The sequence below is a fragment of the Lactuca serriola genome, chromosome 8, assembly GCF_051521515.1.
Source record: "Lactuca serriola cultivar US96UC23 chromosome 8, Lser_US96UC23_V15, whole genome shotgun sequence".
In the NCBI taxonomy this organism is placed as follows: domain Eukaryota; kingdom Viridiplantae; phylum Streptophyta; class Magnoliopsida; order Asterales; family Asteraceae; genus Lactuca; species Lactuca serriola.
In genome coordinates, this window is record NC_136415.1 from 40589231 (window position 1) to 40661319 (window position 72089).

The following is a 72089-nucleotide window of genomic DNA, read 5'->3' on the forward strand; positions in this document are numbered from 1 at the left end:
CTGAGTTTATCAAGAGCGAACCAGAAAACCACAAAAATCTTATTTCTGAAAATTCTGTGGAGTTTGCTCGTTTGTCCCAAAATAAGTCCCCGATTCTAGAAGAAAAGGTTGTTGTGTACCAAAAGGTGAGAACAACACCAAATCAGATATATAAGGTCACAGGAGTAACCGAACATCAGACAGCTGAACTCACAGCCATTGTAAACGAAGATAATGCAGATGGTTGTGATGAGTTGTTTTGGTCTGCTCCTATAGATAATGCAGACGAAACTGTTGGTCTGTCAGAACGGACTTCCTGGAAAACCAAAGGCAGATACGTGCCGGAGCCGCTAAACAAGCCTGATAACTTCGACGTGCCAAGTACTGGTGGTACAAAAGAAGTTCCTGTAGAAGAAGTCACTCCTTCGAGCGAAACATCATCAGTTCAAAGTGAACCGGCTGACAAAAAGCAAAAGCAAAAAGCCAACATCCACCGACAGCCGAAGCAAGTAAAGGATCAGATGCAGCAAAGGAATCTGAGATACAAGAAGAATCTCTCAGAACGAAAACAGTTTTGGCGATCTCAAAATGCCCATTTCTCTTATCATGACAAAAATTCCAAGTCAGAGAAAAGTACTATGAGAATGCCAGAAAGTAGTTACAACCGAAAGGACAGGTTCGGTTCTGAAAGGAATAACAACCGAAGGGAAAGGTTCGGTTCAGAGAACACCAGCTACCGAAAGCATAGGTTCGGTTCCGAGAGCAAAAGTAATCAAGGTTCAAGGTTCGGTCCCACTAATGACCAAAAACAAAAGGGGCACCTAGAACCTCAAGTCAAGAAAACTTCTCAGTCTAACTTCTCTCATTCTAATTCTTCTCAACCCCATTCTAAACCCAATTCTGTTCAAACTCAAAATCCAAAACATTCAGCAGATTTCAAAGGAAAATCGAAGGTTTCCTCAGTCAAGAATGTTCAAAAGCATTCCAAGGCCCAAACGTCAAATCCTGAACCCAAACCGTCTGTAACAAATCCCAACAAAATTAAAGTTTTCACCATTAAAAGGAAAGATGATACAACTTTAATAAAAAGAAAATATCTTATTGACATCTCTCTTACTATTCATGTTCCTGTGAAAGGCTCACGTGGACCCAAGAAACTTTGGGTTCCTAAATCTGCTTGATTCTTGCAGGTTATCAGTGACGAGCAGTTCGACGAAGAATGGTATATTGACAGTGACTGCTCACGTCACATGACAGGGAGGAAGGAAGAACTGAGGGAATTTCGATCTCTTCCAAACGGCGGGAATGTCAAATTCGGGAACAACTCATACAGCACAATAAAAGGTTATGGGATGATTACAAATGAAGACTTCACGATTAGAAAAGTTGCATATGTTGAAGGACTACAACATAACCTCATCAGTGTATCTCAGCTTTTTGGAGGTACCGGTCTTAAAGTTTCGTTTGATGATGAGGGTTCGAAAATAATAGAGAAGAAAACAAAAAGAGTGATTCTCAAATCGGAGCGCAAAGGTGAAATGTTTCCTCTTAATCTCAAACCTATCAAAGGAAATCCAGCTATCTGTCTGTTATCCAAAGCACACTCTGACGAAAGCTGGATGTGGCACCGAAGGCTCTCCCATCTCAACTTTAAGGATATCAACAAACTTGTCACCGGAGGTCATGTTCGGGGTCTTCCATTGCTCAAGTTTAATCGAGAACATTTGTGTGCTGCGTGTGAAATGGGGAAGCAGAGTCGTCAAAGTCACCCATCCATCATAAACACTAAAGTCGTTGAACATCTTGAGTTGATTCACATTGACTTGTGTGGTCCATCGTCTATCGAAAGCATTGGTGGTAGCAAGTATATTCTTGTTATTGTTGATGACTTTTCACGTTTTACATGGGTGTTCTTTCTGAAGCACAAATCTGAAGCAACACTCAAGCTAAAGATGTTCATCAAGCAGATTGAAGTGCAGTTGAGGAAAGTCGTTCGCAACTTCAGAAGCGACAATGGGCTGGAGTTCAAGAATAAAGAATTTGAAGACTTTTTAGCAGAAAAAGGGACCAGCCACAACTTCTCAGCTCCTTACACCCCTCAACAAAATGGGATTGTCGAAAGACGAAACCATTCTTTGTGTGAGGCAGCATGAACCATGCTAAGTTTCGCTTCTCTACCTCTATATTTCTGGGTTGATGCTATTGTTGCAGCATGTTTTACGCAGAACTGGTCCTATCTCAATAAGCGTTTCACTCTTACTCCTTATGAGATCATCAACAACAGAAAGCCAAACGTCAAATTCTTCTACGTATTTGGCTCACGATGCTTTATCTTCAATTCTAAAGAACATCGTAACAAGTTCGACGTAAAAGCCGATGAAGGGATTTTTCTGGGATATTCTCTCACTTCGAAAGCATACAGGGTTTTAAACAAGCGTTCGAGGAAGATTGAAGAAACGTATTATGTGACTTTCGATCAAAGCTATGTCAAGAAGCTGAAGGCCACGGAAGAAATAGTTGGAGAAATCTTCTCTCAAACAGGCCAAGTCACAGCCTCGATTGCAAATTTGTTTGAGCAGTTTATGGAGTTGTTCGATGAACCGGAGAAGACTACTCTCTCAGAAGCTAATGTAGCGGAAAACAAAGTTGATCATCTGAAGCAAATCATCGATGACGCTGCCAAACGACTGGGTGAAGGAGAATCAATTCCAACTGAACCTTCTCAGCACGGTGCTTCAGTTGAGGGGGAGAATCCATCTTCTTCAAAACAGCCAAGTTCACAAGTTGAGGGGGAGAACTCTTCTCCAGCTGCACCCGAAATCTCTACTGCACCCGAAGGTACTGTAGCTCCCGAAAGCTCTACTGCACCCGAAGGTACTGCAACACCCGAAAGCTCGACACCACCCGAAACTCCTGTAGCTCCGGAAAGTCAAGATTTACCTAAAAGCTCATCCGTCGAGGGGGAGAGTGCCGACATGTTTTATGACGATGACAGTCAATCCGAACTAGAAGAGATGGTAAATGCTGAATTACATCCATCATATGATCCAAATTACCCTCCTCTTGTCAAATGGACTAGAGATCATCCTGTTTTATAGGTTGTGGGTAATGTCTCTGAAAAGGTCCTGACCCGATCTCAACTGAAGGCAAAGAAAACTTCTCTATTCTCAAAAGTAGAGTTTTGCATGTTTAATTCTTTCGTCTCAAAAGTTGAACCAAAGACAGTTAACACTGCTCTTGATCACTCCGATTGGGTTCAAGCTATGCAAGACGAACTTAATGAGTTCGAAAGAAATAAATTTTGGCATCTCATTCCAACTCCTCAAGATGCATCGGTTGTTGGTCTCAAATGGGTCTTTAGGAACAAAATGGACAAGGAAGGCAATGTGATAAGGAACAAAGCTCGACTAGTGGTGAAAGGATACTGCCAGGAGGAAGGAATCGACTATGAGGAAACTTTTGCTCCTGTAGCTAGGCTGGAATCTGTTCGAATATTTCTTGCCTATGCTGCACACAAGAACTTTGAGGTCTACCAATTGGACGTAAAGTGCGCATTCCTAAATGGAGAACTCGAAGAAACGGTGTACGTGGAGCAACCTCCGGGATTTGTCAATGGAAAATATCCCAATCACTGCTATATTCTGGACAAAGCAGTTTATGGACTGAAACAAGCACCTAGGGCCTGGTATGAAATGTTAACCAAGTTTTTAAAGATGTCCAAATTCAAACAAGGTTCGGTTGACCCAACCTTCTTTCGTAAGAAGGAAGGTAACCACCATATGGTTATTCAAATCTATGTCGATGATATCATCTTTGGCTCAACGAATCCTAGCTTAACAGCTGAATTCAGAAACCTGATGGAGACTAAATTCGAAATGAGCTCAATGGGTCCGATTAACTTTTTCCTTGGTTTAAATATTAGACAGGGACCCGAAGGCATCTTTATTAATCAGGAAGCTTACACCAAAACTCTTCTTGCCAAATTCGGCATGATGGGAGACTCAAAGGTTAAAGTTCCAATGGCGTTCGGCACCAAGCTCACTCCATCCTTGGATAAGCCAGCAGTCGATATTACGCTATATCACCAGATGATCGTTTCTCTAATGTACCTTACTGCTAGCAGGCCTGATATAATGTTTTCTGTTTGCTACTATGCTAGATTTCAGGCGAATCCTCGTGAACCTCATATGCTTGTAGTGAAGAACATACTCCGGTATCTCAAACGAACTACCTCTCTCGGTTTATGGTATCCATCAAACTCAGGTTTTTTCGTTCAAGCCTACTCAGATGCAGACCTTGGAGGTTGTGGACTAGACAGGAAAAGAACCACTGGAGGCTGCCAATTCCTTGACGGGAAGTTGGTTAGCTGGCAATCAAAGAAACAGACCTGTGTATCTTTGTCTACCGCTGAAGCAGAATACATCGCAGCTTCCTCCTGTACATCTCAAGTGATTTGGATCCAAAGTCAACTCCGGGACTATGGACTCAATATGAAAAAGATCCCACTATATTGCGACTCTGAAAGTGCAATTAGGATTTGTCATAACCCAGTGCAACATTCCAAGACTAAGCACATCGCACTGAGGTATCACTTCATTAAGGATCATGTGGAAGATGGGAACGTCGAAATTCATTTTGTTCGAACTACTGATCAACTGGCTGACATCTTCACCAAAGCTCTTCCTGAAGCATCTTTTAACAAAATTCTACAAGGGCTTGGAATGATGGAATCGGAGTCAGTACCAAAAATTACCTCTCAAGATCAAAAGTAAGAAGCGAAATAAACCGAACGTTCGGGTTCGGGTCTTGATCTGGTGTGCCGAAATAGACCGAACGCTCGGGTTCGGTTGTATCATCTGATTTTCGCCTTTCACTCAAAGGTAGTTTCTATGGTTGTAAATCTTTTGTATCATTTTTCTTAATTCATTTATCTTATTGTCAAAATTCTTCTCCTTTTCAATCTATTTTTTTTTTGGCAACCGAAATAGACCGAACGCTTGGGTTCGGTTACAAAATTTTTCTCACCCGAAATAGACCAAACGCTCGGGTTCGGTTCCAAAGTTTTCTCAACCGAAATAAATCGAACGCTCGGGTTCGGTTCCAACATTTTTTTTGTATAATTTTTTTTATGTCTTATTTTTTTATTTTATCAAAAATTCCAAAAACCAATTTTTTTTAACTCATCAATTTTTTTTATATAAATTCAAAAACTCCAAAACAATTTTTTATTGGCTCTTATTTTTTTATTTTATTTTTATGTCTCGTTTTGGGTAAATTATTTCACTAGCTAAGTGTCCCTAGAAGCATGCTGCTGTATGTGTCCAAAGCCTCATCTGATTCTGAATAATAGTCTTACTGACTTGGTACAAACAAACCTTGTCTTCCCAATTAGGCTCTCATAATTATTCTAATCATGAGCTACCTAACTCTCTTCGTGTCACTACTTGCTAAGTGAAACCCAAAATTCAATACCCATTATGTATTGACGGTGAACAATTAATTTGCTCTAGCTTTCACTAATGAATTGACGAACTTCTCCATGGGGGTACAACATGAAATCTCTATTTTTTTTTCTTTTGAGTGATTCCTATGAAATTGTTAAGTCCAATAACATTTCTTCCCTTGGGATCCAGTTTTAATTTTTTTTTTTTTGAGATTTCACGTACAATAGTTTACCTTGCCAATTAAATTATCTCCAATCTACTTGTTGAACAGACTACATTGGTCTCACAAGTACTTCGTTCGATCTCTATCTTATATCAAGCTTAGGAATTCTGAATCGAAGCGAAAGTCACCCTCATAAGCCTAATTAAAAGAAGCCTTTCAACACTTCTTCATAAGTGTTTGATCGTTATTCAACGGGAAACCACACAAACACTTTAAAGTCTCTCTTGACTTTGAAGGAAGAGATTCGTGCCCGGGATCCACTGCTTCGTGTCTTTATTGACATCACATAATCCCTCAAAAGTGTTGCTTTATTTCTTTTTCTTTTACACACTCAGCACGAAAATCTTTTTGATTTTCCAAAATTCTGGTTTCATTAATTCTAAGGAATTTTAATTGGGTTGGCTGTTATCAAAAGTTGTGGTTAATATTGATCCACGTGGCAATTTAATTTTAAAGATGCCGTTTCATTCTAAAGGGATAAGATAACGAAATGATTTCAAACGGCGGGAGTCCAATCGATTTGATTTCAAACGGCACAACAGGGAACCGTGTGCGAATAGGAACCGTTTCATATCCAAACGGCGTCTGATGGGAAGGCGTGTAATTAGGGCCTGACATTCTCTCTCATGCGTGATCATCGGCTACGCCAACTATCACGCGTCAGTCACCTCCGAAAAACCCTTCCTTTTTTGAATCGAAGATTTGGGAAGATTTTTCTCTCTCCTTTACCCACAGTATAAAAGGCAACGTGATCCTCCATTTACCTCTTTACTGCACCTATATTTCCAGAGAGCAAGAAATCCTTCAACCTTCACTGTTCATCATCTCTCCCACTTTCTTCACAGCAATGGCAGATTCTTCCTCAGTTCACGCAACGTCTCACATCCTGCCCATTCGCCCACAGCAGAGTCTGATCATCTATCTCACTCCTCAGGTGTACGATGCGTTCATTTTTTCTATCATCGAATGCTTGAAGTACTCTTCCATCGCTCCTGCTCTTACCAGGGCTGAAGCTGTTCCAATGGAGTTCCTGTCTCAAATCTTTGCCACAGCACACTACGACAAGGTCATTGACAGGATTTTCTTCGATGTCTTTGAGCACAAGGCGTCGATTTCAAAGCAGAGGTTTTTCTTGTTGTTAGGGTTTGATGCTGATTCTTCGAGGGTTAATCCGGAAACCATTCCCATGGGTCATCTGTTCAACATGTTCTACAACATGGGGTACACTGAGGTGCTTACTACGGTGACGAAATTCAAGAAGTCGTGCCTACCTCCACAGTGGAATGGAATGTTCACTGTTCTTTTCAAGGGCTTATCTAAACGAAGTGTTGGATCCGATGGGGCAAGTCGTTTATTTCTCTCCATCATGTACGGGATCTACAATGGCATCAACATGGACTACGGGTCAGTCATGTGGCAACAACTTATCCAGAGTCTCTCTTCGACCTCCCGGCACTCAGAGATCTCATATGCCCGGTTCTGGACTATTGTCACGAAATGGGTCATGGACAAGTACCACGTCCCCATTGTCGCTGGTGCTCCAATATCTTCGATTGGTACTTTCCATACCACGAAGATCATTGTGTCGAATGCTTCTAAGTTTCCATTCAATGGGTCTATCCCGGAAACGATGTATGGTGATGTTCCGGCTGACAGCAGGATCATTCAAACGTATAAGGAGTTCAGACGTTCTGGTCCGAGGGATCTTACTCCAGAGATGCTGAAATTAATCCATGATGCTGACAAGCCTGTTGCTAGAGGCAAGAAGGCTGACAAGGGAAAACAGGTGGCAAAGGGGGCGAAAGGCCCATCTCCCAAGAAGAGAAAAACTACCAGAGTTGCTCAATCTCCACCGCAGAAGAGGAGAAAAACCTAACCGCGACGAAAGTTGATTATCGCTTCATCCTCAAGCGAATCTGAGGACGAGGGTTCTGATTTGGATGGATCTCAACGTGGCAACACTCCACCACGATCTCCAACCCCTGAAGTTCATGTTTCTCCTTCTTCTGTCTCCTCTCCACCGGTCACAATACCTTTTTCTATTCCCCCCATAACTTCCACCACTCAAATACCACCTACTTCTATCCCAATACCACCACCAATCTTTACCGAAGCAACAACCACCACCACTGCAGATGTTAGAACCAATGTATCTGATACGGGGGTTCATACTGACGCACCAAAATCTACCCCAGCACCCGAACCCGCACCAACTACCGAACACACCACCCAACCCGAACCTACCTTTACCACCGAACCACCAGCTTCACCACCACCATCTTCTCCTGCTCACGCATCAGAGGATGAAGAACCACTCCTTGGCGGGGGAAAATATGACTTTTGACTCGGTCTATTATAGTCCGTTTCAAGTACAGAGTGATGACGATGACGACGCTCCTGTCACCCGAAGGCATCTCAAGGAGCTACATGACAAAATCGACTCGCTCATTGCCTCCTCTTCTACTTCTCAGTCATCCATATCTGAAGCTGAAATTCAAAAAATTGTTGAGGCTTTTTCCAAAGCTCATCAAGTTTCCCTTGATTCCGCCACTGCCACCATCGATGCCTCAACCAAATCCTGTCAAGCTGCGACCGAAAAAGTCGATAAACTATTTACTGATGCCTCTTCCCTATTGAAATCTTTACAGGAAAGTGCTGAAGCCACCAAGACTACGCTGGAACCCATCATCAACCAGTTGGCTACATCAGTCGCTTCTGAGCTGAAGTCGTTCGCCTCTCTCAGACAGTCTATTTCGGACGATAACTCAACTTTCAGAACCACCATTGAGGAGCGTCTCTCCAAGCTTCAAGAAGACTTAGCTGCCGAGAACTCTCTCATGGATGCTCTCGCAAGGAAGACTACTGCTCTGAAGGTCAAGAGTACTCAACTCTCCAACTGTCAACAGGAGGTTGACTCTCTTCGATCTGAAAGAGAGGTGGTTAAATCGTGTGTTTCGGATGTCCACTCTGCTATCTCCAACATCCTTGAAGCACATGACCCCATCATCAATTATTCAGTACGTCGTACCCTTGCAGAGAAGCTTGCTCCCGACCTTTCTCTACTCAGCAAAATTAAGGGGCTACTTGATTTCGTGTCCATTCCGAAACAAGGGGGAGAAAAAGAACAAGTGTCTCAACCACCTCCTACTTCAGCAACTCACACAACCGAACCTCCTCCAGTAGGCCAAGCCTCCGATTCTGGTGTGAAAGATAAAGGTAAAAACATTGCTGAGGAGAGTGAAGATGATGATAAAGAGACAATTGTCGACATTCTGAAGCGGCAAAGTCGAAACAACGAGGCTGACATCAGTGCTTGTGTGGCTAGAGAGGCTGAAGAAGCCAAAAGGAAACAGAAAGAAGCCCACGACCTTCTTGAGAGCAGGAAAACTCTTTTTCCTTCCTGGACTCTTGAGAGGCTGATTAAGGAAGCCATTGACACACCAAGTATCTTGTGGCTGGAACCTGTGATCTCTTTAGATCGTTCCAATACTGTCGACTCACAGTTCGGCATGTCACTGACCTGAAAGGCATTTGTTTTTCATGCCTTTGACAACATTGCAGAGTTCCCTCATCCTCATCCACAGGTTGATCGGGACTTAATCGATTTTTATCTGAAGGCTGCTCAACCCTAATCAGACTTGGAGCGCTCAGAAAATCATCAATGTTCGGGTCCTGAAGCCGTACAGGGAAGGTAACTTCACCAATGTTCGCTTCAAGGTACTTCGAGGATCTGCCAAGACCGAACATGCCATCTCACTTGCAGATCTTCCCAACCTTAATCCCCATGATTGGATTATCTTGCACAACATCCTTCTGACAAACGAAGCTAAATATGGTCTGATCATCGACCATTTTAAGAGGATGCTTGTATGCTACATCATGGAAGTTGCTTTGATGGATCAGGAGATTGCGAGCGTGTTTAAGAAGAAGCCTACCATATCTCCTGTTGGCTCTGCCAGTGATCTCAACATGATGCAGATGGGGAAGATTGACCCGAAGAGAAACTCTATCATGTTTACCAGGAACGAAGGACAGAAATGTCTTTTTGCCTTGGCAGACAAACATATCTATACCACTGCATGTTTGGAACACGTTTTAGGGATCATCCATCGATGCAAGCAGAACACAACGGATGATATCAAGTACTTTGATGATATGATTCAATGGTACATTCGGTTCAGACAGACTATCCTGGCTCTTATCACACGTCTGTTTGATACCGTAAAGAAGGCTCCCGCTGCTGGCCCAAGCAAGAAGAAGAAGTAGTCTCGCTCCAATTTGACGCAAAGGGGGAGATTGTTGGGTCGCATTTTGTGTCACGTCTATTGGGCTCGTTAGTTAGTCTAATATGTATCTCCGGTATGGGCCTTTCCATCCGTGAGTTTTGTTTAGGGTTTATTATATATAGATGCTTGCATGCATTCTTAATGTAAGATTGATAGAGATTTGATAGCGTACAAGTTCTTATCTTTTGTAACCCTAGAATCCTCTACAGCGGAAGTTCTTAGTCGAGCTCTGCTGAGGATTGAGTAATCTAATCATTCGACACATCTTCATTCATACTTGGGTTATTTACTGTTTATATATTCATCGCTTACCTATTACATAGGTCTAATCGATCATCAAGTTAATTAATAACTTATCAGGAGTATTAATGATGAAATATTTGAGTATTATGTGAATTATGTGAATTATGTGTTTATTTTCTTAATTATTATAATTAAATGAATTAAGACTAAAATAAGCGTCAAATTTTAAGTGTGGGATAAGCCCGATATCTTTGCATAAATATGCAGTGGTCGAAACAAGGATTCCGAAGATATAAAGAATGCCAAAATCCGAGTTATAACGAAGAAGTTATGACCTGTCGAAGTTTCACGACAGAACCGGCAACGCTGAATGGCGTAAAAAGTGAAATTTATGTAAGAGCGATATTTAGCCTTAGTAATCTGAACGAAAGTCGTAGAGTTCGTTAAACCAAGAGTGTGCATAAAAAGAACGCCCAAATCTGACTTCGTATGAGGAAGTTATGATTTTTCGAAGTTTCGACTTAGCAGTATGCAGCCCGAATACTCGATTTGAGATCGAGCGGTTTTTATCCGAAACAATCTAAACGAGAATTGAAGATCTCGTTAATTGTAGTGAAACGATGAAAAGATATACAAAAACGGAGTTCAGATGAAGGAGTTATGAATTTCGAACAGAGTTTTCCTGTCCCGGCCTACTAAAAATACTATATAAGTAATATACTTATAATATATTAAAAATCAATTCAAAATTATCCAATGGAGTCTAAACGAGAGTTGTAGAGCATAATCTCACCTTCGCGTCGATATAAAGAACGTCGAAAACGGAGTTCGTATGCGAAAGTTATGAATTTCTGAAGTTCGGGGCGTGAACCCCAAAGCTGTGTCAGAGACCACGACGTGGCAAGCAGTTCCACGACGTGGAAAGTCTTCTGACACCTCCGGGACTCCCCCAGATGCAACTTGGGATGACGTATGCAGTGACGACCAAGCCCACGACGTGGAAAAAGGGTGTCACGACGTGGCAAGGGCCAAATTTTCCCTATAAATAGATTTGAAGGGCCAGCCGTTTAGGGTTGCTATTTTCTCTCCTCTCTCTCTCCCGTTTTACCTCGATTTACGTGCAAGAAATATCCCGAAGCCCCGAAGATCCCGAGAAGTGCGATTCCCGAGCCGAAGCTCTGCCCGCGAGGAGTTCGATTTTTGTGAAGATCTTCCAGATCTACCGAAGAATACTACTTCTACAAGCCGTAGTGCTGTCTGATCATCTTCTGATCAAGTGAGTGTGTGGTTACTTTCTTCTAACGCATAATTATGAAGTATTTTATATAAAATACGTGTTATGTGTATATTTTGTTGTTATATGTGTGAATGTATATTCACTCTCTTCTATCTCATATATCTGATATATTCTCTATGAAATACGTGTTATGTGTGTGTGCCTCATCTGTTATGTGGAATATGTATTGATTAAAGCATGCTATACATGTTTTAAACTATGTATAAAAATGTATATTTTTATCTACTAATATGTTGGCTAGAACATGGGTAGATAGTTGGTGTGTAATAAACAGATGAGAGGCCTCGATGTTGTTTTGATTCAGTCATCTAGCGGAGTTTAGATGATGACCACAGACTTTTCTAGAAAGTCTTGTGGAACGCTAGCAGGTTCGCCACCTGCAGGTGTTAATGAACTTGGGTGTTCATTCGTTGTACTCCATCCCCCTCATGGTTGCCTTATTTGACTTATATTGCTGAGGAACCCCCGAAGCATGTGTTGTCGCCCCGATGAAATATTCTTAGACTAGTTCTTTATGTTAGTTGTCTTAGGGACGTAAAGTGAGAATAACGGGAATGGGTAATTGGGTTATTGTTGGTTGGTGGAATTAAATATAATTATTTATTGTGGGTTGAAAACCCTATATGCTCACCAGGCTCCCAAGCCTGACCCACTCAGTTTATTTGTATTACAAGAAGTGGCGCAAGGGAATAGGATGGATGAACCATCAAGTTATTTTGTTTACAAGTCTGTATATATATATATATATATATATATATATATATATATATATATATATATATATATATTTGTTGAATGACTTGTAATGTTATTGTTTATGCTTTATGGTCTGTATCGGAACATGACATCCCGAGTTTTGATTATATAATGAAAATACATTTCTTTTATGAAATGCTTTGGTAAATATTATTTTATCATACTTTGTTTTTGGGAACAAATTCCGCAACTCTTTCAAATCAAAAGGATTTTGCTCTGAAATTATTTTAAAAGCATAAATTAAACCGGTCTTTTCTGGCCGAAATTTTGGGGATGTCACAGTTGGTATCAGAGCATTAGTTTAAGCGAACTAGGAATTTGTAGGATTTCTAGGCTTAAACTTAGAATACTAAGTGAAATTTTGAGATGTGTGTCTGTGATATTTTAGACACGAGCACTAGTTTATTTTAGGAAAGTTGCCTAAAATGCTTTTATGTGCTAAATGTTATATGTTGCCATATATGATATTATTTGTTCGGATCTATGGTCTGTTGCCAACCGGATCTGGAAACCATATGTGTGTAGGATTCTAAGCATACGTCTACGATATTAGAACTAGCATGTGAACGTTTCGGAGTGATAAGGATGATTTGAATATCTATCGTGAATGAGGATCTAATTTCACCTTATTCGGTGTGTAGATAAAAAATGGTGAGAACAAGAAGTGGAGTTGGAAATGCTGATGAAAACAGGAATCAACCACCAGTGATTGAGCAAATACCTGTCGTAGCAGCAGCACCTGAGCCAATAACAATGGTTGGTGTGCAAATGATGATTCAAACAATGTTGGATCGTCAAATGGAGGAGACTAGGCGGTTGCTTCAACATAATCATGAAGAACTGTCAATTCGTGTGGAAGAGCCCGAATTAAATGAAGGGCACTCTGAAGGTGGAAACTTCAGTAGGTCTGTTGGTCAAGCCAACCCACCGATAGTTAGGCAAAACAACCATGATGGAAGGAATTATGGAATGGGATGCAAGTACAAGGACTTTCTAACTTGCAAACCATCGACCTTCAATGGAAAGGAGGATCCGATTGGAGTTATGGATTGGATCTCCGAAATGGAGTTAGCCTTCATGACTTGTGGCTGCAGAGGCAAGTTGCAGACTATCTATGCAGTGCGTCAGTTCCGAGGTGGAGCCGTTCGTTGGTGGAACACTCTAGGGAAGACTTTAAGCCCTAATGAGCCACTGCAACTGACGTGGGCAGAATTCTTGGTGCAGTTCAAGCGTAAGTTCTGCTCGGCCCAAAATCTGTTGGAATTAGAAAACAAGTTTTTGGCATTGACGAAAGGCAGCATGTCAGTTGATGGATACACCAATAACTTTACTTATAAGATGGAGTTTGCCTTGCGTATCGTCCCAGACGAGCTGACAAAGGTGGACCGGTATGCGAAGGGACTCCCATGGGAGTACGAGGTGCCAGTACGTCAGACACATACTCGAGAGGCAGCTATCTGGGTTGCCAAGTCTGTTGAGAACATGATTAAGGGGAGAACCACTAACAAGGTTGAGGTTGGTGAGAAGAGAAAGTTTGAGGGAACATCTGGTTCCGGTAAGAAAAGCAAATTTTCAAAATCTGATTCGAAAAAGTTTGGTGGAGGAAAAGGAGGTGAAGCGAAGTGGTGTGATAAGTGTAAGAAAAAGCACTTTGGAAAATGTAGTGAGGAGGTAACCTGCTACAAGTGCGGAAAAATTGGGCATTTTGCCAACGAGTTTCCGAACAACAAGAGGATGTGTTTTGGTTATAATGAAGAGGGGCATATTTTGAAAGACTGTCCGAAGAAGAAGGAGGAAACAAAGCCCAACATTCCACCAAAGCCGAAGGCAAGAGCCTTCCAGATGACACTTGAGGCTGCGAAAGATGAAGCTGATGTCGCTTCAGGTACCTTTCTCGTAAACGAATTACCTGCTCAAATTTTGTTTGATTCTGGAGCCAACTACTCCTTTATTTCGCATGAGTTTGGTAGAAAACTAGCTTTGCCTGTTGATAGACTAGATAATGCTTTATTAGTCGAAGTTGCTAGTGGCAAGTTTGTACTTTTTAGCCATCGTATGAAAAACATCTTAATCGACCTTAATGGGAATAAGTTTCACAAGGAATTATTGCCTATCGAACTTAATGGTTTCGACATCGTTTTGGGAATGGATTGGCTTAGCGCCAATGATGCCGAAATTTTATGCAAGAAGAAGATAGTTAAAGTAAACCCGCCTGGGAAAGATTCGTTTATGGTGTATGGGGACAAACGCAGTAAATTCTGGAATCATTTCTCTAATGAAAGCCAGAAAGTGTTTGACCAAGGGGTGTACATCATATTTAGCATTCGTGATCGATGCTAAGACGGAAAAGAAGGTGATGCAGAGTATACCAGTGGTGTGTGATTATCCGGAAGTATTTCCCAAAGATCTTCCTGGATTACCGCCTGATCGACAAGTGGAATTCCGTATTGACTTGTTACCAGGAACAACGCCAATAGCAAAAGCACCTTATCAATTAGCACCGACGGAGATGAAGGAGCTGATGATGCAACTTTAGGAGTTATTGGACAAAGGTTTCATTAGACCTAGTTCATCACCCTGGGGAGCTCCGGTGTTATTCGTGAAGAAGAAAGATGGAAGTATGAGAATGTGCATCGATTACAGAGAGCTGAACAAGGCAACAATAAAGAATAGATACCCGTTGCCAAGGATTGATGACCTGTTTGATCAATTGCAAGGTTCAAGCTATTTCTTGAAGATCGATCTAAGGTCAGGATATCATCAGCTAAAAGTAAGAGAGCAAGATATCAAGAAGACTGTATTCAGAACTAGATATAGACACTACGAGTTCTTGGTTATGTCGTTTGGACTAACCAATGCTCCAACAGCATTCATGGATTTAATGAATAGGTTTTGTAATCCGTTCCTTGATAAATCCGTGATAATATTCATAGACGACATTCTGATTTACTCAAAAAGCCAAAAGGAGCATGGCAGGCACTTACGAGAAGTGTTAGAAGTCTTGAAAAAGGAGAAGCTGTATGCAAAGATCTCTAAGTGTGATTTTTGGATTCGTGAAGTCCAATTCTTGGGTCACGTGGTCAACCAAGAAGGGATAATGGTTGATCCAGCAAAGATTGAAGCTGTAATGAAGTGGGAACAACCGAAAAGTCCCATGGAGATCCGAAGCTTTTTAGGATTAGCCGGATATTACCGAAGGTTTATCCAAGGCTTTTCTTCTATTGCTACTCCATTAACAGCTTTGACCCACAAAGGAGCTACTTATGCTTGGAGTGATAAGCATAAAGAAGCATTCAAGAAGCTAAAGAAGAAGCTATGCGATGCACCGATACTTTCTTTACCCGATGGAGTTGAAGACTTCACTGTTTATAGCGATGCGTCTGGAGTTGGATTGGGTTGTGTTTTGACCCAAAGAGATAAGGTGATCGCATATGCATCTCGACAGTTGAAGGAGCATGAAAAGAATTACCCGACTCATGATTTGGAGTTGGCAGCGGTAGTTTTTGCTCTGAAAATATGGAGGCATTACCTCTATAGCACGAAGTGTAAACTTTTCACTGATCATAATAGTCTCCAATATCTCTTTAATCAGAAAGAGTTAAATATGAGGCAACGACGCTGGCTAGAGTTACTCAAGGACTACGACTGTGAGATACTTTACCATCCCGGTAAAGCTAATGTTGTTGCTGATGCTCTCAGTCGGAAAGTCAATCTTGAAGGAAAAAGGCCAAGAGTGTTGAGAATAGAAGTTGTCTCGACAATTGTGGAAAGTATAAAGAAAGCTCAAGAGGAAGCTTCTGAGAAGAATGACCGAAGGGAGGAACGTTTGGGAAAAACGTTGGTGTTTGATACAAACGGTCATGGACTGAAGGTGTTCCAAGGTCGAATTTGGGTACCTAAGTCTGGAGGAATAAGAGATATCCTGATGGAAGAAGCTCACAATACCATGTACTCAATTCATCCTGGCAGCACTAAAATGTATAGGGACCTAAAACCCTACTACTGGTGGCCAACGATGAAGCTTGATGTTGCAAAGTATGTGGCCGAGTGTGTGACTTGTGCGAGAGTCAAGACACAACATCAGAAACCATATGGGAGTTTAGAACCTTTACCTGTACCTATGGGTAAATGGGAAGACATTGCGATGGATTTTGTCACTAAACTACCCCGAACAAAGAATGGTCACGACATGATTTGGGTGGTCGTTTATCGATTCACTAAGAGTGCGCATTTCATAACAGCCAAGGAGAAATGGTCTATGGATAAGCTTGCGAATTCTTATGTGAAGGAAATTGTGAGGCTTCACGGTGTTTCGTTAACGATTGTATCGGATCGTGATAGCCGTTTCACCTCAAGGTTTTGGAAAAGTCTACAAGAGGAAATGGGTACCAAGTTGTGTTTAAGTACAGCTTACCATCCGCAGACTGATGGTCAGAGTGAAAGAACAATACAAACACTTGAAGATATGTTGAGAGCATGTACCCTGGAATTCCTAGGTAATTGGGATGAACATTTACCTTTGGTAGAATTTTCCTACAATAATAGTTTCCACTCGAGCTTAAAGATGGCACCTTATCAAGCTTTGTAAGGACAGAAGTGTCGTACGCCGTCTTGTTGGCTTGAGGCTGGGGAAAAGCAGTTTATGGGTCCCGAGATGGTCCATCAAACCGCTAAAAAGTTGAAAATAATTAGAGAAAGAATGTTAGCAGCTCAAGATCGTCAAAAGAGCTATGCTGACAAGAAGCGAAGGCCAATGACCTTCGAAGTTGGAGATTCGGTTTTGCTTAAAGTCTCGCCGTGGAAGGGACTTATAAGATTTGGTAAAAGGGGAAAGTTGAGTCCAAGGTTTAATGGACCGTTTAAAGTTCTTCAGAGGGTTGGGAACCAAGCTTACATGCTCGAATTAGCCGAAGAACTGAATGGAATTCACAACACTTTTCATGTGTGTTATTTAAGGAAGTTCACGGGAGAAGTTCCTGATATAATTCCAATTTCTGAATTGAGAATTGATGACAACAAGAGGTTAATTGAAGAACCAGAGGCAATTGTTGACCGAAAGACTAAGAAGCTTCGACGCAAGATGGTCGAATTAGTGCTTGTCCGTTGGAAACATACGAATGGGCCAAATCTCACCTGGGAAACGGAGAGTGACATGTTGAGTCGCTATCCTCATTTTTTTGTTTATGTGTGATTCCGGGGACGGAATCATCCTAAGGGGGAGAGAATTGTAACGCCCGCGTTTCCAGGCTAGGCATTATCCTTGATGTAATAGTCTAGTTTAACCCTTGTAACTCTTTTTGGAGTATTAATGATGAAATATTTGAGTATTATGTGAATTATGTTAATTATGTGTTTATTTTCTTAATTATTATAATTAAATGAATTAAGACTAAAATAAGCATCAAATTTGAAGTGTGGGATAAGCCCAATATCTTTGCATAAAGATGTAGTGGTCGAAATAAGGATTCCGAAGATATAAAGAATGCCAAAATCCGAGTTATAACGAAGAAGTTATGACCCGTCGAAGTTTCACGACAGAACCGACAACGTTGAATGACGTAAAAAGTGAAATTTACGTTAGAGCGATATTTAGCCTTAGTAATCTAAATGAAAGTCGTAGAGTTCGTTAAACCGAGAGCGTGCACAAAAAGAACGCCCAAATCTGACTTCGTATAAGGAAGTTATGATTTTTTGAAGTTTCGACTTAGCAGTATGCAGCCCGAATACTCGATTTGAGATCGAGCGGTTTTTAGCCGAAACAATCTAAACGAGAATTGAATATCTCATTAATTGTAGTGAAACTATGAAAAGATATGCGAAAACGGAGTTCAGATGAAGGAGTTATGAATTTCGAACAGAGTTTTCCTGTCCCGGCCTACTAAAAATACTATATAAGTAATATACTTATAATATATTAAAAATAAATTCAAAATTATCCAATGGAGTCTAAACGAGAGTTGTAGAGCATAATCTCACCTTCGCGTCGATATAAAGAACGTCAAAAACGGAGTTCGTATGCGAAAGTTATGAATTTCTGAAGTTCGGGGCGCGAACCCTAAAGCTGTGTCAGAGACCACGACGTGGCAAGTAGTGCCACGACGTGGCAAGTCTTCTGACACCTCCGAGACTCCCCCAGACGCAACTCGGGATGACGTATGTAGTGACGACCAAGCCCACGACATGGAAAAAGGGTGCCACGACGTGGCAAGGGCCAAATTTACCCTATAAATAGATTTGAAGGGCCAGCCGTTTAGGGTTGCTATTTTCTCTCCTCTCTCTCCCGTTTTACCTCGATTTATGTGCAAGAAATATCCCGAAGCCCCGAAGATCCCGAGAAGTGCGATTCCCGAGCCGAAGCTCTGCCCGCGAGGAGTTCGATTTTTGTGAAGATCTTCCAGATCTACCGAAGAATACTACTTCTACAAGCCGTAGTGCTGTCTGATCATCTTCTGATCAAGTGAGTGTGTGGTTACTTTCTTCTAACGCATAATTATGAAGTATTTTATATAAAATACGTGTTATGTGTATATTTTGTTGTTATATGTGTGAATGTATATTCACTCTCTTCTATCTCATAGATCTGATTTATTCTCTATGAAATACGCGTTATGTATGTGTGTGCCTCATCTGTTATGTGGAATATGTATTGATTAAAGCATGCTATACAGGTTTTAAACTATGTATAAAAATGTATATTTTTATCTACTAATATGTTGGGTAGAACATGGGTAGATAGTTGGTGTGTAATAAACAGATGAGAGGCCTCGGTGTTGTTTTGATTCAGTCATCTAGCGGAGTTTAGACGACGACCACAGACTTTTCTAGACAGTCATGTGGAACGCTAGCAGGTTCGCCACCTTTAGGTATTAATGAACTTGGGTGTTCATTCGCTGTACTCCATCCCCCTCATGGTTGTCTTATTTGACTTATATTGCTGAGGAACCCCCGAAGCATGTGTTGTCGCCCCGATTAAATATTCTTAGACTATGTCCCTTATGTTAGTTGTCTTAGGGACGTAAAGTGAGAATAACGGGAATGGGTAATTGGGTTATTGTTGGTTGGTGGAATTAAATATAATTATTTATTGTGGGTTGAAAACCCTATATGCTCACCAGGCTCCCAAGCCTGACCCACTCAGTTTATTTGTATTACAGGAAGTGGCGCAATGACATAGGATGGATGAACCATCAAGTTATTTTGTTTACAAGTCTGTATATGTATATATTTATTGAATGACTTGTAATGTTATCGTTTATGCTTTATGGTCTGTATCGGAACATGACATCCCGAGTTTTGATTATATAATAAAAATACATTTCTTTTATGAAATGCTTTGGTAAATATTATTTTATCATACTTTGTTTTTGGGAACAAATTCCGCAACTCTTTCAAATCAAAAGGATTTACTCTGAAATTATTTTAAAAGCATAAATTAAACCGGTCTTTTTTGGCCGAGATTTTGGGGATGTCACAGGCCCAATCTTGTTTCTTACGTCTCTCTCTCTCTCTCTCTCTCTCTCTCTCTCTCTCTTTATATATATATATATATATATATATATATATATATATATATGTGGGGGGTTCATAAGAAAACGCATGAACACTAGAAACCCTAAAAAACATTTAGAACATTTGAAATACACACAAAAATAGTTTGATATATATAATTTTTTTTATTTATAAGGGATAATGACTTAAAATGGTAGTATATTTTTTGATTTGTACATATTTAGTCACTAAGTTTTTTTCGTACACATTTACCCCTTAAACTTGTTAAACTGTACACATTCAGTCCTTATAACCGGTACTCTAGGTTAGCCGAAAAAAGTGACTTAATATGGTAATATATTTATTATTCTGTACACATTTAGTCCTTATTATTTTTTTGCACATTTAGTCATTAATATTTTTTGTTTCAAAATAAGTCATTTTTTGTTTTTGTACTCATTCAGTACTTATGAATTATTACTTTAGGTTTTTCTCACGACATCTTACATGGGACAATCATTGATAAGGTGTTTCGGGTTGTAAATGTTTATGTCCATCGCGATCTCGACTGCTTGGTTGCATAGGTCTTGTGGTTTGGCTTTGGTCTTGTGTTTTGAACGTCGTAACTTCAAACGATATCAGATTTTAACGATCTTTATATCCACATGTTCGTTTTTTTAGTCTACTACAACTTTCGTTAAAATTACTCTTGATAAAATGTAATATATTTTTACTTATGATTTTATTAAAAAACTTTCATACATTCATTTATAAAAAACGTATAGATATAAAGATTGTAAGTAAAAATATATTACTTTTTAATGGGAGTAATCTAAAAGAAAGTTGTAGTAGACTAAAATACGAAGACATGTATATAAAGATCGTTAAAATCTGAGATCGTATGAAAAAGTTATGATGTTCATAACACATGACCTAAACAACCAAGTAATCGAGATCACGATGGACATAAGTATCAAAAGCCCCAAACACCTCATTAATGATTGTCCCACATAAGTTGTCATGAGAAAAACCTTAAGAAATCATTCATAAGTACTAATTGAGTACAAAAATAAATAATTACTTATTTTGCAATATATATATATATATATATATATATATATATTAAGGGCTATTTTGTACAAAAAATAAGGACTAAACGTATACAAAGTGAGAAATATATTACCTTATTAGGTCATTTTTACCGGCTAACTTGGACTAGCCGGTTATAAGGACTGAATATGTACAGTTTAACAAGTTGAATAGGTAAATATGGACGGAAAGAAACTCAATGACCAAATGTGTACAAATCGAAAAATATATTGCGCTTTTAAGTCATTATCCCACTTTATAAACAATAAAATTGCATATATATATATATATATATATATATATATATATATATATATATAGGGAGAGGATCAAATGAGAACACCTAAAAGGTTGAGAATGCGAGAACCATTCTGGACCAATCAATATATAAGGGTATACTAGTAATTGTATATTTTAATTAAATTAAAATAAAATAAAATTCAATCAAATTCCCTTAAATTTAGGATTAGTTACCAAAAAAGAAATAAATATTCAATTTTTTATTTTTTTTATTAATGGAATATAAAAAACATTTTTATCAAAATTTATTTTAAAACTGAAAAAAAATTCTTAAAAAAATCAATTTTTTTCCTCCTATTTTACCTTTTTTATGCTCAAAAAAATGAAGAGAAATCGAATACCAAATTAGTACATTTGTATTCATAAATGATTTTTTTTTTCAAAAAACCTAATACTACTCCAATCACAAATAAATACACATCAATTTACAAGTAATCCAATTTCTTTTTTTAATCAATTGAAAATAAAAAGAGTGTAAAAATTATCATTTCTCCATAAAACGAATACCTCTAATCATAAATAATTATACTCATTAACACATGCTTACACTGTTATTCACAAATAAATACACTGCTATTAACAAATAAGTAACTTGTTATTCAGAATTGAATAAATGAATACCTCTAATCATAAATAAATACATTCATTCACTATTATTCACAAATGAATACCCTGCTATTCACACATGAATGCACTGCTATTTATTCACTATTATTCATACATGAATGCACTGCTATTCACAGATAAATACAATTTTTCATTCTTCCATTTCCTCTCACACTCCCTTCTTTTTCTCCTGTCTTCGAGGTGCAACAAAAACACCCCCACTAGAGGTGTTTGTGGTTTTATCGATAAGGAAGTAGAGGATCACACCATGCTTGCGTAGATCCTTCACATGGATCAGACGGGACAGAATGTCTTGACAGAACTTGTCATAAATCAGTATCTTGTAAACTTCCTCGTTTGCTATTCCACTTGCGTTTATAGGTTGATTCAGATTTAGCATCCGAGTTATGCACTCCGAAAGTATATACAAAATTAGATCATGGTTTGCTTTGTTTGCAAGGAAAAAACAACTACAATGGTATGATATGAAAACTCTGAAACTCCATATCAAATAACTACATTTATTTTTAAATATTCAGGTTATGTAATCCGAAAACATTTCTATTTCTATTCAAGTGTAAGCATCCAAGTTACTCATACACATACATATACTAGAACGAGAGCAAGAGATCGATCAAGGGAGAGAAATCAATCACCTGTCTGTCTTTGACGAAGATTGAGTGTCATTGATGGATCTAGAACGAGAGCGAGAGATCGATCAAGGGAGATGTTAGTCGGTTTTGTGGTTCGTCTGTATAAATCGAGAGAAATCAATCACCTGTCGGTTTTGTGGCACGGATATCATTGATTATAATCGGTGTTGAAGCGAGAGGTGATAGAAGTAGTTGGGGTAAGACGGTAGTGGAGCGATCGACGGGAAGAGGGGAAAGAAAAGGGACCCGAATTCATTGAGAGAGGTGTTTATTTTGAAACCCTAGAGAGAGATCGAAGGAGATAAAGATACGGGATTATGAAAGGAAAGAGGAGAGAGTGTGAGAAATTGTAGGAAATAGGTAAATTTGCAATTCCTATTATGCCCTTCTGACAATTTAAAAGTTACACTTTAATGCTTGTAGTTTTAGAATTTATCATAAATCGCCCGTTTAATAATAGCCTTAGATCTAAATATTTAAATGGTTCAGATCTGTTCTCGCGTTCTCAACCTTTTAGGTGTTCTCATTTGATCCTACTCCTATATATATATATATATATATATATATATATATATATATATATATATATATATATATATATATATATATATATATATATATATATATATATATATATATATAAAGAGTTTTTAGGGTACTAAATGTATTTCTATTGGTACTAAATGTTTTCTAGAATTTTTAAGGTTCATGCAAAATGAGAAATATATTACCATATTAAGTCATTTTTATCAGCTAATTTGGAGTAGTCGGTCATAAGGACTGAATGTGTACAGTTTAATAAGTTGAATAGGTAAATATGGACGAAAAAAAACTCAATGACCAAATGTGTACAAATCGAAAAATATATTATGCTTTTAAGTCATTATCCCACTTTATAAACAATAAAATCATATATATATATATATATATATATATATATATATATATATATATAGGGTTATGATTAAATATGAATCGCATGTATTGTGTGAACGTGTGACTAAGTTCTAGCCTTTAGATTAAAAAAAAATAAAAGGATATGATATTAGGATACATGTTACTAACATGGACTAGCAATTACTCTATAATTACACTTAATTAATTATAAAGGCAAATATTAAATTTTATGAAGAGAGAGAAATGAAATTTCCTTATATATTAGGCAACTAATTACATCAAATTAATTAATAAAAATCAAATCAAATGTTATATTTTATTTAATACATTCAAATATATGTTTTTAGCATTCGACGTAATGAAACATATATGAACTTATATTTTCAATCTTTCATTCTTATAGAATACGATTTCTTTCAAATATTTTTTTTACAGTTAAAATTCTTTAAGAATATTACGACATAAAAGAAGAAATATACACCAACTTATTTACTGTATTCTTTATGAATATGTAACTATTCTTAACGAATATGCACAATTTATAATTTTAACTAATATTCTTTAAAAATCTATAATCATTTTTAAAGACTACGTATAAAATTTATACTATATACTACTATTCTCTAAGAATCTGTAATGGTTCTTGAAGAATTTTTATTTGTTTTTTTTTATGGTTTTTGGATGTCTTTATCTTTACCTTTTCACGTTAACCAATAAATCATTCAATTAAAAATTTTATTTTCCTCGTATAAACAAGAAAGAGAAAAGTTACAACATTTGGTACGAAGATTATATATTTTTTATTAGAAAAAAAGTTTATATTAGAAAAAAACAACAAAAAAAAACTACATTTCTGATGATACACTTCACAAAAGATTGAGCATACTTGAACTCAACCTGTTCTATTATTTTTGTAGGTATGAAAATATTTGGGATTGAACATTCTAAAAAATTAGTATAAATAAGGACATAAAGTTAATTCGGTAAGTTGAAAGCTACATATTATTGCTTTGTTTTTTTACTCAGTAAACAATAATACATCTATATATATATATATATATATATATATATATATATATATATATATATATATATATATATATATATATATATATGATTTTAAATATATATTATTGCTTTGTTACAAATTTATAAGTTTGTCCTGTGTAACCAATTTATGGTTCAAAATGGTTATATGTTTTCATAAGAATTTGTATATTTTTGACTATTTCCCTTATACACTATATATTTGTTTATTATTTATTTTTTGTAACGTTTCATTTTAATGGCTTATTAATTGATTCATTTATTCACCATAATTATTTATTGTTAAAGTTATTATTATTTCCTTATATAATGATTGGTCTATAATTGGTCACACATTCATACAATATTTGATGATTATATATGATCCTAACTCTCTCTCTCTCTCTCTCTCTCTCTCTCTCTATATATATATATATATATATATATATATATATATATATATATATATATATATATATATATATATATATATATATATATATATATAAAAAGAGCTTTTAGGGTCCTAAATGTATTTCTATTGGTAATAAATGTTTTCTAGAATTTTTAAGGTTCATGCGCAATCGTTGTATCAAAATTCAAATATAATAAATATATGACAAGAAAGTGTATGAGAGAGTGCACTTAATGCGCCACAATTGTATTAACATTCAAATATAATAAATAAATTTCTCGTAGTTTGCCATGGATCGTAGCTTGATTATTAATACTTTTCTTGGTTGTTATTATTTGCATTAACGGTGTGCATGGGTATGATTGTGTTGGTATTGGGTTAAAATTGAACCCAACCCGTTAATTCCGGTTCAATAATTTAAGGGATAATGTCATAAAAACTATTAAGTTTTTCAGGAAATTATGGTTTTACCCTTTGTCAACATTTTGGTTCGTTTATACCGCAAACTTGTAAAAAAAATTCCGGTTTTATCCTTTTAACGGGTTCAGCAGGTTACCAGCATAGGTGGCAAACCACATGTGCGCTGAATGGGCTGATCTCGCTGACATGTCAGCCACATATGCGCTGACTGTGCTTTATTCATTTAATAAAAACTATGAAATCTTTTAGGGAAAATGGAGTGGGCGATTCAAACCCACCACCTAAACCAAAGAGCATACCACCAAGCTCGGAAGCTTTTATGTTTGTCAGGTGGAAAGCATTATATCTAATGTATATTACCGAAAAAATGTATATACAATAATAATAATAATAATAATAATAATAATAATAATAATAATTATTATTATTATTATTATTATTATTATTATTATTTTCTTGTTTTATAAGTGTATACATATTTTTAATTATAGTTTAAAGGTATAATTATATTTATAAAGGTACAAAATATGTTTTTAAAGATTAAAAAACATATTTAATGGTATATATATTTTTTTAAAGCATATTTGGTTTATTTATACACGTAAAAACGCATTTTTCAATATATAAATGTATCTTTTACGATTTTAAAAGTATAAATACATTTTAAATTACATTTTTAAAGGTATAAATATATTTATAAATATAAAAAATATTTTTTTTAAAGATTAAAATACATTTTTCTAAATGTATTTATACACTAGGGACCTTTGTATATATAGAACTTCAATCTAATAAGAAGATATTTATATATAAAAAAATCATTTTAAGTCTACAAATACCTATTTCTTCGTAAAACTACGTTTTTAAAGGCGTACATACGTTTTTAAATGTATAAATACCTTCATAAAAATGTATGTTAATCTTTAAAAAAAATATGTTTTATATTTATAAATATATTTATACCTTTAAAAACGTAATTTAAAATGTATTTATACTTTTAAAATCATAAAAGATACATTTATATATTTAAAAACATGTGTTTAAGTGTATAAAAAACCCAAATACGCTTTAAAAAATATATATACCATTAAATATGTTTTTTAATCCTTAAAAACGTATTTTGTACTTTTATAAATATAATTATACTTTAAAACTATAATTAAAAATATGTATACACTTATAAAAAAAAGAAAATAATAATAATAATAATAATAATAATAATTATTATTATTATTATTATTATTATTATTATTATTGTATATAAATTTTTTCGGTAATATACATTATATATAATGGTTTCGGCTCGAGAAACATAAAAGTTTCCCAGCTTGGTGGTATGCGCTTCGGTTTTTGAATTGGAGGTGATGGGTTCGAATCCCCCCACTCCATTTTCCCTAAAAGCTTTCATATTTTTTATTAAATGAATAAAGCACAGTCAGCGCATATGTGGATGACACGTCAGCGAGATCAGCCCATTCAGCGCACATGTGGCTTGCCACCTATGCAGGTAACATGCTAAACCCGTTAAAAGGGTAAAACCGAAAAAAAAAATTGCAAGTTTGCGGTATAAACGAACCAAAATGTTGATAAAGGGTAAAAGCGCAAATTCCTGAAAAACTTAAGGGTTTTTATGACATTTATCTCATAATTTAAACCCAAACTAAAACTAATAGGTTCAGTTTTTCGGGTTCTCGGTTTTCAATAGGTCGGTTTAGGGTTTAAACCCAAACCCAACTACAACCTTACTTGATATAGAAGCAGTGACATTTCTTATATAAGAGAAGAAAAGACTTCATGTTTGTGTACTGGGCCGATGTGAGATGCGAAATAATATTCAAATTAAAAATTAACATAAAAGTGAAATAATATTCATCATGAAATTTCTTATATAAGAGAAGAAACGACTTCATGTTTGTGTATTGGGGCGATGTGAGATGCGAAATAATATTCACATTAAAAATTAACATAAAAGTGAAATAATATTCATCATGAAAGAGAAAAAGAGGGGTTGGATTCGAACTCGAAACCTACTGTAGAGTAGGTACAAGCTTATATATCCAAACACATAACCACTTGAACCAATGATTTGTATATATAAGAATCGAACCAATGACCTCTAGTATAATAACAAGGCACCTTAACCATCAAACAAGCTTTTATTTGTGTTTTTAACTCGTGCAAATCGCATATATACATAGATAATTCACAAAATACATATATTTATTATCATTTGGTTTGACTCGGTTTCTCTCGGTTTTACCAAACCCAAAAACCGAACCTATCCCAAAATTTTCGGTTTTTGAAAAATCTAAACCCAAACCATCGGTTTATGCTTTGGTTTCGGTTTTGTCGGTTTTTTTGTTGGTTTTTCAGTTTTCGGGTTCGGTTTTGCTCACCCTTAATTTGCATTCTATTATTCAATGTTTATCGTTTTATGGTATTTTAATCAAAAACAATAATTTTCAGTTTACAACTACAACTAATTTTGCCAAATACACACAAAATTTCATAGCTAAGTAGACTCACACACCCTATTAGGGTAATGTGAATACATAAAAATATGTACAATATAACTTTATTTGAATGGTAATTATATTTATCGTTATTTGAATTATAAAAATGCTTTTGGAATGAAAGTTTTTGTTTTTTTTGGGTACTATGTAGCCAGTTTAATTTCGTCTATTGTTCAATCGATTTTTTAATAATTTAAAATTAACAATAACTAAACAAATTAAAATTCCAATTAATTGGTTTCCGATTATTTGATTCCTAGGAAAACCAAGATTTCATGTGTTTAATTTAAGTTAACCAAATGTAGACTAAATTATGTATAATTTACAATAAATTGATTTAAAGTTATAACGGATGATAAATAGAAATACTATTGTTGTACAAAGTTAAATGCAAATGAGCAATATATTGACAAAGTGGCGAAGTTGTTTCTTTATTATGTCAACGTGCGATCTCTGACTTTGCAGTAAAACCCAATTGTTGCTCCATTTCCCAACTCAACTTAGCTGCCATTCCTTTGTGATCTGGTACATATTCCTTCACACAAACAAGTCCATAAAACGACAATAATTTGCAATTTGTCCCGAATAAATCAAAATACATTCCTTATGTTCGCAATTATTTTAAACAACATAATATCTTTTTGTCATAAAATTCTTCTTGTTTGTTTTTTTTTTTAGCTTTTTAGCTTTTACTTATAATAAAAAAGATTTTAAATTATACCTCAAGCTTCGAAATTAGTTCATGGGCAGTTGGAGTAGACACAATAATACGTCGAGCAATGGGTGTGATGAAGCCTTCATCAACAGCCTTGTCTATGAAAGATAATAACGAGTCGTAGTATCCATCCACGTTTAACAATCCTACCTGCACAAGGTTTTATTTTTTATATTTGTTGATTTTTCTTAACCATGGGATTTATTTTAATTATATATCCCATAAATTCTTATTGGAAATAAATTAATTAGTTGTTGGTGGATTTTAAATAAACCAACACTTCTAATTGTTACTTTGAAATGAAGTCATATGGTATCCACATATGGTGTAGTCAACATGGACCCAATATGAAAGCAATAATGTGTTATGTCGTGTAAATTGTCTCTTTGTGTAGGTTTAGTGAAATTTTATTTTAAAATAAAAAAAGAGATCAATTCTCAATACAAAAAGGATAATGGAATCCAATCTTACTAACTAATTATAAATGAAAGTATTGTTTGTTTTTTAAAAAACATCAAAAGGTTTTAAAAGATATATTCCAAAATCAAATTTTTTTTTTCCTTTTTTGAATAAAAAAAAATTACATAGACATTTTTATCTATGCCGTCTTTTAAAACAAACAATTTTTTTTATAATAAGGAAGTTGGTTTATTTAATTTGTCTAGATAAAATAACTAATAATTGTAGAAAGCGTGATCCATGTAATTTACTCAAATAACAATTTTAAATATACTAATCACCGGTTTTTCATGGATTCCAAGTTGTGCCCATGTGATAACTTCAAGAAGTTCTTCAAGTGTACCATAGCCACCTGCAAATGGCAATATTTTAAAATTTAATTTCATTTTAATGGATTACATATTAAAAGAAAATTTATCTTGAAATGAAAATTCCATGTATTACAATCTCATGCACTATGTCTGTTTCCTGTTGTCTTTTTATTAATGCAATTTTCTGCTATTTAAAAATGTTCTATAAATATTATACCAGGCAAGGCTATAAATGCATCAGCTTGTCGAGCCATTTCAGCTTTTCTTTGGTGCATATCAGACACTGGTTTTACTTCTCCGATAGTTTCTCCGGTGATCTGAAATTCAAAATAATATTTTATGTTATTATAATTGGAAAAATAATAATTAAGTTAAATAAAAAAAAAAACGAATATAAAACGATTACCTCTTTCGTCATAAGGGACTTAGGTATAACCCTATCAAAAAAACAAATATATTCCACGTAAATCCAATGATCTTTGATGACAAGTATTCATGCCTAAATTATAACTTTCTAACAAACTCTTGTCACTTTCGCCATTAAGTATAATTCTTTATGTTATAATACTTACTTTTTAATTTATAATTAGATATAATTTTTTTATATGTACAAAATAGATGTTTATTTGACTTTTAAAATGTATAAGAATAAGATAATAATATACCCAATGACGTGGCGACCACCATCGTAAACAGCTTGAGAGATGAGACCCATCAACCCGATGCTTCCTCCTCCGTAGACCAAGTCTATGTTCCTTTCAACCTGCACTTAAATTATTTTGAATTAAATTCGTATTTTTTAGAACAATAATAGATAATAAATCATTATTTTTGGTAGTTCATTTATTCAAGTCCACTAAGCACTATCTAGCATTTCTTTTTAATAAATATAATAATAATAATAGTTACAACTATACACTTTTGATTTATATTCAATATTTTAGTTCCATATCTAACAAAAGCATGCAATCCGTGGATTCAGATCAAAATTCTCCACAATAAGAAATGCAAGAAGATCATGCGTACGCAAACTGTGATATTTAGTATTATAATTATTGAAACAATCATCATTTTTTAACATCTAACTTAATATAAATATTTTTATAATAAAAACATATCTAAAATAAATATGTCTCATCATTAGGGTGTTAATTTTTGGAGTCTTTTGTATGAAATAAATTTATGATCAACAATTCAATACTATAAGTTTCTCTGTAACTATCTTAATTGAACTCTAATAAACATCATTCAAAAAATATTACAATATTCATGAACAAATAAAATTTCACTTGATGGCTACAGTCAATTCAAGAAACAAGTGAAAAGAGCCGTGGAGATGAAGAGTAGTACCAATTGGTTGCCAAGTTGGACGGCAGCAAGGCGGTAGATGGGGTTCTTGCCGGGGCTGCTACCGCAAAAAACACAAATACGCTTAAATCTTGATGGTTTCACCACCGTTACCCCGCCTGGTTTGTTGCTTTCCATTTTTGCAAAAAACTTCACCTCTTCTTATTTTTTTTCCCCAAGATTGAATAGGAATACAAAGCAGAGTTTCTTCCTTGGGGTATACTTGAAAGTGAAGGTGGGGGATGCGGGTTGTGGATGGAATGAATATATATATATATATATATATATATATATATATATATATATATATATATATATATATATATATATATATATATATATATATATAGAGAGAGAGAGAGAGAGAGAGAGAGAGAGGTGACAGTTCATTTGAGATTAAAAAAAAATAACAGAGATCTTGAAATTCAACATCCGCCACATATTTCTTATTTGTCGCTCTAATGTTGCACCGTACCGGCATCAACATGGTATACCTAATCATAAATGATTATATGGCATAGAGGTATACATATATGATTATATATGTTTATACATATATGTCTAATCATAAATGATTATACATGTATGTTTGTTCACAAACTAAATAATCATAAATAATTATGACAGTTGGTGGCAAAAGAGGTGGTGGTGACAGAAGTTGTGGTAGTATAAGTGACGAATGTGACAGTGATGGGGTCAGCTGGTGTCAGAGGTGGTGGTAAGGTGGCGGTTATGATGGTGTGGATGGTGGCAGAGGAGAAAGGAACGGGTGATGCTATATAATCATTTATGATTATAATAGGCCTGTCGTGCCAATCGTCGGAAGGTTAGAACGGCAGATGTGAAATATATGGTTGAGTTTGAATTTCAAGATGTTTATTTTATTTTTAATCTCAACGGAACGCTTGTGTGTGTGTGTGTGTCTATATATATATATATATATATATATATATATATATATATATATATATATATATATATATATATATATATATATATATATATATATATATATATATATATATATAATATTTTGTGAGACATGGTGACGCAATCACAGTCATTCATTTTGTAGATAAAAAATATTTTTAAAATACAAGATAAATGAAAATTTTCGAAATTGTTTTTTTAAATTTTATTTTCGTCATTTATATTATCCATAAAAAATAACAAAAAAATAACAAAAAAATATCGTTTTTTTTTCAAAATATACGCTAAATATTCCAAGAATATTATACTGTTAAAATTCAAATCGAACTTTTAGAATGTTCAAATATTGTAGTAAAGTATTAAATTATAAATATACAAAAAAATTCTAATAGAATATTAGAACATTTTAATAAATCTAACAATTCTATTAGAATATTAGAAGATTTAATATATCTATCAATTTTAGTAGAATATTAAAATATATAACATTTTAAAAATTCAATTTAATTATTTACAATGTAATATTCTATTAGAATATTTCATGTATATTTCGAAAAAAAAAAAAAACGATCATTTTTGGATTTTTCCTTATTATTTTTTTATTATTTATTTGTTTTTATTTTTTTGGATAAATTTGATAATGAAAATATTATTTAAAAAAATAATTTTTGGAATCCTTATATTTTGCATTTTACACTTTTTTTTTGATCTAAAAAATGAGTGGCTAGGATCGTGTTCTCATTTCTCACAAAATTAGCATGGTCTAAAATGAACATGTATATATATATATATATATATATATATATATATATATATATATATATATATATATATGCTCAAATGAAAACAATTCATATTTTGAGAACAATGACAACAAATTTCGGCTACACATTTCTTGAACGGAAAAAAAATGGCGTGTCACCTAAGTTTTAATTAAGAGAAGGGCTGATGTGTAATTTAACCTATCTATTCCCTATACTTTGCTTATTCACGCACAAAACCAACGACACCCCACTTCGATCATGCCCTCCGACCAACACCGCCTCCTCCTGCTAATCGCATAGACACCATCAATCACTAGCGGAGATTACCATCGTTGGAATCGAGAAGCCGATATTCGATGTAATCGAGAAGCTAATTGAAGTATTGGATCAACTGAAAAAAGGAAAAGGATTTAACACACATAGGCCCAAACGTTGGTATGGCTATTGAATGGTCAAATGAGAATGTGAGTAAACTGGTGTCGTGTGGTTCATTGGAGAAAGTAATTTTAGATAACTTCCCACCTCTTCGAATGAACTAGAGACAAGGTACATTTCTTTTTTAATTTTGTGTATTCGCGCTCGAAATTTCATTTTAGTATTAGATTTTAACATTTGTGATTAATGGAACTTCATCTATAATTAATTTTCAATTTTATGACACTGTAAGAAGAGTAGTACTTCTTTTGGATCATTTTTCTAATGGAAAAGAAAAAGAAACGAATCTATTGTTGATTTCTTCACATTCTCTAGTAGAACAAACTGAATTTGACCCTAAGTTGAGTTGCAAGCCCTTAGGTTCCATGGATTTTTCAGGATGAAATTAAGAAAACAGAAGATGAAGTATAAAAAAGAATTGGGGATTTATTATAGACGTGCCTAAAAACTAGTATTGTGTGTTGAATGTGCTCAGAAAGATCAAAGTAAACTTTCATTTCTGTTATGCAAGTTCTGTATGTAGGATATAACACAATTTAGAAATTTTGTTTTATAAAAAACACACATTAGAAATTTTGTTTTATAAAATATATATCAACTTACTCCAGTTCTTCAATGTTTGTTGTTTTTCTTTAACTTCATTTTGATTTAATATTGATCAAGTGTTTATTTTTTTCAATACCAATTGTTTAGATGATAGGTACTCTTCAGCATGTGGTAGAGATGAAACTCTCTCCCTGTTCCTCGCCTCTGGAAATTTCTCCATAGCAAAGAGAAAAATAGAACATGACTACATATGGTATGCTAAACTGCTAGTTTCTTTAACCTAAAACTACTTTATTGCCCTTCTGTTGTACTGTTTTTGTAACATCCCAAAATACAATAAATTTTAACTTTTAAAAAAACAACCCATTTCATCCACAAAAGTGTTTACAAATGTAACATCCCCCTCTAGCACGTATCACAATATTATCCGTTTTGGGCTCCCGATGTGAAAACTTTCCAGGGGTCTCCCATCCCTAGATTGTTCTCGCCCGTGCACGCTTAACTGCAGAGTTCTTATGGTATCTGCTGCCCTCACGGCTTTAAAACGCGTTGTGTCAAGGAAGGTATCTACACCCCTTATAAGGAGTGTCTAGTTCTACTTCCTAGCCAATGTGGGATCAAGTACAACCTACCTTCACCCCCCCCCCATTATAGGGTTCGACGTCCCTGTCGAACATATCGACCTGTGCCCAGCTTTGATACCGATTGTAACAGTCCCTTTTTGGCACGTATCACAATATTGTCCGCTTTGGGCTCCTAGCACGAAAACTTCCTAGGAGGTCACCCATCCCTGAATTGCTCTCGCCCGGGTACGCTTAACTGTAGAGTTCTTATGGGATCTGTTGCCCTCACGGCTTTAAAACGCGTTGTGTCAAGGAAGGTATCCACACCCCTTATAAGGAGTGTTTAGTTCTCCTTCCTTTCATTCCCATAAATTATAAAATTCCAATTACAATTGTTTTCAAAATTCATAACATCAGATAAATTTCATAAAATCAAAATGTCCCAAATAAGCGCCAGAGAGTGCATGCCGCGCCATCACGCCGGGCTCTTGCCCTTAGATCCTGAAGTACCTGAAACAACCAATAAACAATAAGCTAATTCTTAGTGAGTTCCCTAGAGCATACCCCATATAATCCACCTAACCATACAATCCATATCAATCACATAAGCCATGCATATAAACATATAAGGATGCCCTAGAAACCCTCCAGGGTCTTACTTCGGGTGCCCTGGAAACCCTCCAGGGTCTTAGCCCATTGCCTCGGGAACTCCCTCCCCCCCCCCCCCCCGAGGTCTTAAATAAGGATGCCATGGAAACCCTCCAAGGTCTTACACCCTAGTGCCTCAGGAACCCCCCGAGGTCTTTACTTAGGATGCCATGGAAACCCTCCAAGATCTTACACCCAGGTGCCTAGGGAACCCCCCCCCCCCCCCCCCCGAGGTCTTTCATGCAATTACCATAAATACAACTAGCATGCCACATAGCAAATAATCAACTAGCACATCACATAGAAATAATGGGCCGGCCTTGGTGCCTTCGACCCATTGGTATGGTGAGGAGACTCACCTCTCAAGAAATGCTAAACTGATAAGATCCAGTCCCAACTCACACTCTGAACTCAACCTTCTACAACCAACCTGTAATCACTTCAACAAAACCTCAAATTAACAAAGATACCCTTATAGTCAAACTTGGTCAACCATGGTTCAAGTCAAAGTCAATAGTCAAGGTCAACATTCCATGTTTGACCCAGCTCGTCGAGTGCATCTGGCAACTCGTCGAGTTCCTTCAGCGTTCAGGAAGTCGGGACAACCCTAACCAACTCGTTGAGTTATCTCACCAACTTGACGAGTTCGCTCAGTATCCAGAAGGCGGGAAAACCCGATCCAAACTCGTTGAGTTGGTAAGGCAACTCGTCGAGTTTTTCCCTTGTTGCACACGTCTAAATTTTCCTTCAATTCTAAGGACTCTAATGCTCAAATTTAAATTCCTAATGTGCCTTAAAGGATGAAGTTTCCAACTTTATCCTTTGTTACCATCCCAAACGTCCAAAACTCTTAACTAAGCCTTTTAAACCCAAAAGCTTAACCATTAAACCCAAGACCTTAGAGATCTGGAACCCGCCCCCTTTTTAAAAGGTTCTAACCTCAAGGACGACCCAAAGATTAAAGATTTATAGACATGCATGTCCAATATATGTATTGAAACTATAATGGCCTCAAAAGGAGAAATATGCCCTAACTTCCAAGCATGGTATCAAGACTTGATCAAAAGTCAGATCTAGCCCACTAAGAGACTCTCTTGCCTTAGAGATTCATAAAGTTGCAAGATTTATGAATCTCATGCATGCACAATTAAGAATGAGGAGGGATGAAGGGACAAAATATGAGATGTAGTAAAAATTGGGTTTTGAATAATCACAATAGTTCACCCTAGTGCCAACACGAAGATACTTGCTAAATCCTTGCCTCTTTCTCACCAACCTCTCCCCTTCTTGCTCCAAAGTGCCAACTAGCTCACAATATGGAAGGAAATGGGGATTAGGGTTTGCAATATCGATATTAGGGTTTAGGGGGTTGCTAAGGGTTCAGTCTCTAACGCTTAAGGAGATTATATAGGGTGCAAACCCTGAAAATTAGGGTTTTCCTTTCCAGTGTCAACTCTTCGTGTTGGGGCTCCCAACTCATTGAGATGGATCCTTAAACCCGCATCCAAAATAATTATTACATGATGAGTTGGAGCTCCCCAACTCATCGAGTTTTAGTCCAAAACCCTAAAATATTGAAAAATAATTAATACCTAGACTAAGCGTTACAAATCTCCCTGATACCAACTTGTAACAGCCCAAAATCTCGGTAAAATTTTTCATTTTTAATTAAGAAATTCATTCCCATAAATTATAAAATTCCAATAAAAATTGTTTTCAAAAATCAAAGTTAAAAAATTTTAAACCAATTTTTCGCAAGAAAAAAAGAGAGTGCAATGCGCGTAATCGGCCGAGTTCAAGTAAGTATTTTTCCCCAATATGTTAGCCATGCTATGTTGATATTCGGAATGTGATAATCGTATGAATCTTGTTATGTGTATGGTTTCAAAATTGTATACGGTTAGGGTCTTATAGCCTCAGAATAATTGATTTGGCCTTATTTCCTGTTCCTTGTCTGGTTGTGGTCTTAGGGTAGAGTCTGTTATTTGAAAGTCTATTTGATCCTGTTCTGTGTATAATTACATGCATAGGGCAACATGTTATGATTGATTTGAGTTATGGTATGATGGGATTGAGCAAATCTTAGGATAGCCTAGGATTTGAGTTATGTGGCAGTATATGAAATATGTTTTGTTTTGGGACGAATTAGAGTTATCAGGTAGAGCCTTGGGGAAGGCACAGGTAGGTGCGGGAGGTGATATTAGGCTCGTACTACTGAAAGCACAGGACATGTACCCAAACTAATGTTAGATCTGGAAGCTCTAAGGAGAACCGGTGTGGAAGGTTTCCCTTTTTGAACATCCTGATCATTATGCATTGTGATATTTCAGTGCAGTATGGTGACGACACGACACTGAGCAGCGAGATTGGGATCAGGATCAGGATCAGGGTCTAGGTCGGGCTATGCTACTGAGCACATTAATGAGAGGTTGCGCGAGCTTATTGCGGCTGAGGTTACGATGGGTATTCTTGACGCTACCCCAGTGATATTCGGGACTGTCAAGGAGGGGATGATGGAAATCATGAAGGAGCGGCTCAGGTCCTTCCGATCCGAGATTGTCGCAGGGCAGGTCGGGGCCCGGACTCCCTTGTTTCGGGAGTTCAAGGCATGTGGGGCACCCGAGTTCTTTGGGGTCAGGGACCCCATAGTTAGTCGACACTAGGTAGTAGACATGGAGAATACCCAGCGCACGAGCTCTTGCCCCGAGACAGCAATGGTGGGTTGTACTTGATCCCACATCGGCTAGGAAGGAGAACTAAACACTCCTTATAAGGGGTGCATATACCTTCGTTGACACAACGTGTTTTAAAGCAGTGAGGGCAGCAGATCCCATAAGAACTCTGCAGTTAAGCGTGCCCGGGCAAGAGCAATTTAGGGATGGGTGACCCCCTGGGAAGTTTTCGCGCTGGGAGCACAAAGCGGACAATATTGTGATACGTGCCAGAGGGGGATGTTACAACAAAACCAATGTTTCAAAAGTATTATTCAAAATCAGAGTATCCCAAGATCCAGTGTCATAAAAACAAGAAAATGTGCACAATCACGTCTTCGCTTTCCCACGATCTTCTGAAGAAACTGAAACAATAAACTGAAATCATAAGTCAAAGCTTAGTGAGTTCTCCTAAAGTACCATCGCACATCATAACAAACAACAACATAAAAATATGAGCCTTCAGCCTGATTGGATCGCTATCCGAGCCTTCGACATGACTGGACCGCCTCGCAGTGCCTACATCCTAGCCGGACCACTCTTCGGGCCTTCGACCTGACTGGAACGCCTTGCAGACCCAACAGCCTATCCAGACCACCCTGGGTATCTTGGCCTTCAGCACAAAGCAGGACTGCCTCAACCCCTCCAAATATGTCGCCATATACAATAGATAAACATAAGCACATATCCAACAAATACAAGTAGTCATACAGATATAATAATCTATCATATAACTAGCACAACATCGTCTTATATACCAGGATACATAACCTAGTGGGTCGATATTGGTTCCTTCAACCCACAAGTACAGTGAGGAAAACTCACTTGAAACACTTGACAAAAGTCCAACAGCTACCTCAGCATCAGAACAACCAATCCACACTTCTTAAAACCAAACTGAAACCAATCCTTAGTCAAATACTCAATTCTACCCAAGTTTAACCAAAAGTCAGACTGGTCAAAAAGTCAAAACTCAAAGTCAACGTCACGTCGTGACCATTCCTTGGTCACGTTGTTAGAATGAAACGACAAAACAATCGCGACTCTGGGCACCGTCACTTCGTGACACATACCTCATGACTTCTGGTTAGAAGGCCAAAATCTTCTTTAAGTGTTTAGTCTCTCCAGATCAAGGCCCATAATCTCAGATCTAGATCCTAAATAGCTTCATAATTGATAAAGTTTCCTACTTTATCCATTAGTATGGCCCAAACAACCAAGATCTAGTCTTTAAGTCTCAAAGAGACTATTCAACCGGAAGTCGCACCCGATTTAAACAAATAAATTTTTCATTGCTATTTGCACTAAAAATATAGCACAAGGAACCATGGTCGAATCCTCAGGGACACAATCTAAAAGTCAATGCCTTTTTTCATCAGACACATTCTAGTCAAAACACAAATTATTAAGAAGGGTTTTTAAATTAAACTAAAAACTAAAATTGCAGTGAAAATAAACTAAAGGAAGATCAATAATAAAAACGATTTCAGCTCTGCTGCGACTTTCCTAATCATACAATCAGTTCAGATATGGTTATTTGAGATGCGTTTTATCTAAGTTGATACTGAGAAAAACTAACAAGCTCTAGTATAATCTATTTTACCTAAATTAGTTAACCAAAACAAGCTCTTTGAATTAACCATAACATTTTACTTTTCAATTAAACAAGCTCTTAATTAAATTAGAAAGGCAACTTTATGATCTGTGTAAAATTCCCAGCAATACCCAATACTTCTCACAAGCTTGGAAGCGTAAAGATATGATTTTTACAGTTTATATTAGAGTTAAATCCCAACACGGAACCAATATGATACTTGTTACTTATTACTAGTTGACAAGAACAATTACAGATTCTATTAACGGATTAACTGGAATGATAAAACCCTAGCTAGGTGATCAGACTAACAAGAATTTAAAACCAAACGTTCATTAAGATCAAAACTAAAAAATATAGATAGAAACACAAAAAGAAAACCAGATCTGGAAACTAATCACATGAAAAATACTAGTCAACGTGGAAGTGGAAACTAGGTTCGTATTTATATGCAAGACGGAAACTTCCGGAGAAAGAAACCGAAAAATATGATCGCATGTTGACTATATGGGATCGCATATTTTCCAATTTTTTTTTCCATATTTGCCCCAAATGATGCAGGATGCTAGTTTCGGCGATTTCGAGACTCGGGGCCCTTTATGCGATCGCAATTGTAGGTTTATGCAATCACATTTTTTTTTAAAATCTTCCAGAATTGAATATGAACAAAGTACGAAGCCAGATTTGAAGTTTCTAGAGTTGCAACAAGAAAATGTGATCGCATAAATGCTTTATGCGATCGCATATTCGGTCTTTTCTGCTCAGATGGCCTCTATATTACTTATTTCGACCATGGGAAACTTCATGACAAAAATGTGATCGCATATATTGGAAATGCAATCGCAGATTTAGGTTCCTGGCTCGTTTCGGACGCGATACTTCAGTTTAAGCACTCCTTGTTATTCATTAGTATCCTTCTTCAATTCTAGCTCCATTTATGCTCTAAATATGCATCCAACTACTAATAATGAAACCGATCCCCAACAACGGCGACAAAAACTTGATACACAATTTATATACTAGTTTTTAATTTGTGAACCAAACTATCTAAGCTAGCTAAATGAAATTGGCAGTGTACCTAATTGAATAGTAGTATAGTAAGAAAGCAGGGTGTCGAACACAAAGGGAACGAGAATGATTAATAGCTCATTTATCTACTAAAAGTTAACTAATTTAAAAGCAATTAAATAGGGGGTTTTCTTTAGTTTTACAAGTCCAAATTACTTAAAAATAATTATCACCATAAACGAGTTAACTAACAAAAAACAATTTAAATTAAGGCTTAAAGCAATATATTAAAGAGACTTCCATTTAGATACGATTCACACTACTCAGATGATTGATTTCTTAGAAAGTGCAATGGATTAAGTTGTTGTAGCTTATCGATTCCTAAGTTGATTAGAATTTATGATCAAAAGACTAATCCTTTAGAAAAACTAATTCATTCATTCATTGATAAGGTGGAAAAACAAATCAGAATACTAGTGTTAAATTCGAGTTATGCTAGACTTTAAGTAATGATCGACATTAATGGATAATAATATCACGTCAATACATTAATGATCATCACATATTAGCTTCTACATTAATTTACCCACCTTTCAATTTAACCCTAGGTTTATAATAAAAACACTAGACTTATAACTTTGATGATCACAAATTCATAAGATACAAGCCTACTAAAACAAAATGATCATCTAATTTTAGTAAAACTCAGCAATAAAAAGAAAAATAGTTATCATGAACACAAAAGGATCTTTAACAAGCTATCATAACAAATAAGTAACTAGCAACAATCCAAGATCTAATAATCAACACATAGTCATAATGATCCTCTACTCTAAACAGAAGTTAGGGTTTTTAGCCCATAATTACTGGAAACAAACAATCAAAATCGAAGTTCACCTTTGAAAACACAATAAAAAAACAAAGTGAACAAAGGTTTAAAAGTGGTATTGCCTTAAAATCTCTTCAAAACTAAGCTTCAATCGAAATCAGATCTCCTTTTGTCTTTCAATACGTCTGTGGCCGCCAAAAGTCGAAAATAACTTGAATCATACGGTAGGGTTGAAGGAATAAATGATATATTTATAGTTTCCATAATCTGATTCCCACACTGTGGCTAATAGTCTCCACGGCGTAATGGTCTTTTCCACGCGTATTCCCCAAGTTGTTCATATGATCACGAATATTCCTCTCACCACGGCGTGGCTAAGGATCTCCACGCTATGGGCTTAGAGTTCTTGGAGTTTTTGACTCTGGTTGACTTAATCCAATTTTCCCGCTTTCAGCTCCGTATTTTGCTTCTTTTTAATGACGAGCATGTCTTTGCTGCTACAAAACAGATTTTAAACATATTAAGTACTTTTTGTCCTAAAATGAACATAATTGTAGCTAAAATTTTAAGATAATGCATAAAATATATGAATAAATATGCATATATCAACTATTCAAAAAATATATTATAATTTTATTTTTATAGATAAAAACCTGTTCAGAAGTACACATTAAGGTATTTTATTAGACAATACATTCTAATCTATTGAAAAATACACTTAGTAAATTAATAAATAGTTAAAAGATGTATTTTGAAAACAAATATATACAAATAAATAAATAATAAACTCTTAATCGTTTTTTTTAGACTATTCAATTTTAATTTTATAAACCATAACCACTCCAAAATCTAAAATAATAATTCGATTTTTCTAAAACTCATCCAAAAATCTGAATAATTAACAACCTATCCATTATTGAACTTGATTAGTAGCAAGAAAACGCATGACAAAGGTAGAGACCCAAGTTTGGAAATCTGAAATGAATCATAATATCATATCATCTAATGTCATGGATGTTGGTGATTTTATATCACTAATATTATTTAAGTGTAATGGGGTTAATTTGTTGATCAATGTCACTTTGACAATTATCGAACAAATTAGTATGGTGCGGAGTGCACATTTGTTTGATTTTGTCATTGTTGAAAGTATACTGCTATTTAGAGGTGAAACCCCTGAACTGACGGGGGTCCGGGGGCAGTGCCCCTGGGAGCGGGGTCCAAGGGGCGGCAGCCCTTGGCGGGGTCCAAGGGGCAGAGCCCCTGGCTGGGGTCATATTTTGTTAAAAACACCCGGTTTTGTGATCCTTTTAATAGACCCGGTTTTATGGTAGTTTATGACAGGTAATGTGACCGTTTTTGGACAGGAAGTTATTTAGATATATAACTACCATATGGCAGTTTTAAGACAGAAAGTTAGTTTTCTGTTATATATGATCAATTTCGGATTCTCTTTTGGGTACAGATTCGTAACATCTTCTTCATTCTATATTCTAGAAAATTAGTGAGTTTCATCCGATTAGAGATTTTGAGTGTACCCTCGAAATGCTTTAATCTGAAAATGTTTCACAACTCTCACTGATCCAAGTATATTTATACCCCGAAAATCTAACAAAGATTAAAGCATTTTGTGATCATGACAAGTGGTGATTATGTGAATGAAATGACTAGTAAGTTTGAAAAACTAAACAAGTTTGAAGGGCAAGATTTTCGTAGATGGCAGAAAAAGATGAAGTTTCTCCTTACCACTCTGAAAGTGGTGTATGTTCTGAGTACACCCATGCCAGTATTACCAGAATCTGTTGAAGATGAACCTTTGGAGGCAACAAGAAGAAGATCAAAGTGGGAAAATGATGATTACATATGTCGTGGTCATATTCTCAATGGTATGTCTGACTCTCTTTTTGATATCTATCAAAATTTCGAATCTGCAAAAGAACTATGGCATTCTCTTGAATCCAAGTATATGGCTGAAGATGCTTCTAGCAAGAAGTTTCTTGTCAGCAACTTTATGGGTTACAAGATGATTGCTCCAGGCCTGTTATGGAACAATACCATGAAATGTTAAGGATCCTAGGACAGTTTGCTCAACATAATCTGAAAATGGATGAAGCCATTGCAGTGGCTGTGATCATTGACAAACTGCCCCCTTCCTGGAAGGATTTTAAACACAATCTGAAACATAACAAAGAGGAATTGACTTTGACTCAACTTGGAAGCCATTTACGGATTGAAGAGTCCTTAAGGACTCAAGAACTTGATAACAATCCCAAAGGCAAGAACCAAGTTGGTTCCTCTTCTGTGAGCATGGTGGATAGAGAAGGATCAAAGAATCAAAAGAAGTCTAATGGAAAAAGGAAGTTTAAAGGAAAGGATGACAAGTCTTCCAACAAGAAGGCTAAAGTGGTCTGTTGGAATTGTAACAAACCGGGTCACTTCAAGAAAGATTGTCGTTTGCGTAAAGTGAACAAGGATGGTACAGGACCAAGTGGATCCAAGGATCCAGAAAAGCAACAAGGTCAGATTTCTGTATTCATGCAGAATTCTAAATATATTCAGAATTATATTTCTGTGATTTCTGAAGCATTTTATGTGCAGGATGATAATGTTGCATGGTGGGTTGATTCGGGAGCAACAAGTCATGTTTGAAAAGATCTATATTGGTTCAAGGACTTTCAACCAATTAATGATGGATCTGTTGTGAAGATGGGAAATGTTGCAACTGAACCAATCACGGGCATAGGATCTGTTTTACTTACTTTTACTTCTGAGAAATGTTTGTGTTTGAACAATGTTTTATATGTTCCAGGGATTCGTAAGAATCTCGTGTCTGAAATTGTATTAAATAATTGTGGTTACAAACAAGTGTTAGAAAGTGACAAGTATATCTTGTCAAGACATGGTTCTTTTATGGGATTTGGCTATATATGTAATGGAATGATTAGTCTTAATATTAATTATCCTTCTATTGATAATTCTGTTTGCATGGTTTCTAGTAGTACTAGCAATAATTTTCATAAATCTGAATTATGGCATGCTAGACTAGGACACATTCATTACAAGAGAATAAAAGACATGTCTAAAATGAGTTTAATTCCTGCTTTTGATATGCAAAATAATGAAAAATGTAAAACATGCATGCTAACTAAAATCACTAGACAACCTTTCAAAGATGTTGTTAGGGAAAGCAAGGTGTTGGATCTTATACATAGTGATTTATGTGATTTCCATGCAACACCTTCCCTTGGAAACAAGAAGTATGTTGTTACTTTTATTGATGATGCATCTAGATATTGTTATATCTATTTGCTACATTCTAAAGATGAAGCACTTGATAAATTTAAAATTTATAAACAACAAGTTGAGCTTCATAAAAATGAATTAATAAAAGTATTGCGTACTGATAGAGGTGGTGAGTATTATGATCCACTTTATTTTGAATCAACTGGAATAATACATCAAACCACAGCTCCATATACACCACAACAAAATGGTGTAGCTAAAAGGAAGAATAGGAATTTGAAAGAAATGGTTAATTCCATGTTGTCGTATTCTGGTTTAAGTGAAGGGTTTTGGGGCGAGGCAATGTTAACTGCATGTTACATATTGAATAGAACTCCAAATAAAAGGAGTAAGAATACTCCTTATGAACTTTGGTGTAAAAAGGTACCAAATTTGAGTTATCTCAAAGTTTGGGGATGTAGAGCAGTTGTAAGGCTCACTGAACCCAAAAGGAAAACGTTGGGTGAGAGAGGTATAGATTGTATCTTTATTGGATATGTTGAACATTCCAAAGCATATAGATTCTATGTTTTAGAATCTAATGACTCTGTGTCTGTAAACACAGTGATAGAGTCAAGAGATGCTATTTTTGATGAAGAAAGATTTACATCTATACCTAGACCAAGGGACGTGATTCATCAATCTTCCAGCAAGAGTGCTACTCAAGCTGAAGATGTTTCTGGTGGTGTAAGTTCTGTACCTGAACCTAGGAAAAGCACCAGAGCTAGAAAAGCTAAGTCTTTTGGATCTGATTTTCAACTATATTTAGTTGAAGGAACAAGGAATGAGACTATTTCTCAACATCAATATTGTTTTAATATTGAAGAGGATCCAAAGACTTTCAGTGAAGCTATGGCTTCTAGGGATGTACATTTCTGGAAAGAGGCAATTCATGATGAGATTGATTCTATCATGCATAACAATACTTGGGTATTGGCTGATTTACCTCCTGGTTGCAAGGCATTAGGATGTAAATGGATCCTCAAAAGAAAAATGAAGGTGGATGGAACAATAGATAAGTACAAAGCCAGATTGGTTATCCAAGGCTTTAGACAAAAGGAAGGCATTGATTTCTTTGATACTTATGCTCCTGTTGCCAGAATTTCTACTATTAGATTATTATTAGCTCTTGCAGCTATACATAATCTTGTGATTCACCAAATGGATGTGAAAACTGCATTCTTGAATGGTGACTTGGATGAGGAAATATACATGAAACAACCTGAAGGGTTTGTGATGCCTGGAAATGAACACAAAGTGTGCAAGTTAAAGAAATCATTATATGGTTTGAAACAAGCACCAAAACAATGGCATCGAAAGTTTGATGATGTTGTCTTCTCTAATGGTTTTGCATTAAACCAAGCTGACAAGTGTGTATATAGCAAATTTGATACTTCTGGTAAAGGAGTCATGATTTGTTTATATGTAGATGATATGTTGATTTTTGGTACTGATTTAGAAGAAGTTGATAAAACCAAGAAATTCTTATCATCTAGTTTTGATATGAAAGACATGGGGGAGGCCGAGGTAATTCTTGGTATAAGAATTAGAAAATGAAACAATGGGATTTCAATTTCTCAATCACATTATATTGAGAAGATATTGAAAAAGTTTAACTTTGAGAATTGTTCTCCTATTAGCACTCCTATAGATCCTAGTCTTAAGCTTCTACCTAATAAAGGATCTTCAGTGTCTCAACTTGAATACTCAAGGGCTATTGGTTGTCTAATGTATGTCATGATTAGTACTAGGCCTGATATAGCATATGTTGTGGGAAGGCTTAGTAGATATACTAGTAATCCTAGTTCACATCATTGGCAAGCTGTGAGTAGAGTGTTCAAGTACTTGAAAGGGACCATGAATCATGGTTTAACTTATAGTGGATATCCTTTTGTTTTGGAAGTTTATTCAGATGCCAGCTGGATTAACAACTTAGAGGATCACTCCTCTACAAGTGGTTGGGTGTTTCTTCTTGGAGGAGGTGTTATTTCTTGGGCATCTAAGAAACAGACTTGTATTACTAACTCAACCATGGAATCTGAGTTTGTTGCATTGTCTGCTGCTGGTAAACAAGCTGAGTGGCTAAGGAATTTGATTTATGAAATTCCACTCTGGCCAAAACCGATATCTACCATTTCTATCAGGTGTGATAGTGCTGCAACCTTGGCTAAGGCTTATAGTCAAGTGTATAATGGGAAGTCTAGACATTTAGGTGTTAGACATAGCATGATTTGTGAGCTCATCATGACTGGTGTGATATCTGTGGAGTTTGTGAGAACTCAGATGAACCTAGCCGATCATTTAACCAAAGGGTTAGCTAGAGATCTTGTGCACAAGGCGGTTGTAGGGATGGGTTTAAAGTCCGCCTAAAATCTTTTATATTAAGATACCCAATTCCCATCTAATACAACATTAGATGTTGAATTCAATGTGGAAAGCTTGATATTTGAAGATTGGAACACATTGTTATCATCATCCTAAGGTATGTGTTCAGTACTGCAAGTTAAGGAGGTTGAAATTTAATTTCTTAATAGTTCTTTGAAAAATTGCATATGCAGGTGCAAGAACAAAAGAACTACCTATATAAGCATGAAGTTTAGCTGCTTCAAGAAGTTGGGACTTGGCTTTGATATGCTTATTGAAGGATGGGACACAAGCTAGTAAAATATAGTGTCAAGTTAGAATTTTGAGAATGAAAACTGTTGTGTATATTATCTTCATGTATTCACTTAGAATAGAAAGGGTTCAATCCTAAGTGACACCCTGATATTCGAATATTTGGAATGAATACTATACTAATGTGAAATTCAATCGTTACGATATTTCATTTATGCATCAGTTTGTTGTTGTTATGATTTATTTTAAGTTAATCAAGATTACACTTAAATGGGGGAGGTTTGTTGATGATTTTATATCACTAATATTATTTAAGTGTAATGGGGTTAATTTGTTGATCAATGTCACTTTGACAATTATCGAACAAATTAGTATGGTGCGGAGTGCACATTTGTTTGATTTTGTCATTGTTGAAAGTATACTGCTATTTAGAGGTGAAGCCCCTGAACTGACGGGGGTCCGGGGGCAGCGCCCCTGAGAGCGGGGTCCAAGGGGCGGCAGCCCCTGGCGGGGTCCAAGGGACAGAGCCCCTGGCTGGGGTCATATTTTGTTAAAAACACCCGGTTTTGTGATCCTTTTAATAGACCCGGTTTTATGGTAGTTTATGACAAGTAATGTGACCGTTTTTGGACAGGAAGTTATTTAGATATATAACTACCATATGGCAGTTTTAAGACAGAAAGTTAGTTTTCTGTTATATATGATCAATTTCAGATTCTCTTTTGGGTACAGATTCATAACATCTTCTTCATTCTATATTCTAGAAAATTAGTGAGTTTCATCCGATTAGAGATTTTGAGTATACCCTCGAAATGTTTTAATCTGAAAGTGTTTCACAACTCTCACTGATCCATGTATATCTATACCCCGAAAATCTAACAATGGATTACACCAATTTTGCACATACTACAGAATTTGAATATGGAAATAAACTAGACCCCATAACTTTAGCCCAATAAAGATCGAACAATGAAGTTTGAGAAAAAAATAATAATCTTAATGACACAACATGAGACGCTAAATAAACAATGGGCAGCCAAAGAAGTAATGTTGGACCCTCTCTATCGAGTGCTACACACCGGAAATAAGATAGGTACGGTATGACTATAATGATTTATATGTTCATACGCTTGCAAAGATATCATTGTATCAAAAATCTTGATTGTTTAAATAAAATGTTTGCTCTAATGTATATACAATCCCACAGAAAATAATACTTGATAAAATAGTACTTCAATAGAAAATATTTTTGTCACATTTATAAAGACTTGTTTTAATTCATGTACCTACCATATATGTCAAGAAATAAAGGGTAATTATAAGTTTATTATGCTTGATAAAATAGTTTTTATATAGAATATATTTTTATCAATTATAAGTTTTTGACAAATAGCATGGTTCATGAGATAACATTTATGTTCAAGATTTCGACCTTGTTACTGAGCCCATATATACCATGTATATTGAATTTTTGGCCCATTAGAAGAAGGCAAAGGCCCGTCCGTCTATGTCATTAGACCTAGGAAAACGGTTCATTGTAATCAAACATAGATAGAATTAAATAAATGATTTTTGTGGTAAAAAAAAATACAACTATAAATTTTGAATATGGCTAGTTCTTGAAAGTCTGAAACATTGCATCAAAGGTTTTGATCGATCGGATTGAATGGTCACACAATCACAAAGAACTAAAAGATAACTTCAAAAATGATTCTTAATTAATAATCTAAAATTTGTTTAACAAAGGAAACATATAAGAAGGAGAAGATAAGTTTCAATTCTTAACACTAGTAGATCAGAATTGATTAGGATATAAGAAAAATAAAGTTGTCGAATATAAGAAAAATAGAAAAACTAACTCCATTCTTTATCCAAAAAAGTATATTTATAGAATATTCTTTTTGCAAATTATATATTGTCAAATACTACTCTTTTACTAATTATCTTTTAATATATATATATATATATATATATATATATATATATATATATATATATATATATATATATATATATATATATAATCTATCTTTTTTCATGACAATAATATTAAATAAATAAGATTATATTTATGACTAGTTTGTACTACATGACATAATGACTAATAAACAATCGTAAAATGTTATCATGTTTTAAAATTTCAATATGTATTTAAATTTTTATATGAATTTCATATACAAAAAATAAACTTTATATTTATAATTAAATAATATAATCTGATATATAACAAAATATTATAAATATTAAATATTACATTTAAATTATAACTAATAAATAAAAATAAACTAAAAATGTAAAAATATATAGAAATAAGGAATAAAACCGACAACTGAAAGTTCATTCCCATTTTGAAAGGAATGAATAGTATACTCCATTTTTGTATAATACTATTCATATCTCCAAAAATAAAGTACATATAAGGTAAGGTTAGAAATAGGGATGGAAGTTTCACCTGATCCGGTGGGGAACCCAGTTGACCCGCCCCAATCGGGGACGGGTATTCTCCGCCAAAACGGGTACCGAGTACGGGGCCGGGGATCCCCATTATGCTAAATTCGGGGATGGGGCCGGGGCCGGGTATATGTCACACCCCGGCCGTCGGCGGAAACACCGGGCGGTGTAACGTCATTTCTTGTATCGTAGTTATTAACATCCTGAAAACACATGCATTTAAAAATACGTCAACATAAAGTTGGTGAGTTCACAGGTTTTGACACCATATAAAAATAATACATTTTCCAAGTTCAAAAGTATAGTTTTGAAAGTATAATTTTGACTCTCTAATGTTTAGTATATATAACCTAGGTATGAAAGTTTACTTACCAAATAAGTAGTTTACCTATAAGTCTCATATACTATACACATAAGTGTTTGTAATTCCATACAAACGAAAATTGCTACGTATAAATCTTATTTCAATTCTATACGAGTAAAACCACTATGTATAAATCTATTTCAATTCTATACGAGTATGTGTGCTAGGTATAATTATCTACTTAATATAAGTAGTACCTAGGGTATAAGTAGGGGGAAACTTATACTTAACATTAATACTTGTATAACAGCGAAGTATAATGTTGCTAACAAGTTGCTACCATGAGTCTGTAACTGCTGCATGACAACAAAACCTCTGACAAAACATACTCATGATTTACCATGAGAAATAATACACTCATGATTTACCATGAGAAACAATACACTCATGATTTACCATGAGAAACAATACCACACGCTTCATCGACGCCGAAATAACAAATAAAAGGAACGGATCGTCACTCGTTTGTCTTTGGTTGTAATTAACAACCACGAGTGGGGTCGTCAACCCGTATCTTATTCATACACGACTTCCTCGCTCACACGGGATTAACGGTTACAGGTCAGAGGACTTCCACTAAGATCCCCAATCTTAGTTGATGAATGAGGTAGCTCATGTAGACTTTGATGACGTTCTATAGTCCTAACAACAAAAACATTTTCTTGTCTAAAACCCTAAGTTACTAGACTATGCTTTTAAACAGTACTCCTAACTTCATAACATCTAGGCAGTATAACAGATATAACTTGAAGTAAAACCAGGTTTTATCTTGACATAAAACCAATAAGAACAACATACTTTATATATAGAACTTCCGAATACCACTTTGGAACTATATCGCACACGAAATATATATATATATATATATATATATATATATATATATATATATATATATATATATATATAATCCTAAGTATAACTCAAGATCTACATTAGTATACTACTATAACAATAACATGCTAACAACTTTACGGTAGTTGTATACTTTCAGATACGAAATAACTATATCCCGGTTATTATAACTATCTACGTTGATACTAATATACTATCATATACACATAATAATAACGTATATATAATATTTAACATGCGTTTTCCCCCAAAATATTAGAAAGTGGGGCCGTGAAACTCACCCTAGTAGCGTGATCTATAGAATCTAAACGGTCAGAGGCTCGTCGTAGTCAAGCTCGGGAAGGGAAATGGCCTTCGGAAACGAGAGAGAAAGAAGATAAATGGTGTAAGGAATGAAAGAGTCGAGGCCTCTATTTATAGGCTGATTTTGGCCCATTCACGTCGTGAACTTGATCACGTAGGCTTAACGCGTGTTTCTAGCCTCGATTCGTGTCCTGCAGCGTCCTCACGTCATGAGAAAACCTTGCTCATGTCGTGAGCTTTTGGGTTATCGTTCTGTAGACTTCTAGCTTCAAAATGTGGCATTTTGACTCCTCACGTCGTGAGTTTTGATGCTCACGTTGTGAGTCCAGTCAGATTAGGGTTTCTGACACGTGTCGTGCTCTTAGATAGCTGTAACTTCGGAAGGTCGTAACTTTTGCATACGAACTCCGTTTTTGACGTTATTTATATCCACGCGTAGGTATTTAGGAGTAATACAACTATCTTTTAGACTCCAATAGCTAATTCTAAGTCTATTTTAAATTTCTCTTATTATAGAGATTTATAGTGTTAGGGTTTATCATAACTTCTTCACGCGAAGTCAGATTTAGACGTTCTCTATAACTTTGGAATCGTATGGATGTATACTTTGAGTTGTATCATAAAATATGTATGACAGTTCATACTTTAACATGAATTACATAGTAAGTTTATCACATTACTAGTTTAACAAAAATCACATTACATGATTGGCATAATCACATGTGATTGTTTTTGACCTATTTTGACTGGTGTTACAGTATAACAATCCCCAACCCGCCCCACCTCAGCTTTGATGACTATATATATATATATATATATATATATATATATATATATATATATATATATATATATATATATCGATCATTTATTGAATTTGAATTAAGTCCACTAAAATGAATTGATCTATATTAGACCATCAGAGATAGAGTCCGCATATCAAATTATGTTCCCAATTTCAAGAGTTCATCAATCGTTACTTTGTTCGTCGGTCTGTATACCAAATCGACACTTTTTGTTTTGATGCTTGTTAAACTTTATGATTGATGTAAACAGAATCTGTTTATGGCATATGGTTTTGATCATTTATTAAACATGGTTTTTTTTATGTAAGTTGAGTTTATTATGTTGATAGATTGGGGATGGGTTAGGGATGGACTGGGGATAGGCTGGGGAAAAGCCCAAAATACAAAGGGGAGGAGATTTGATTCCCCACATCCGTCGGGGATGGAGATGGGGACGAGGTTAGACACTCGGGATGGGGACAGGGATGGTCAACCCCGCCCCAGACCCGCCCCATTTCTATCCCTAGTTAGAAAAGAATGGAGGAAGTTAGGTCCTTTGACCCACCAAAATTTTCAACATTTACTATAAACTAGTGAAGAATCCGGGCTTCGCCCTAATTCAATTTTTTTCTAAAGGCTTACCAAAAATCCGTTACTCCTTTAATACCATTATTCACAGAAATTCATAAGTTTACAATATTAAATGAAAAAAGTAAAAATTACTAAAAACCATGGATGTAATCCTTTGTCTTCAAAATTTTTAATAAATAATATATGTATTTTACTTTTTTTCTTTATAGTCATATTAAAATCCAATTGGTGGTAGCTGTTTAGAAAGTCTAATATAAATAATGATTAAGGAAACCTTACCTTGGTGGTAGCTGTGTTGGATGAATCCACCACAAACTTGATAAACATGTCAAAAAGAATACCCAATTGAATTTGGTTTCTGGTAAATCAATAAAAATACATGTTATTAGTACTTCAAAAGTTCCAAAAATCCATAAGTCCCAAAACTGGATAGTTGATTGTTAAAGAAACAATATCATTTTTTCTGCATAATTAAAATGGGGCAAGAAAATTTATCCAAAGTCAGAGAATACTTCATTGTCCATAAGTCCCAAAACTGGATAGATGATTCAAAAGTTGATGCAACAACATTTACATCATGTTGGTCGCTTGTGCCACCTGACATATGATGAAGAATCCCATCACACTCTGGAGATTGTACCTACATACTTGATGTAGGAGAAAAGTTAGTCATATAAAGTGTTACATGGTAGTTGTCACAAATTTTTTCATTCTAATAATGATCAGATGGATTAGTCTAGAAAATCTTACTCTCTTATACACGCACACTCTTCTTTGATGGAGCTTTGATACACAATACCTCTTATTGGTGCTTCATTAGTTTCTGACCTAATTGAGGGACCACTTGCAGATCAATCTGTAAAAGTAAATAAAATCCATAATCAAAATTAGCTTTCAAGAGAATCTAATCAGTTTCATTCAGACATTCTATCAAACATCTAACGTGCAAGTCAAATCATCAGATTGTGATACTTAATTTGATACATATACTCCATTCTAATGTGCATCTCCAAAGTAGCAAATGAAACAGATAAACCCTCAACATCCATATGTTGACTTTGTGAAATAAAGTGAAGAGGAACTATTAAGTTGTCTATAACCCTTAACATCATCCACCACAGCCTATAGATGGAATCTAAAAAGAATAGATCAATATAAGCATTTATATAAAGTTCATACATTTAAATAGTTTATTTAGTTATGGGCATGTTTATCTTTTCCATATAGTGAACTACTAATTTTAACCCATGCGGAGAGTCTAAAATCACAAGATAGAAACTGGACAAATAGAAAAAAAAAACATTTTACATGGAGAATATTATACTGTCACAACTAGCAAATTAGGGTTAGATCTTAATCCGTGTACGAGACGATTCCTCCATGTAAACTTATAATGACTTAGTTAGTGAAATTCAAACTGCGATGTCATTTAAGTTCACACTTTTGTATATTGTGATTCAAGCCGAGACAACCTTGTTCAAGTCCAAAACTCGATCCAATAAGCCAAGCCCAATCATTTTTGGGCCTTAACCCATAAATTCTCAACCCAAAGCCCTTATTGGGCCAAGACTCTCTTATTGAGCCATAATGGGCCGGTAGCCTTTCCAATTTGTCTTTTGGACCGAAAACCCTCCAATGGACTTATATTGGGTCGTAAGACCCTTATTAGGCCTTATTTAGCCGCGAAAATTCTCCTTAGACCATAATGGGCCGAAAACCTCTATTAGGTATTATTTTGGGCCGAAACCTCCTCTAATGGGCCAAAAATATCTATTAGGGCATCTATTAGGCCGAAAACTCCCCTAATGGACCTTTTTGGGCCAAAAGCTTCTAGTTGGCCTTTATATGGGCCGATAATCCATACTTGGGCCATAGTTGCGCCGAGAATCATTTTTTGGGCTCTTTGAACCGAAAACCATTTATTAAGCTTTAATGGGCCGAGAATCCTTATTGGGCCAAAACAAAAATCGGAACTACTCTTCTTGGGCCACTCTTTTAGGTCGAGGACCCCTCTTGGGTCGGTTAGCCCATCTAAACAAAAAAAGAGGAATTATCTATGCATGCTACCACAACATTACCCACCATGTCTCAAAGTCCTTAACCACCATGCATCTAGGAACCTCCCATCACCCTCCCTTAGGTCAAACCCTACATCCCCTCCTCCCCTTGATTCGGCCGAACTCTCCCCCCACCCTCATTCACAACTTCATTTTTTTAACTTATTTTCCTCTCAACTCTCAAGAATTTCCTCATATTATTTCTCTAAAAACCGTGTGTGTGTGTTCTCCAAAGAAGTTTTCTTCAAAGATCACAAGCTTGGTTAGTTATAAGTTAAACTCTATGGTTTTGTTCCAAGTTTATGCTAAGATCTTTCCCTTACTTTCTCATTTTCGTGTATATTCTTCTTAGAACACCCCTCACTTCAAGATTTCCCTTAAGAAGGAAATCTAGGCTCAAAAAAATCCTTCTGCTTCTTCATCATGAAAACCCCAAGGTGAGCTTCATACCCCTTATTTTCGAGTTTTCTTTCTTTTGGGGGAGAATACAAGTCTAATCTTGTGTAAAATCTTGAAATAATTGCATGTATTTGTGTGTATGTATGTATATATGTGTTGAAATGTGGTTGTTTCATGCTAATACACTCAAACTCGAGACTTTGTTAAGTCTCAAGTTGTTGAGACAAAGTTTACCTTGGTATAATTTCACATAATTTGGGTGACATGCTCAAGATGAAATAAGTTGCTAAGTGAAAATGATTTTCTTGTAATGTGTGTTAAAAATCACAAAAGTATGTCCAAGAAAATGTTAAAACAATTTTTGATTATGAAGGCTTGAAAAATGGTAAAATATGAAAATTTACACTCAAATTGGTAAATTTTTGAATATATAAATTTTTACCACAAACACTTGTAAAAATGGGTTATTTATGATAATTGTGGTAAAAATGGGTTATTTATGTGGTAAAAATGGGACAAACTAACTTTTCCACACAATTTGTATAAATACATAAAATAAGATAAAATTTAAGTTTTATATGTATTGTGGAAAAATGGAGATATCTAAGAATTATTATTGTTATGGTGTAAAACCTAAGGTAATATGTTATTTTTACACAAAACGTTATGAATATATTAGTTAAATATTGAGTATTTATAAAAAGAGTTTATAAATAATATTATCAAAATGGTGAACAAAACAGATTTTTATGACAAACAATTTGTGTGTCATACGTTGTATGCCATAAAGGCTTTTAAGCACTTATAGTAAACTATGTAATTTTACGACAGGAATTATTGCGTGTCCTAAAACTGCAGTTGTAAATATACACTAGAAGCGTTATTTATAATATTCAATAATGGGATTCTATGTTTGCGTAAATTATGTTAAGGCTCTTGTGAGACACTCCTTCGCCGTACCTATCTAGTGTACACCGTAAGTCCTATAGTTATAACCAGAGTCTTCTGGAGGGAGAGCGACATATTGTGTATAGATCTATACGAGGTTGACACCCCCACACCTGATCTGTTCGCTACAGCTAGACATGCCAGTCTAGGGTGACAAATATCTTATTAGAAACTGACGCCTGAAGAACGTCAAGACAGGCGTTTTAGTCACATTAGTATGGTTGTAACGACTCACATAGAGAATAACAATATTATTTTAAAATTTATGCGGAATATACACTCTACTCATTTTATAAAGTACAAAACTATGTGTTGTCTATTTTGTAATTAATTTCACCACTCTGGTCTTAGGGTTTTAAGACCACAACTTTTCGTATAACAGAAAACATAAGATTTTTCTGGGAACACTCTCTATATAATTTTAAAACAAGGAAACAAAAGACCATGCATGCAATTATACATGATTTGGAACGAGATTCTCAAACTATTTTTACAGAAAATATTGGATTTTCTGGAGTTTTACAAACTATTACAAAGTTTTCTTAAAAATATGCTTATGAACTCACCAACATTCTATGTTGACGCTTTTCAAAACGACTTGTATTCTCAGGGACTTAGTAAGTAGGTTTTGCTGTCATGGATTTTGGATAATTGTTGTATTTTTGAAATATCATACATTGTGTTATTTTTGGATGTAATTTCATGAACAATTTCAAATTTTTAAACAATGCACGTTGGTATCTGTAATGTATGATGTTTGGTTGCTACCCGCCCCCGACCGTTTCCGCCATCCCGGTTCGGGGGTGTGACATATACCTTTCGAATTGAGTAATGGAAACTATCAACGAAGTCTGATACACCAAGCATGCAATCTGGTTGTCGCTTATTTGGAAGGTAATGGTGGTTTCTCCGTGAATGGAGGCGGACTCGCTAACATCTTCTGTCGCCGGAATCGGTGTGGTGTTGGGAGCCTAAAATCATAACATAGAAAGTGGGTAAAATACAAAACAAAAATTTTACATAGAGAATATTAAACCTTTCGAATTGAGTAATAGAAACTATCAATGAAGTCTAATACAACAAGCATGCAATCAAGTTGTTGCTTATTCGACTGAACTCTGATCTTCCCTACGCAAGACAAAAGAAATCAAGAAACAAAAAAGAAGCGGACGAGTCACAATACCCTCTTTATGATGTCCCTTCTGCTGCCATAATTTATACCATGTGAAACATAAACTTAGTTTATCAGAAAGTACAATCCAGCATATATCAAATTCATTACCGATTAAAAGATAAAGTCTTGTAATTTGAAACAAACACATAATTACGAAATTTAGTGAGAAAGAGTATGTAGGGTTAACATATCGAGAAGTGATAATGGTGGTCCTTAAGGGCTTCCGCATCCCTATCCAAAGAAAAGTCTCCACATCTTCTAGGGCTCTGAATACACATACACATCAAAATGAAAATGGGTAAATAAAGTCTCAAAAATAACAACAAGCAAGGAAGGCGATACATGAAAGCAAAAGACAACAAATGTACCTTCGAGGATATGAGAAGTGGAGAGTAGAGTAAAATCCGATTACCACCGTTAGTAGTTTGATGCCGACAGGCAATTTACGGAGCTTTGGACCAAACATCGACGATGAGAATGAGATTTAGAAAAGGGATACGATTTTGATACAATTTCGACGGTGAGAGAATGCATCACCGATGGCAGCAGAGGACGGTGGAATGGTCATCGACGGGAGCTGGTGTGGCCGATGCAGTTGGAGGTAAATGTCGATGTAGGTCAATCTGTTGAAAGCATAAATGAAATGGGAAGAGATAGAGTGATAGAGATAAGGGGTAAGGCGGTGGAGCAGTGGGAAGCATCTGGATTATAAAGGAAGAGATGAGTATCAGGAAAGAAAACTCACCAATTGAAAAGAAAAAAACAAAAAGAAAATTGATGTTGGTCCAATAGGAACAAAGCACTGCTCCTAAGGGTACCTCAAAATTTATATATATATATATATATATATATATATATATATATATATATATATATATAACCTAATAAATGAAAATCAATTTTGTCAAATGTTATGTTCTCATTAAATTTGACACATGTCATTTTTTAAGAGTTTTTGAATTATTTCTTTTCCACTTGTCATTTTCTTAAAATTTTTATTTTTCTTAAATTTAAAATCCACATTTTAATGAGATTTATATATGTAAAATAGATCATTCTATTAAATTTCATAATAAATGCTCTACAACCTTTATTACTTACTTTATTTATTATATTCTTTGTATTTATGTAAAATTATTATTTTTAAAAATATGTAATGCTTATAATTTTATATTAAATTTTTTTTATAAACCCGTGTAATACACGGGTCTCACATCTAGTATATATATATATATATATATATATATATATATATATATATATATGTTTCTAAATCAAAGAAAAAATTCAATCGTATTCTATTTTTTTAACTAATACTTTTTTTTTCTTTTTTTTTTCTAAACAAGATAGGTCCCTCAAATTTGTTAAGACATGTCCTAATTTTTTGGATATATATATATCCAAAAAATTAGGACATGTCTTAACAAATTTGAGGGACCTATCTTGTTCAGAAAAAAAAAAATATTAGTTAAAAAAAATGGAATACGATTGAATTTTTTCTTTGATTTAGAAACATATATTTAGCCTTTATAGTTAGTCTCACATAGACCAACTAGACTAGAAGAAACTTTAAAGTAATTTTGTGCTTGATGACTAGTTATGACTTCAGCTTTGTTTGGCGTGTCACAACTAGTTTTTTTTTTTTTTTTTTTTTTTTTTTTTTTTTTTTTTTTAAGTATAATGTTTAAAAAACTAAAAAGTAGTTTATAAACTAGTTTTTATTAAAAAGCTTACATAGACTAGATTTTCAAGAGTTTTTGATCTTTTTTCTTCAAAATATACTATTGAATAATTATATATTTTTTTCTAAATGCAATTTTATGTTAACTTATACTCCATCTTTCAGCTAGCATATTAGCTAGTTTTTATCAAAAATCATTTTTTATCATCTAACTTTTCAACTATCAACTAATTTTTCATATAACAACAGCTAACAACATGTTTTTTAGCTAGTCGTTAAATATAGAACTAACTAATAAGTTAAAAGCCAATTAGTTAGGAAGACTTTTTATTTTAGATTGGCTTCTATTTTTCTTTAAAAAAAATTAATACATATATTTATTAAACATGTTTTTTTGAAAGATCCAACCGGTCCAGTTGAACCTTTTTTTTTTTCTTTTTTCTTGGCAAACCGGTCGGTTCCCACTCTTTGCTTAACAAACAATTTTATGGAGATTAAAAAACTGATAACATGAACGATTCTTGGTTCAACAGATTGAACCGCCGGTGCAGTTCAATTTCATAACGATACTTGTATCGATACAGTTGAACCTTGTTAGTGATCACAATGATTTTTTATTTAGATTCTGCCACTTCTGAAAATAAAGAAACAAGAGGATTCGGACTTGGTAGAATTTTTTATAATGGGGATGATCTTTTTTCCGTGAGCCCAATTCTTTTATGGGTTAAGTTGATTAAAAATATTAACATGGATAATGGGCTTTTCTAAAATGGTATTAGAAGAATAATTAGAAACACTTATTGTGTCCAGCTGGTTAAAAACCATTGGAAGGATTGATTATGATTTTGGTATGATTACTTATATCATATGATTTGAAAAGTAGGTAATTGTGACAATATGGAATTTTGGACTGATGTTTATCATGGTGTTATTCCTTTATCTTCCCGATTTCCATGATTATTAGCTCTTTGTCAGTTTTATTTTATTAAATTTGATCAATTATTTCTTTAGAAATTATTATTTTAATATAAACAGTTACAACTCACAAGAATACACCCATATCTCAATGTTTAACATAATTTTTATTTTTTAACTAGCTCCTGTTGAAATCCAAAGATTTTTTCTTTTGAGTTTTCATATTATTGAGGTGTTACTTTTCGCTAGGTGAGTCATGTGTTAGCCATGTGGATACAATATGAATGCGGCATAACAAGATTGACCGAGTGAATCCCTTGAAAAGCTTTTTGAAAATATGGAGGACATAGAAAAAAAAGTTTGATGATTTGAATTAGACAATTAAAAATATACATTTTGTAATTTAATGATTTAAGTTTTTTTCTTTCAAGAAGAATTTTTTATATGTAGATGTTTCTTTTTAAAAACTGTTTATTTTTTAGAATATCACAAACTTAAAAATGTTGTATGTCATCTTTTTGGAATAGACATGACTCGCCTCTTAAACTCAGTCTAATTCCCAAAAGAACAATGTTTCTTTTTAATAGAATTTTAGTTCAAATTTATATATTTGTTCACTAAAAATGATTTAGAAAAACATCTTGATATTGTTTTTCAGCATGGTTTGTCAAGTACATTTTGTTATAAATAATAATAATAATAATAATAATAATAAATTACGAAATAAATTTCGTCAAGCTAAATGTTTCTTTTTAAATAATAAAAAAATATATCATTTTCTGCAAATTTCAAACAGTATTTATTGAAATACGACTAAGGTATTTATTGTGGCAACTTTATTGGATGAGAGTGAAAGAAACACTTGTTTTGTCTTTTAGAAGAGAAGATAGTGCAGTGATCTTTGTACGTATTTAGTTAGACCGACAGTACATGTGATTGACGTGTATGGCTGAGGTACGTCGTCAGTCCTTTGGTTTGCCCTTATTTCACGGATTGGGCTGCTAATGGGCCCAATATATATACATTTATTACACTTCCAAAACTCAAATTTATCAATTAAAATGCACGTATTTTTATTCACTTCGTTTATTTGAGGATCAAGCACGATCAAAACGAGATGTGATATATCACTGAGATATTGTTTTTTGGAAAATATAATAAAATATCAATTTGTTAAACAAAATGTATTTTGTGGAGTATCGTTTGAAACGGTATATTTGGCAATATTAGAACATGCAAAATATGGTGCTATTTTTCGGAAGACTATACTTCTAGTTTTATGAATTATCTAGATTAATTAACATATAGTTTTAAGGGTGAGCAACCAATTCTTGTCAACCCAAACCTGGTTTGGAACCTAACTGATTTAATCGAATCAAGAGAATCAAAAATTGAACTGGTAACACTACACCGGTCTTGGTGTCGTTCTCGGTTTTCGGGTCAAATACTCAATTAGAATTGATACATGTTCATTATGCAGTTGGTACAAGAAGATAAAACTCTATATATTTTTTCAAAAGAGATAAAGCTCTATATGTTAAATGAACTAGTCAATGTTTTGAGCCTATTAGGTTGCGTTTAGTTACGGAAAAACAATTTTCATTTTCCGTTTTTTGTTTTCCTTTTTCGATTTTCGTTTTCCGTTTTCATTTTTCATTGAAAAATTTAGAAAACGCGTTTGGTTAAACTTATTCATTTTTCATTTTCAGTTTTAGAAAATTAGAAAACGTGTTTAGATGTGTATTTTTCTATCGATTTTCATTTTTAAAAAACGGTAGTGGTGGTAGGGTGTGGGTGGGGGCGGTGACGGTAGTGGGTCGGCGGCGGTGGTGGTGATGACAGGCGATGGTGGTGGCGGCGGCAATTGTGGTGATGGTGGCGGCAGCGGTGGTGGTGGTGCTAGTGACGGGTTAGTGGTGGTGGTGGCGGTGATGGTAGGTCGGTGATTGTCGTGGTGGTGTTGGGTGGGTGGGGGTGCGAGTGTGTGTTTGTGGGGGTAGGTGTAGGTTTGTGTGTGAGTGGGTGTGTGTGTCTGTGAGGGTGGGGGGTGGGGGCAGGTGTGTGTATGTGTGGGGGTGGGTATGTATGTGTGTGTGTGTGGTTTGGTGTGTGTGTATGTGCGTGTGTGTGTGTATGGGTGGGTATGTATGTGTGTGTGTGTTTATGGGTTGGTGTATGTGTGTGCGGGTGGGTGTGTGTGCGGGTGGGTATGTATGTGTGTGTGTGTGTTTGTGGGTGGGTGGGTAGGTATGTGAATGTATGTGTGTGTGTGTTTGTGGGTGGGTGCGCGTGTGTGTGGGTATGTATGTGTATGTGTGTGTGTGTTTGTGGGTAGGTGTGTGTGTGGGTAGGTATGTATGTGTGTGTGGGTTGGGGGTGTGTGTGTGCGTGCGAGTGTGTGTGTGTGTGTGTTTGTAGGTGGGTGTGTGTGTGTGGGTTGGTGTGTGTGTGTGAGAGTGGGTGTGTATGTGTGTGTGTGTTTGTGGGTTGGTGTGTGTGTGCGGGTGGGTGTGTGTGGAGGTGGGTATGTATGTGTGTGTGTGTGGGGGGGGGGGGGGATGGGGGTGTTAAGGTGGGGGTAGGTAGAGGTGGATGGGGTGGAGTGGGTGTGTGTTTATAGAAAAATTTTGGAACTAGAAAAATGTGGAAAACAATGATTATCAGTTTTCCAAAATTTTCCAACTTCTTTGTAATTTTAAAAAACCGAAAATTTTCATTTTCCATGAAAAATTTAGAAAAATAGACGAACTAAACACGTTTTCAAAATTCTCATTTTTCTTGGAAAATTTTTCCGGAAAACGACTCATTTTTCCACAACTAAACGCACCCTTAGGGTTTGAATACGCCTCTCCAATTCATAACCCTAAAGCGGAAAGTAGCCTTGGTAACTGTCGTTTTGTGCCCTTGAACCTCAGAGTTCATCACATCCATCTTCTTATTCTAGTTAATAGTAGAATAAGCCAAATTAGGGCTGGAAGAGGAGCATCTTCATGATGAGTCAATGCCTTCTTCGAAGTCGAATGATTCAAACATTCAATTAGGGGTTGAACTTCCGTAGAATACTTTGAAGCATCAAGATCAACAATCATATTCTGATTCTGCTTGACCACAAGATGAAGAGATGAAGCAGATGGATCGATGAATGAAACATGATCAACAGAAGACTCCATTTATAATCGATTGCAATAAGCACACAGAGAATTAAAGAATAATGAAGAATGCCTTGTAAAGCTCTTGAATCGTCTGAAAGCGTAAAGAGGCTAACTATAGACAATTTTGGTATTTATATGGATTGGGAATTGGAAATGTTTAATTTGAATTTGAAAAGTCTGGATTATAAGTGAGAGAAACCGCCAAATTCACACCATAAATGCTCGTCCAATCCCACGTCAGTCTTGCATCTCACGCCCATCATCACATTAAAGAGGTCTAGTGAGAACTTTCTAGCTCAACATTTCTTCAACGGAAATAAAACAGTTGTTCAGAATATGTTCGTAGAAATTTTTTCGCATAATAACCACAAAAGACCTTCTCACAATATAGAAACATGCCATTTTAGTTTGTAGCAATTTCGTAATCACTAAGTCTACCCTCCAATATTGCTTATATTGAAATAGTATCTATTGGAATTACAACCAGTATTATGCCAAATAAAATTACATTTCATAACCAGAACCAGGGTAAAGTTTGTGGCTTTCATAACAACCATGTTGACAATGGTAGAATCATAAACACATAACTGGTAAAATCTTGGTTCAAGTTGTTTTTACTTGAAACCACAACGATTTTAAGTGTATTTGTGTGATTAGGCAAGAGAAATTTATAGAAAGAAGTAGGTATTGATAGGAATCTCATATATATCATGGTGAAAATGATATATAATTGTCACGTCCCAAAAATTACAAAGATATTTTTCATTTTCAAAATAATTTAACCAGTTAAAACCTTTATCTCAAAAATCATTAAGTAACATTCATTTGATTGAAACCATACATTATTAGAGTTAAATTGCAAAACCGCAGAAACGAATATCTTTGATGCATGTATACGATCCCGTTGAGCTCTTCTCACAAACAACCTGCAAAACATTTAATCAACAACTGTAAGCATTAGGGATGAGATTTAGAACCCGAAAACCGGACCGGAACCGGAACCGAACCGGAACCGGACCTGTTAGAACCGGAATATATAGAACCGGGTCCGGTTCCGGGTTTAAAAATTGGCTTTATCCGGGTTCCGGGTAATCCGGGTTTGGGTCCATTGGGTCCGGGTAAACCGGGTCTAAAATCCGGAACCGGTTTTTGGAACCGGAACCACTTTTAGGGCCGGAACCACTTTTTGTGAAACGTTTACAAGATGTATATCTTATTCGTTTCAACTCCAATTGACATACGGTTTTTTCCAACATGTAGTTTAGAGTTTGTACATGATTCTAGACTATAAATTTGTCATTTTTAGTTTTATATTCATTGACTTACAGTCCTCAAAAGTTGAGATACCAAAGCTGAAAGTTTTTAGTTTTTTAGTTTTTTTGTATTCGGTGAAAGTTTTAAAACATGCATATCTAATTCGTTTGAAGTCGGATTGACATGTGGTTTTTTCCAACTTCTAGTTTACAGTTTGTACATGAGTTTAGACTATAATTTTGTCATTTTTGGTTTAACATTCAATGATTTACAGTCCTCCGAAGTCGGGATATCAAAACTGAAAATTTTCAACTTTTCAGCTATTTGTTTTTGTACTTTGTATTATGTGAAAATATTAACACAAGTATATCTCATTCGTTTAAATTCGGATTGATATGCGGGTTTTTCCAGAGTGTATTTTAGAGTTTGTACATGATTTTAGACTCTAATTTTGTTAATTGTGGTTTCGTATTCAATAAGTTACAGCCCCCCAAAGTCGGGATATCAATATGAAAATTTTCAAAGTTCAACCCACTTAGTAGTAAGTAATTACCAAAAAATTCCGGTTTTTTCGGGTTTTCCAGGTCTAAACCCACTTTATCCGGTTCCAACCTACTCACTTTGATGTTTTCGGGTTTTCCGGTTCTAGACCCACTTTACCCAGAACCATACCCGGAACCGGTTCCTATATACCGGTCCGGTTTCCGGTTCTATAAAATCCCGTTAACCGGTTCCGGGTTTTCCGGGTCCGGGTCCATCCGGTCCGGGTTTGGACCCACTTTCATCCCTAGTAAGCATAAAGCTTAGTGATTTCCCAAGTATACCACATATTCTACCATATATACAATGCATCCACATAAATTCATCGGCTCTAGCGTCGACCTATTAACACACATACAATATACATATCAATACATAACGAGTGAATGTTGTGGTTCTCCCAAAGTCTTACGTACAACTGCCATGGTCCTCCCATGGTCTTTCATGCATTTACAATGGGCCAAATCTTGGTCTTTCATACGTTATATAAAGTCATATGGAGTCATAGACCAGATAGACAGTCGAACAGATGATCCACCCGAGAGCGAACAATCAGACAATAACATCACAATAAAGCATTAGACCAAGAGTCCTTAGGCTATCCAACCTAAATTACATAGAATAAATACTATTATTTGCATATCCATTCCTTACTATACATGTGCTATGATCCAACCACAGTCTTTCATACATATGATGTGATCCAACCATAGTCTTTCATACATGTGTTGATCCAACCATAATATTCCATACAACTGTTGTGATCCAACCACAGTCTTTTATACAGGTGATGTGATCCAACCATAATCTTTCATACAAAAATTTCCAAAGACAATCTAGCATAACATGACACTAAGTTTCCTACATTGTACATACATAACAAGAAGCTATCCTAGTCAACTAGCATACTTGTATTCTAACAATACCTTTATCCTACCCGTGAGAAACTCACCTGAACTGATAAAACGGAGAAGCACATCAACACTCTCACACTTTGCATTGCTTAAACCCGCGAACCGACTCCAAAGGTCCAGAAACTTGAAAAATGTGATGGATCTAAACTTGCTATATGCTTCGTTGCACCAAGAAAGAGTTCCTTTCTTCACAAGCTTCACCAAATCAAGAAGCACAACCTCAAACCCAAATAAACAATCTCTTAATCTTTCATGGAGGATAGAGTTTAAAAATGGAGAGGTAGAGGGTGAAGAAGATGCCATAAACTAAGACTTATAACCTTTAAATATGGGGAAAAACGTAAAATCATGGGCTTGGGCTACAATAGATGCCACGCCGCGGCAAACGAGCCAAACACATTTTATTTAAATTGCCATGCCAAGTTGTGGTATTCAACCCACCATGTCGTGGCATGTGGTTTTCTCTAAAAACCATAACTTTGAACCATTAAGTCTTTAGGTAATCCATTTTGGAAAACGTTACAACTCGCCCCCACTTAAATTAAATTTCGTCCTCGAAATCTATCCTTACCGATTACTCTTTAACAGCCTCCAAGCCCCTTGAGGTTTTTCCAAATTTACTCCCTTCAACACGAGCCGACACCAACCTGAATGTAGGAATTTGTGGCTACTAACACAAGGATCTTAGAACTAGGCGCGCAAGTTATACCCCAAACGGAAACTTCCAAAGGTCGAAATCACATCCACAACAATGTTGGAACAATGCTCGAAGTAGACACTACCTTAAAACCCAAGATTCGATTCAATCCATAGAGAAAAATACATGAACTAACGATGAATCGAGCACTTACACATCACGACTAATCGATATCGAGAAGAGTTAATTTCCTTATCCATAATTGAAGGCTTCAAGATTGTGCCTGAATTCCAGACAGACAGAGCTATCCCACATAACCACCATGATGACCAAAATTCACAGATTACTCCAACCAAATCTCCTCGTCCTTACGCCTTCTTATAAATAACTGAAGAATGGAATCCATAATCAACCGTTGGAACTGACAACTTCACATACATACGCAAAAATGAAACTCCGAAAAAAGCCCAACGGACAAAGGCTAACCCAACCTATACGTCAACACGCCTCTAAAATCCCCTAAGTCTAAATAGGGGAATGACTAAACAAACAATGAAAGGTATGATCCAACCTATGTGAATGTTATGATCCAACCATATTCTTATAGTCACTTCCTCTGCTACAGCTCAAATGCAGTCTTTCCTGCCATGATCAAACAATGGTGTTCCATATGTGAATGCTATGATCCAAACATAGTCTTACAACCACTTCCATTGCTACAACCCAGTTCTAGTATTTACTGCCATGATCTAAGCATGGTCTTCCATATGTGAATGTTATGAACCAACAATAGTCTTACAATCACTTTTGTTGCTACAGCCCATCTGCAATCTTTCCTGCCATGATCCAACGATGGTCTTCTATATGTGAATGCTATGATCCAACCATAGTCTTACAATCACTCTCGACCTATTTCAACCAAGTGAATTCTACAGGTCAAATCTTAGTCTTACAACGCCCCTGAAATTTCCATGGGCTCCCCCATGGTCTTTCAAAATAATATACGAAGATAGCAAGAAAAGCTGACACAAGATAGACTCGTAGTCTACTAAACCCCATTAGGTGTTCGTTCGTGCTTCGAACCGAAAAGCCTTCATCAAACAATAATAGGCAGAGAGGCCCCCACACCACCCTCAACTCGATCCTAGACACTAACCCAAGCTTGCATCGCTTCCAATGCTTCAAGTATTTAGATGAGATAACCTTGAATCCTTAACATCTGCTTCCATGATCACAACTAACTGCTGAACAACATTTCTTTCTTAAGCTTCAATTCGGCCAATAATCAAAACCACATATACTCCTATCCTTTAATATGAAACTCTAGGATGACCTGCTCTTGGAAATATTTCCATCAGACGAAGTGATTCTCCCCCACTCGAAATTGGCTAAACTCTGAAGACTTCATAACCTTTCGAAATACTAAGCCAATCGAATAACTCCACCACATGTTCCTAACAACCACGCCTAACATTACCAAGCATAAAGAAATATGAATTCTTCAAAGAGTTCCAACGTATGACTACAACCCATTACGAAAAAATCCAAAGAGTTCCAACATACATTTACCACCTCACAATAACAACAATCTAACCATACGTAATCATTCAATATAGAATTGATTAAGACATTACCACTCCAAAAATCATTCAAGATTACAACTGAAACAATAAAAACAAATCAAAAGAGATACTGATGACACCAACGAATGTCGTACCTAAACATACTAAAGAACTGTCAACTCAAACCCTATCCATGGGGACTCCGGCTGTCCCATGCCCCCCATCCGGTAGCCGCCAAGCCAAAGTTGTCAGATCTAAAACCACACCATCTGCTCTCAGAGGACAATCAGCCTAAACATGGACTAGCTGACAAGAAAAGAAACATATCCTTGACTCCCCCCGACTATAATCCTGGCTATAGTGACCCTCCTGACCGCACCTAAAACATATAGAAACTGGTGCGCGACAAATACCCTAATGATCCAGACCACACCTGATGCAAAACTTGTGAGTCTCCCGATCTCCTAACCGAAAGCAAGTCACTTTGGCCTTCTTGATTGCGGTTACAGATGCGTGAATTTGATCCTGCTTCCTCTTCCTCTAATTGTAACATCCCAAAAATCCAAGCCAAAATTTTCATTTTCAAATCATTCATCAAGCCAGAATTATCAATCATAAACATAAGTCATTATATCAAATCAGTGTATCATTTCAAAACATGTTCATTTTATCAGAGTAAACATCCCAGGCTAAAACTTCTTGGTGTGTGCGATGCAGTCAACCCGAGATCTTCCCTCCGTTACCAGAAGTACCTGAAACCAAATTGAAAACTGTAAGCACGAAGCTTAGTGAGTTCCCCAACCTACCACATACCATACACATAACTGCATACTGGGCCCCCGCCCGCTGCATCGGGATTTGCCCGGCATTGGACTTGCTTCGGCATCAGGCCCCGCCTGGCATCGAGCCCCGCTCAGTATACATATATGTATCTCGTAGTCCCCGCCTGTCTCTGGGCCTCGCCCTCTATACAAATACAAACATATAACATACTAGCACATAAATAACCATACTCTACTGTACTTCTGTTCTAAGGCCTCGCCTAAATTGGGCCCCGCCCCTGGCCTACTACTGATGAGCTATGGAACCCTGTCTACACTCCTGCTGTTAGTGAGATACGGGCCCCTACCCACACTCACTACTCTCGGGCCTCACCCCTACTCTGCTAATATTGAGATATGGAACCCCATCCATAGTCAGCTAGTGATGAGATACGGGACCTCGCCCATACTCACCTCCCTACTAGGCCCATACATGTATCACAAAGACAACAAGTATAATCTAACATGCACATATAAATCTTCCTCGGGCTTGTCACGACATCGGAACCTAGTCCGGAACACACTACCATATAAACATACTTCGGGCTTGCCCCAACATCGAACCTTGGTCCGAAACCTATCATACCGAAACATGCAAGAATCACAAAGACCTCTAGCATACTAACATTCTTCGGGCCTCGCCCGACATCGAATCGTGATCCGAAACATATAGCATACAGTGCACATGGCTAATCTCCGGGTCTTCCTACTATATACAAACATAATGGGTTGCCATTGTAGCCTTAGACCCATGCACATAGTGAGGAAAATCACCTTGCACTTCTGAAGTCTTGCCGACACTTCCCTGGCTGCTAACTAGCAATTCCCCATTACTGTTGCTCCCTCGGCTCCTCGAGCTGCCAATACCAAAATATCACTTAGTCCAAATCAATAATCCTTCTTAGGGTAAAATGACCATTTTATCCACAGTCCAACTTGGTCCATATCTAAGGTCCAAACCATGCTCTAAAATGGACCAACACTAGGTAGGCTTCCCAAGCCCACTAGTGGCCCACTAATGGCCCAATTTGCTAAATTGGGCGCAATCCCTATAATGGGCCTTACCCTAAGCCCAAACATATTCTTTACCCAAATTATCTGACTTCTGATGGCTCATTAAGGTCCAAAGACCCAAACTCCACTGCTTGGCCCAACCCGATGCCCAAAACATATCAAGCCCATAACTAGTGAGTACGCTGGGCGTACTCTTCTGTATGATAAGCGTACTGGCTGTATGGTGTGTACGTTGCGCGTATATGCATGTATGCCCATCGTACTCCCCTGTTAAGTCACTTTTCCCATTAAGTGCTTAATACTCCATTCTAGAAGCTACAATCACAGATCCAAGTCCTTACTAACGTCTTAATCCATAAGGTCCTTCACTTGGTGGCTTGTAACCAACCAATAGAGCCCAAACGTGAAATGTGATAACTAACTTTCATGAAAATGGTCTTAACTCATGCATGAAAGCATTAGGACATCCACGATGGCAAGTTTCTGCCTTAGGGACTCATTTAGAACTGAGAGTAGCAACTCCAAGTCCTAGAAATCGGATTGAACCACAAAGCTTCAACCTTTGGACCAAAATGGTCCAAAAACTCAATCTAAGAGATCTAAGGAGGTAATCACCAAGTTTAGATCTTTATACCTTGAAATGGTTAGAAATGAAGCAACAATCCCAGATCTGCAACCTCTCCTTTGAACGACCACCTTGCCTTGCTCCTTTCTTATTTGGAAAACGGATCCACAAAACCAAGATGCTTCTTTAGTGGCCTTTTAAGCTCCAAGAACACTCAAATATGGATTAGGGTTTTGTAGTAGCTCTTTTAGGGTGGAAATGGAGGTTGGCCTTCGAGACATAAGGTTCTTTATATAGGGCTTAACCTTAAAATTAGGGTTTGGGAACTCTGAGCGTACGATGGGCGTATGCCCCTCCGCACCTGCGATCATTCTCCTTTATACGCTGGGCGTACACTCACGTCTACCACCTTTCATGCATGGTCCTTTCTTGCCATCTTTCTCCATTAAGGACCAATATTGCCAATAACTTCAAAGTACTATAACTCCTTCATTCTAAGTCTGTTTCCGACAAACTTTATACCCACGAAAAGGTGGTGAGAAGCCCTACGCTCCTAACTACACACCCAAGCCTAAAACCTTCCGGATAAAACCCGAGACCCATAAAAGACCGAATCGACCCTACCCTTGGCCTCTGAGACCAAAATCAAATGCTTCCAAAACCGGGTGTTACACTAATGGGTCTCCAACTCCAACTATCTTTCCCTAGCTGCCTCCGCCAAAACGAAAAGAGTCTTATGACTCGAGATACTCACGTGCTCCCAGATCTGTGTTCTCAACATGTCATGGTAGCGAGTCAACCTCATTTCCTCTATAGTTGCATACTGAGGGCACATAATTGCTCTCCCTCAGAACTTGGCAGTGATCTCTTCCACCATCCTTGTAGTCTGCTTAAGCGCCCAATACTCCTGATTCGGCCACTGAACCTCAATAGCTGGTGCAAACTCTTTATTGAATCTAGTGACAAAATGCTATCATGACATAGACTCGAACGCATCAGGTTCATGGCCCTAATCAACCTCACACTACCAATCCCTAGCTATGTCACGCAAAATACATGTCACAACTCTGACCTTAGCCTCCGCCGGACAGAAGATTTCACGGAAGGCACTCTCCACATCGGCAATCCAACGTGTACTAAAGATAGGCTCCTTTCCCCAAAAGAAGTGAGGAGCTCCACAAGCATCAAACTCCTTAAATAAAACCTCTCGATTCCTAAGTCAACCGGCCTCCAAATCAGCCCAAAGAAGCCTAAGGCACTCAGCCATCACAAAAATCAACTCCTCCTCGACTGAGCTTATTAACCTAGGTAAATCCTCTATCAAGAATCTTGAAATATCTACAACTATGATTTCGTGGAAATCCTTCTCACTCAAGCTCGCATCCCCAACTCGAAAGGTAGCCATCCTGAATCTAAATGACAACGAGAATACATCAAAATTAATGCACAGTGCAAACCCACACTATGCATACCCACCTACAAGTTCCTTAGTATTCCCGAAACACCCCCTGAACCATGTATGGATCCTGTGATTTCAGTAGTGTGGGCCCAATACTACCTTTCACACCTATCCATACTTGTTCAAAGGACTATTCCAATATTCCCAAATCACTTCGAAACACTCCACTAAACTCCTTACATGCATACATATGGCTAGCCATATGCATATAATCCACTTCCTAAACTCTCCTTTTAGGATTCTTCCCTTCCCACTTGCTCCCGCATTGCTAGAAATCTCTTCCAACACTGTTGGTTTCCTGGTGCATGCAAGTTATACATAATACATGATCCAATAGTCTATCAAATAAGTGATTCTACCCTAAGCTCACAACCAAACAAGGAACATGAAATACGGCTAAATCAATCATTTTAAGTCTATACAATGTTAATCATGTACAAATCTAAAACATACACATATCAATTAACATATAGATTTTAATTAGCACATAACAAACAATTCCCTAGGCTAGAAGGCATCAGAAGATGTCAGGAAATTTTATCATGCAATTCATGAGCAGATTTACGACCTAAATCTTAGCATGCATCACAATTCATAGCACAAATACAAGATCATATGGGTATATTGGGAATTACTTACTTCCTGATCTCTGGCCGGCTGTATGCCTTGCATCCCCCAATTGTTATAAAATCTTTTAATAAAATCGTTTTCTTGATAAAAAGCATGTTCTTTCAAAAACATATTTAGAAAATTCTTAGTCCCAAAAAATTACAAAGAGATATTTCATTTTCAAAATAAGTTAACCAATTAAAACCTTTATCTCAGAAATCATTAAGTAACATTTTTTTGATTGAAACCGTACATTATCATAGTTAAATTTCAAAACATCATAAATGAATATATTCGATGCGTGTGTACAATCTCGCCGAGCTCTTCTCACGAACAACCTGCAAAACATTTAATCCAAAACTGTAAGCATAACTGTTACTGATTTCCCAAGTATACCATATATTCCACCATACATACAATGCATCCACATAAAGTCCTTAGCTCTAGCACCGACTTATCAACACACATCCACCATACATATCATACAGAAGGAGTGAATGTTATGGTCCTCTTACAATCTTACATACGGTTGCCATGGTCCTCCCATGGTCTTTTATGCAATTTCAGGGGCCAAATCCTAGTCTTTCATACATGTGTTATGATCGCACCATAGTCTTTCATATAGTTGATGTGATTTAACCACGAT

The 72089-nt window shown here is 35.9% G+C and overlaps 2 protein-coding genes across 2 annotated transcripts; one reads left to right on the plus strand and one right to left on the minus strand.

The window, feature by feature from the left end:
• Positions 1–27937: 27937 nt before the first annotated feature.
• Positions 27938–30716, minus strand: LOC145068798 (putative cytokinin riboside 5'-monophosphate phosphoribohydrolase LOGL10). The gene is made up of 7 exons (XM_079015793.1): positions 30471–30716; positions 29786–29883; positions 29527–29557; positions 29338–29437; positions 29091–29161; positions 28357–28500; positions 27938–28170 (listed from the first exon to the last, which is right to left on the minus strand). Exons 1-7 carry the CDS (start codon positions 30603–30605, stop codon positions 28075–28077), a joined length of 675 nt encoding a protein of 224 aa, XP_078871919.1. The 5' UTR covers positions 30606–30716; the 3' UTR covers positions 27938–28074.
• Positions 30717–42131: 11415 nt separating this feature from the next.
• LOC145066839 (uncharacterized) lies at positions 42132–42563 on the plus strand. Its single transcript, XM_079014097.1, has one exon. The coding sequence runs from the start codon at positions 42132–42134 to the stop codon at positions 42561–42563; it is 432 nt and encodes a 143-aa protein (XP_078870223.1).
• The last annotated feature ends 29526 nt before the right edge of the window (positions 42564–72089 follow it).

Bases quoted from the DNA above. Each gene is read 5' to 3' on its own strand.
- LOC145068798 (XM_079015793.1), bottom strand. From the start codon at position 30,605: ATGGAAAGCAACAAACCAGGCGGGGTAACGGTGGTGAAACCATCAAGA. The intron at 29,438-29,526 runs GTAATCGTTTTA...TTTGAATTTCAG, and splicing joins AGTCCCTTATGACGAAAGAG to ATCACCGGAGAAACTATCGG. The intron at 28,501-29,090 runs GTGATTAGTATA...AACCTTGTGCAG, and splicing joins TTGGAATCCATGAAAAACCG to GTAGGATTGTTAAACGTGGA.
- LOC145066839 (XM_079014097.1), top strand. From the start codon at position 42,132: ATGACAAGTGGTGATTATGTGAATGAAATGACTAGTAAGTTTGAAAAA.